Raw genomic sequence first — 72089 nt, forward strand, 5'->3', positions numbered from 1 at the left:
GCTCTGGGTTTAATCCAAGTGTTCCTTAGATGCCGTCCCAGAAGATGGTAGTGATGATGATGATGATGATTATGATGATGATGATAGGATTACACAAAAAAAAAGTAATTTTTTCTTTCCCAGTGAAGTATTTACAATTTTTCTTTTCTGTTTAGTGAATACTATATGTGAGGTGAATGTCTGTGTCTGATGACAAGAGAAAGCAGAAACCCAAGGGACGTTGTTTATTTACAGTTTCTTTATCTTTTGTCTTGGTCTCTCTTAACCAGCTCTGTCTTATGACTGACGCACAATGAGACCTACTTGTCAAAAACAGTGAAAAGAGTTCAGTGTTCTCCAGAATTATTGGCACCATTCAGGCCTTAACAATGGAGCAACTGGTTGGATTTGGCTATGAAAGTTGCTTTATTTCGACTTGATGCTCCTGCATTTATATACAGCATCGTGATCTACTGAGAAAAGCGACAATTCTTCTTCAGGTACCCATGACTAGCACCTAAAGGTGTAGATGTGTAAAAAGTCTTAGAACAAATCCATATTTATTCTTCAGTGTAATCTTTAGCCTCCTTATTGGACAGTCAAGGGACATATTCTTTAGATTTCTTGATGATGAATTAAACTGAACTCCAGGTGATGTTCAGGGTCCTAGTTTTTTTTGTAACCATTCCCAGACTTATAGTTTTTAACAACGTTGGGTCTGATTTGCTAGGAGTGTTTTTGTGTCTTTCTGCTGTATCGTTAGTCAGTTACACTGATTAACCAGTGATTGGACATTCCAGACGCAGGTGTCTTTATACTTCAATGGCTTGAGACGCAGTCACTGTGCTGAGGAGATCTCCATTCCATTCATTGTGAGACTACTAGAACCGACTGGCTCTGTTAAATTCGGTCGATCATTTAAAGAGGTGAATATTTCTGCACTTATTTTAAGGTTAATATTTACATTTGTCTTAATCCATTTTCACTTTGACATTAACGTTCTTAAGCCACTATTGTAAGAGTCGAGGTAAACTGGTCATACCGACAGCGCATTTAAGAGGAATTTTTGTATGTGTGGTTTTGGGAACTGACGGTCTGATGGGACAACCCCTCTATTTCCCCACTGTCCCACCAAGACATATACTGCACTCCTCCTGTGTGCTGCGCTAAGACCACGGGGCGGGTTAAAGAGTTTTTTGTAGTTTCTTTAGTCAAAAATGCCACATTTTGTTGATTGTGACTTAATTTCTAAAAGCAGTAGAAAGATTAAAATATTAAAGGAGGTGATTACAATTCACAATGACACAGTATGTGTCAGTCTGTGACATGAAATTCTTCAAAACTTTGACACATCAGAAAATATGAATAAGTTAAAGGGGTGTAGATCTTCACCGAGGACCTGTACTGTTGCAAAATTCTTGTCCCCCCTCACCCCCCCATTGCCCCCAGATCCCAGCTCCTTCACAACACTAATTCTTCCTCTAATGTGAATTCAGGCTGTGTGGCTGTGTATTATCTCTCCCCTATGAATACAGCCACACAGTATTTATCTGCCCTTCAACAATACGGATGATCCGTCGCTGAATGGAGCAGCAACAGTTGGCGACGCTCCCAACTTCCATGGGCCGGTTAATAAATAAAATCCATTTACAGTAATAATTCATCCAACATATCTCGTCACTGTATTGTAAGCGCACCCTCCCAAAATCGCGGCGCGCATGAAGGTGCCCTTCAAGTTTGCCTGAATAAAACGCAAATTCTGTACCTTGAAATGGGGGTGAGGGGACCACCAGAACTAAACCCGTTACCGTCTCAATTTGGTCCCTCGTAGCATGAAGTTGACCCCTTTATCTGTAGCGCAGATTGAATTGAAGAGAGTTTGTGTGGGGCTGGGCTTATCATTCATGGCTGCTTTTAAGGGGAATGGGTTGTGGGGGGGGGTCTCTGGTTTTAAATACACAGATAGTAGGAGCAAGGGGGACACATTAATAAGAGAAGTGTGTGAAGGAAGAAAGGGTGGCGCCATCAGTCACAAGAGACATTAGGGATTTAGATCAATCCTGTTATATAGGAAAGCGAACGCACAATGTGGCTGATCTCCATATTCATATGTGTAACTCAGTGCTGTGTCATTAATAATCCCCCCAAGATGGTCCATAAACTCAATGGTGGAGCAATGGAAATCCAATATGAGTGAGCGGATGGTGTAGGGCCTTAAAAAACGTGGGGGCTTTTGATTAGGGTACATGGATGGGGAAGTGGATAAGGAGGAGATATAAAAGCAGTCCCACATCTGCAACCCCACAGGAGAGCTTTTGGAGAAGAAGATGAATATGGATTCCCATTAGAAAGTGAATAGTTCATATCCAGGTGATTTGTTACGAGGTATCGGCGGCCCCCGACTCTCCTCTGCTTTCCAACACTCCTCTGGCGAAATCATTTGCAGAAAACGAGATTCCTTCCAGACACCCCAGATTAAAATGCGGTGGAATGAAGTGGCAGGTGGCAATCACTTTCCCCCACCTCGAAAGCTGCCGTCAGTTTCTACCCCTCACTTCAAGCTCTTACTTCACCAAAGTAAAGGGAAGGAAGGAAGGAAAAAAAAAACACCTCAAAGAGGATCTGAGCGGAGAGAGATTTTAGGAACATCGGTCACAACCCGATGCTAACGAGGTCTGATGAAGAGATAGGGGAGGTGATGAAAACGCGTGCGGGTGCCCGGAGCGAACGTCAACAATGAGGTTCTATAACGAGACTCCATAAATAATAACTACACACACACACACACACACACACACATATATACACAAACACGTCGCTTGAGCAAACTTGTGACAAATGCTCAGCGGCGTGCCCCGACACGGCTCGGTTTAGGGTAACGACGCTCACCTGGAGGAAGCAGCACGGGTTGTGTTTTGGGTTGGGGAGGAAGGAGAGCTGCATTGACCTGGTTTCTCGAAATAGGGCCATTAAAAAAAGCGACACGAGTGCAGAATTTGCCAGGTCGACTTTACCAAACTTTTCTCCACCCGTCTTTTTTTACAAGCTGCAGTCAAATTCGTTGGGACCCCCTGGTGAAGATCACCGTCGTAATCGTAATAGCAGTTTGAAAAGTTAAAAAGAAAATGTACCGTTTAGTTTGAGTATGTTTCATTACTGGGGTAGAAAAAAATCCCATCTTAAGAAATAAGAGGCTTTTACTAGAGCCTCTTATTTCTATATTTTCTAATTATAGAACTACATGGTTGATTATGAAAGCCAACAAAACTAAACTAAAATGTAGTTCTATTTTCAGATTTTCGATCAAAATGAATGTTCCATTTCATTCAAAAGAATGAGTTGACTCTTTTCCAGAAAGATTCATAGAGCATTTTGCTCTATGAATCTTTCATAGAGCAATGAATCAGCAAAAAATGTAATAAAAATCAGTGCCTGATGTGCTGCTGCAGATTTTGCAGTGCAGAATTTGCTGAGTCGACTATCAAACAAGGAGGAGCTTCATCCTCAAAGGCGGGGCTAAGTCCACCCCGGCATTTTGGGTCAGCTGAATGGTTGGAGATCACAGGACTTCTTAAACATGCATGAAGGAATCAAGGCAAATGCTCCAGGTATGTCTTTGATGAAGGAATAACATTATAACATAACATAAAGCTAAAAAAACATTGATCTTACATAAGCCTGCCCCTTTAAGAAGAATCAAAATTTTAAGTTCCATTTATGTAACATTGTTGTTCGGTGTATCTGTGATTTTTAAAAATAAAATCTACTACTGCCATCTCCTTTTACTATTGGTTCCAGCGAATGTATTGGTGTCTTTATGTAACCCTGGATGCTTTCTGCTGCATCACCTTCCTCCCATGACCAGAGCTCACCAGTGAATGGCAGGGTCAAGTTTGGCATGTTTGGACAAGGACGAGATATTTTAAGGTCAAAAGTGTATCTGGGCGAGAGAAAAGCTGCCATTCAGCGATCACCCTTCCACCAACGGACAATGGGACGGAGATGGAGCGCACGAACAAACGGCGTTGCTGCTGACCTCAGCCATCGTCTGATATTCTCCGCTCCCTTCACATCCGTATCTCTTCATACCACTTCTGTTTTCACACCAAATCAATAGCAGCCCCATGGAATGGCTGACATGAAATTAGCTGGGAAAGTAATGACAAAAAATATCAATATGTGTAGATAATGTGGCTGCAAATGCCTTTATTGCCACGGCTGCCATGGAAAGCCATTATCATTTTACTGCTGGATTCCCTAACCAATTGTAATTGCAATATTAAGGCCTCTTGCAGTTGTGATATTTTTACTGAGGCAGCTTCTATATTTCCTATGAGTGGAGTGAGTAATTTTGTGATTTCCCCGGTGCACCCTGTGCATGAAGACAAGTACCTGCTTAAAACATGTTTACATACAAATTATGCAAACAAGAGCAGAAAAGCCTCCATTCCCCATCAGCCTATTCAAATTGTGTCACTTTATAGCCTTGAAGTATGGATTTTATTCTGATTTTATAAGAAAGACAAACACAAGACAATGCAGAACTGTTGAGTTCTGCATTGTCTTGGACACAAACACAAACCAACACATCAAAACCTCGACATACAAATGTAGACTGTTTAATCTGATATCCCTGCATGAGATCAGGTGTAAATTGCCTTCAAAAGTAAATTATTTACGACCATAAAACAAGACGGATCAGGAAGTTTTTGCATCACACGAGTCACATGATCAACAACCGGATGTTACCACTGGCGCAAACCACAAAGACGAAGACGACAGGAAGTAGCTGTAGGAAGACGGCGCAGCATGCTCGTTATTGACTTAATGCATGAACAAACTTATTCATGTCTGACATTAATGTCTCTTATTTAGTAGAAACACTGCTGTTGCAAAATAGTTTTTTTTACATTAGTGGAACATGAACTAAACTTTGCGCTCACTTGTAGTGGAAAAGCAGCTACAGGGCATTGAGACAAAACTACAGACCGAGCAAGACATGGCACCAGTAACTAACGTAACCGACCAGGTCAGCAGTATTTAGATGAGAGTAACAAGAAAAAAAGACTATGACTTTATGTCTAACTACATGCTACTTTATGTTAGTCAAAAACATTCAGTTTCAATAAAATACATTGAGCTTTATTGGTTGGAACAGAAAAAAATAGTGCAACAGTTAAAATGGTGGGAATACTTTCTGCAGGGCTGCAAGTTTATCCCATCGGCCGGCCGAGTGTTTCCCTCCTGCCGCGTTTTGTTCGCAGGCGATAAGGCGGGAGTTCCTCCGCGTTTGACGGCCATGTGCACGGAGATCAGCGTGTGTGTTTACTGTGCAGATAATTCCTGGCTGGCATCTGAAATATGCAGGTGTTTTGTGCAAGTTTGCGCCCCGCCCTTGTGCACCGCTGCTCCAGCTGGAACGGGAACCTCCTAGAGAACGGAACGCTGAACGTAAACACAAGGTTATATAAGCCGGTGCAGTTCGGATGAAGGGGTGGAAGGGGTGGAGGGGGTGGAGGGTGGCATAACACACTGGATGTAGGCGCTCGGGAGAGATGTAAAACATCGGCCTGCTTGTCAAACACCTGGCAAGTTGCAACACGGTGCATTTGCACTTGAATGTGTTCACACGGTGGGGGGGTTGCTATAGGATACTGCACGGAGACTGTTGCACAACGTCCTGACATGATGGAAGAGCAGCTCTGACAGATGTGCATCGCTATTTCATTACAGCGCTTACATTAAACGCAGCCGTGTGTGATTGGGCTTTGAAGGCAGCCGGCTGGAGAGCCTCTCCATTGCAGGTGGATCTTATACTAATGGCCACAAGGCTTCTTTTTTCCCCCTCCTTCTTCTCCTTCTTTTTTTCCTTTCCCACCCAGTTGTTGCTCTTCTGCCAATTAAAAGCAGCTCATCAGAGACTGATGGTGGGACCGTTGTTAGTCTAATTAGCAGCCAGAGGCCATGTTGGAGTCTCAGCGCTCTGCCTTCTGGCGGAAAGCTTTCATACGAGCAAGTAATCACAAGTCCAGGTTGCTAATCCTCTGAAGAATCCTCTATTACTTAACAAACAGCTCTGCTGTTTGACCATTTTTTTTTTTTTGTTGAATTCCCCTCCACCCCCCGAGTGTTATTTCAGTGTCTTTGTAGACAAAATGCATTAGTAATCCAAGGCTTTGGTTAAACAGTCGCTTACATTCAAGAAAGGTGTTTGGATAATGCGCTGAGGTTTAATCCCGACTACAAAGACTGTACGTTTTTTGTTTTTTTTTGCTTAAATGTTATTTTAATTTATCTGCTGAAAAAGAAACTTGGCATACGTCAAAGTCTTAGCTCAAAGCCACACAAACCTTTGTTTCTGACTCACGTTATAGAATCCAATTGTCTTTTAATCCGATAACCCCAGATTGTGTTCATTCTGTGATTTTACTCATTACTTAGAATTACTTTGTATGATGAATCCCAGAACAGGCTCCACGTCTATCTACAACCAGCTCAATACATGAGATGGCTAACCTGACAATGCTGTGGCCAGTGTTGCCAGATTGGGCCTCCTTTAAACACTTTGGGCTGGAAAAAATAACAGCTTTTAGTGGGTTGTTAAAATTTTGGCTGCTTTTCACAACATTTGGTGGGTTTTTGGAAAGTGTTCAGAGGAAAATTCATTCAAAGCTAAAAACTTTTAAAAATCACTGTGTTATTTCACCTATGTTTTCAGTTAATTTATTTTGAAAATCTCTATACGATCTGTTGAGCGTGACAACATCTGTGGTTAGTCACCGGTTAATCAAATGTGACTATGTAGTAGGACTGTAAAACAGAAATCCATGGCAACATCATGATTAAAAATGACATAGTGGGAAAAAAACCCCAAAAAAACTTCAAGTCTCATTGTGTTCAAAGTCCTTTGAAGTCTCAATAGGTTCTAGTTTTGGGCAGAATATAATAAAGGACGACCAAAATCGTTGTGAACTGTCACAAGTCCGAATCCCATCTGGTGCTATAAACATGAATTAAAGGTTGAGATTTGGGCCCAACTTTATAGAGTTGGGCGAGTTTTACGCTGTTTTGGGACTGGAAACTGTCAGTCAGATCTGGCAACCCTGGCTGTAGCTGCTGTGATTCAAATTCAGATAGTAAAAATAATGAAAGTTGTGGAAATTCCAAAAACTTACTTTACAAAACTTTACCTCAGGTTGAGTTGTGCAAGCTGAATGTGTTTTATCAAAGGCCTGCAGACTGCTCAGCTGGAAGCAGCTGAGGTTCATGGTTTATACCGAGTGCTAATGCAAGAGTTTCGATCTAACCACAGCTTTGAAGCCAAAACCCTGCGCTGTCTTATAACCACCACATGTTCTTAGCCACCTCTTCAGGCGTTGTGTCAAGCTTGCATTGTGCTGCATGCAGTGTTGTTCTGCTTTGTCCTTAACAAGAACTATCACTAAACTCATTTATCTCAGCTAAATATTTCAGAGTTCACAGCTCCAACAGGAACTAACACTCACTCATTTGTTCTGTGTGAAACTAAGTTCCAAAATAAATACGCAAGATGTGACATCATTCATAAATTAGCATATGGATTATGTCATCACATGCCCACCTCCGCTTACATAAACTGCATTTTGTAATGATTGAATTCCCAAAGCAACTGCTCCTATTCGTATGCTTTATTCCTGTATTTTATTGCTTTCATCATCAGAAACCATAACTGGAGTTTTGAATGAAAAGTGGTCTGTTATAAAGTTCCTAAAGTATAAGACTAAAGTGAATAGAGCATGTGTATTGGAATGAGGGGTGTGAACTTTACAACAACCTACAGTATCAGGACAGAGTAAGACGATACTGTTCGGTTTTCCTCATTGTTAAAGCTGAAGTAGGTAATTCACTATGCCATGACAAAGTGAGACAGATAATCTGCAAAAAATATTCTGCTCCTTTGCCTCCTCCCTGTGGTCCTATTGCTGTCTGCAGACATGCGCCGCTCAGTCAGAAGCAACCAATCAGAGGAAGGCGGAGCAACCAATCAGAGGCAGGCGGAGGGTCTTGCCGTTCAGCTGCCATCACGATGGCAGCTGAACGGTTTTACTGTAGCGCAAGTTGTTTTTCCGCCATTAACACAGCTGCAGCGCATACACGAGCATGACCATCTGAAGAAGAAAGTTCAATCTGAATCAACCGGAAATTAGGTCGTGCCGCCATCCAGTGGAGCCGCTTCAAACGTTGAGCATGCTGAGGTGAGTGAATATTCATCTATGCAGACAGAGTGACTGCATGGTATTGTAGGATAGAGTTTTTGTAACATTTGAGAAGTGCTTGTATAAATTCTGAAGCAATAGAACTTGCATTGTTTATTTACAGTGTTTCTAAGCTAAGATGCTAACGATGCAGATTATATATATATATATATATATATATATATATATATATATATATATATATATATATATTATCTTGTTTTAAGCCAGTAATTCCTTAAATTACTGACTAGTTCCAAAAATACCAGTTCCATTGGCAGATTATTTAATTTATAACTGGACATTTTTCCCAATTTATAACTTAAATAATTAGTGAAATAATTAAATAAGATATTTGGAGTAGAAACTAGACCAAAAATACTTGGTAATATTTTGTACTTGTTCAGTATCAAATAGGTAGAAATGCAATGTGCATTATTTGGTATAACTTGAGTCTTTACCTACATGATGTTGACTGAGTGATGATGGCTGGGAAGTGGGACTTCTCTCTCAAAGTTTTAACCTTTATATTGGTGTTTGCATTCTCTACTTTCTGCTTTTCTGTAATAGTCTGGAAGAAAAATAAATAAATTCTGTAAAATATTTCCAACATTAATGGAATTACACTTTTTCCTGGATTCCAAAATTATCGTGTGCTCATGTTTACCTTTTAAAAGCATGTAACATGGCAGTATTTTACCCTGTATAAACAGTGAAACTACACCCAAAATTGCAACTTTTGTAAAACATTAGCTTGATTTAAAAAAATGTTGACTAAGTTGAACTAAGTGACCTTTTCTCAAAGGGAATAAAATGTAGTAAGTCTGTATAGTTGAATGACATAGTTCAGCAGACAAACTCCTGTTAAGTTGACATCTTCAAGATCACCCAAAAACACCAAGATGTTATGTTGGTAGCCTAGCAACAACTGAGTTGTAGAGCACATTCAGCACTGACTCTGTCTCAGTACAGACCTTCAGGTTCTCTTTTACTTTTACTACTCTGGCTTTGAGAGTTAGAGCTATTTTCTTAAATTGGTCATTATGTCTGAGAGTACGGAATAAAAAGAAATGGCTTTTTTTCTATTTATCTGTAGGTAAATCCTACTTAACCTAGTTTGTTTAATGTCATTTATCATTACCAAAATTATTTATAGTTTGCAAAATAGTGAGAGAAAGAATATGTCAGAGATTAACAATATTTTCCCCAAGTATGGAACTACATTATGAGACAATTCCCCCTCCAGTTACCGTTTAAATGCTAATGACATGAACTGTTCTTCCATGGGCTAATTGTTAACAATTAATTTGATTCTTCTTGTCGGCCTTTGTTGAACAGAATCTAGAGATTTTGCAGCTGGGGAGAAGAACAATTAAAAAAATTTAAAAAAAAGATTAATAAATCAGTTTTTTCCAGCCAGCCCTTAAATCTCAGACGAAGTATACGCACGGTATTAGCTCATTTCTCTCCAAAGTTAATTGAAATTTATGAATTCTGATGAGATTTGCAATTAGCAAAGAGCCAAAGCAGAAAAGTTTGGACTTTTGCTTCTAAAGATCAGTGAATGGAGTAAAATGTAAAATTTGGAAGAGGAAAAATACAGAAAAAAAGATGAATAATCAAGGGTTTTTTTCTCTCTCTCTCTTAAAGTGTAATTTTCTTCTAAGTTTAAATTCTAACAGAATTAGATCATTTATTAAACCATTTTTTGGTATTAAATTCCTTTACTACTTTTGCTCTGTTTTCATTCTACCTTATAATCGTGACATCTTTTTGTACATTTGACTGGATTCTGGGTATTTTTCCAGGCAAAATGTTTCAATGTCTAACAGTTCCTCTAACTTGGACACAGCTGGGAGTGGAGGGGGGGGGGGGGGGGGTTGCCCCTTTTTCATTAATATGGATTGCAATACTGTACAAATATAAAATACTTACAGCACCAACAACCATTTGCTTGAAACATTTTAGATGAACAAACAAACCTAAATCAGTAAGCGGGATAACTCTAAAGGGAAGAGGTGAACAGATCAATACCTGTAATAACAATACATAAGGACTGGATCGGATTGATACTAATGTGGTAAAGTCAATACTTTTATCAGATTCCTCTTTGGGAATTTTATTTCATTTTTGTATTGTAGTTCTTCAACTCTACCTTAAAGATTTTGTTTTGATTTTCTCTCAAAATTTGTCCTTTGTTTATTTAGGAAAAAACACAGAATAGTTTTTTTTCTTTATTGTTTCTGTTTAACTTGTCAACATATGTTTTTTAAGTATTTTGTAGACAGATATAAACTTTGTTCGAATTCCTTCTATTTTCTTAATATAATTCAAACATAAAACCCACAAAAAACACCTGAATGTCACAAATTTGGCATATCAAACCTAAGTAATACAAAGAATCAGCATCAGTATCGGTATCAGCAACACTGCTCCTGTTTTCATTTGGTATTGGATCAAAGCCAAAATATGAAGTATCACAGACAGAGCTACACTAATTTAGATGGAATGTACATTGAAAACCTTCATCCCTAAATCCAGTTGAAACTTTATGAAAACATATAAAATTGATGCTAAATATAAAATTGATGCTAACAGACGCTTTTCATTCAGTTTCTACTCTAAGTGTATAAAACTGACCGAAACATAGCAGGTTTTCATTTGCAAACAAAAGAAATAGAAAATGATGTGCCTCTTTATAGTTTCGCACAACTTTATTTTTTTTTCCACATAAAGCTCTAACAGAATATAATAATGTTTGACGATTCCATGACAACCGTGAATGCTTTACTGTACTTTTGATATACCACATCGGAACTATACAGCTGTAGAACCAGAGTTATAAATAGGACTAAGGCATGCATCCTTATGCCCTTCGCCCTTTCCTCCCCCAACCCCCACACTCCCCTGGACAGCAGGCCCCCATCAAACAGTGTCATCTGGCTTCACAGCAATGACAGGGCGCCATTTGGCCAATAGATGTTTAAGCAATCCCTGGGCACCAGCTGGCACTCAAACACACTTCACATTTCCCTCCAAAGCGTGCCTCCTGTTTTCCACTCAGGCTCCCAGGAGCGGAGGGGGACGGAGGTGGCAGCAATTGAGGGCGGGGGGTGCTCTAACAGGCAAACACTAAAGGTTACCATCCCTATTTCACATCAAATATAAAGGACACCAGTAATTACCTCACGCGGCCGACAGGTTCCGACACAGGCGCCGGGTATCTCTTCTATCTGACCTTGCGATAGTCTGGAGTGAAAAGCGAGGACACGAAGCTAGAAAAATAAAACTTGAAAATGACACTCCCTAATTGCATTGCTCTCAAACTGCTGTGTAGCCTAATTGCGTTTCTGGATGTGTCCGGTTCTTTCCCCCTACCAACTTGATTCTTGGCCTGGATTTGTTCCCCCCATAGCCGCTGTACAAACTCAGCCCATACCACCCACCTTTCTTCCCCCTCAATGTCAGGAGCTGTAATCAAAGTTAAAGACCTGACAATCTTGACTGGCTTAAATTCATTTTCAAAAGGTTAGCCGGGTGAGGACATGAAAAACACATAAAAGCTTTGTAAGGGAGAGAGAAAAAAAAAGGAAGAAGAGACAAGAGGAGTCTGCGATTAGCGGCCCTCTGTTACTCGGCGTTGCGTGTGGCTGAGGGCGGGAACGGCTCCGAGGGCGTGAGGGGTGGGAGGATTTCTGCCGCTTTTGTGGGCGAACTGGCAGAGCTGGCAGAGCTACTGCAGTGTCAACCGAGAGAATTTGATCCGCCGGCTTTGGAAGTGCCGGCCGCATTGTCAAAATTCCCGGATTAGGCGCCTGCAGAGGTGGGGAATGTTAACTGCGCCGGATGGGGATCAACGCGTGCTGAGGCTGCTCTGTCGCTGGCCGATAGAGAGGGATGACATGATGCCCGGGCCTCTTTGCTTCCTCCCATCCCCCACATATCACACCTACGTCCAGAAAGTCCCAAATAACTGTGCTAAAATCTGCCAGGGCTGTTAATTAATTCTCACAATAGGTTGGCTGGCTTCGGGCGAGTGTAGAACATGCTTTGGCTGCATGACGCCGTTGGCCCGCAGTTAAGAGCTGGACTCCAGAAATAAGTCTTGCCTGACAGCTTCATATGGAAACAGAGCCTTGAAAAAGTACCTATAACCCTTGAACCTTTTTAACATTTTGTCTACAATTCTGTGCATTTCATTGAGATTGTATATGATATACCAAATATATGTGTATATTTGTAGTCAGAATAATTTGGACACCCTTAGATAAAACCAAGTGCTATTGCCTTCGCTTAGGCAATTCCGCTTGATTGTCATCTCTCTTTAGTGCGGGATTTCTCCCATTGAGCTCAGTTTCTCTGGTTGAATTTCAACCCAGCTAATAAGTGAACAGAAAGCAAACTTGTGAAGGACGCAATGGGATTTCTGCACTGTTTTGGAATTGTACTCTGCCTTTATACGGTGCAGTTTGGCCATGGCAACGAAGGAAGTGAGCAATGTCATTTAGTCCATGTTAGCCACATTTAATAAATACTGAGCAAATAACGTCAAAGCAAGACGAACGTTAAAGACATTTTATCATTAGCAAAATATTATGCCCATCATGCTATGAGGAATGGGCTTGGACTTTTTTTTTTATATATTTCTGAGTTACCAGTCAGAAACACAACATCAAGTTCAGCTGGGACAGTTGCAACCAAGAATTTTGTATCCATTTTAGCTTACATGAAATGCAGCAAAGGTGGTTCATATAAATGACTTATATTCATCTCTTAGTATTCCTTGTATTTCTTTGAACAAGCGACACAGATAGTGGTAAAAGAATAATTTTTTTTGGTAAACATTTTATTCTTGTGCTTTAACCTCCTAAATAAAGGGAAATGCTAAATAGTTAGCCAGCACAAAAGCTAGCAAGTCCCGCCGTTTTCCAACATACAACAAGGAAGCTCCCATGAACAAACACTGCAACAAGGTTCATTAGCTTTGTTGACATCAAATCTGCTTCATGACTTGAAACAAACCCATTAGCACATTTAACAGCATTGCTTGAAAGCGCTAAGACCCTCCTCCTGGCTCTGATTGGTTGCTTTTGACCGGGACGGCTGTAGTAGCAATAGTTTCTTTCCCAGATTACCTGTGTCGTATTATACTATCATAGCATGGTGACAGCTTTAAGAAATATAGAAAAACCATATTTTTGTAAAAGTTATGCACTGCTGCTTTAAGGTTGTAAAGCGACACAACGAAGAACGCTGGAAGGACGTGAATACCGTCTGAATGCAGTTCTTTTTTTCAGGATCCTGTTTACAGCCGAAGCTACGGAGCTTTGAATACTGTCAGTATAGCAAACACCGGCGCCAAGAATAGCCACGATGCAAATAAAGCGAGAGTGGTATGCATGAGGAAAAAGGCACGTGTGTTGGATAGAAGCCCTCGGAGGGAGCGTGGGGTGGGAGGGTTTCAACCGAGGCTGATCAATTAGGAGCTTGCTCAGGTACCCCACGAGCTGTCAGGCCTTGTTTAGCTTGTTGTTGCTGCTGCTGTTGTTTATTGAGCCCAAGCTATTAGGGTTTGTTGGAGGGGAAGAGGTGTTGCTGAGACCCCCCCACCCCACAACCTCTTGTTTTCCTCTCTTGGGAAAGCAGCCATGTCTCCAGTCATTACAGGCTGTGTATTGGAGGTGGATGCACCGTGTCTATATTCAGTCATTTCAAAGCCGCCCCCTCCCTCTCCGTCTCCTGCCCGCTCAGCCTTGGCCGAGAGGCGCTGGCTCGTGTCATCGCTCTCGGGGGCATTCCTCCTCCCCCGGTCCTGTTAGTCTCTCTGTTTACCTGTCTGCTTTAGTCTGCCGGCGAGTCCGTCTGTCTTCTCGTGTCACCTTGCTGCTGTGGTGTGCCGGGCCTCGCTGCTTCTGCTTCAGCCCGACACCGGTCCGCAGATCCCAGACAGCACGGGTCTCGCGTTCTTTTTATTAGGAATTCCAGCGTGGCTGTGCTCTGGGCTCTCGTTAGCAGCAGCAGGGTTACAATGGTTTTCCAAAAGTCCGCTCTTGAATGAGCGTGGACGTTAGCAGGAGCGCTGTAGTCGCAGGTGAGAAATAGATAAATTTTCAGATTGCACTCAAAGTAGCTCCACTTTATTATTATTATTCTTTTTTTGTTTGTTTACGGTTTCTTTAAAGAGCAGCTACGCCACTTGACGCTTTTCACATGACACTGCGGCACGACCACAAGCTGCGTACTTTACGGGGATTTTATGTGATGCACAAAGTAGGGCGGGCATAAATATAAAGTAGAGAATGCCTTTCACCACTTTCGCAAAGTAAAAATGTAAAATTTGCTTTTGTATTCAGGGTCAATACTTTGCAGAACTTGCGGTGAAGTTATAGTAGAGCTTGGGTTTATGAGGCCGACCCAACCCGACCCTGTTTCCGTGGCACGCTTTTAAAAAGCCTGCAATAGATAGAGAACGTGAGAAAATTAAGTGATAATGCACAATATAAAGGTGCGGTTCTCAACTTATTCTAGTCTAAGAGGAGAAGCAAGCTTACCCTGTTGACGAGAGACACTAATGGTTATTATAGTAATTTATTATTCTAACGATAATTCTGACGATTAATCGGATAAAAACAATGGGGAAATTGATTAGAATTTTTATTTAGTCTTTTTTATACAATATTAGAATGTCATTAAAAGATTGAACACATATTTGTGTTCAATCTTTTAATGTGAAGCTAAAACTTTGGCACATGAGGAGTTCTGATGTGAAAACATTTACAGACAATGCTTTTTATTTTATCTTAAATGCAAAATTTATAAATATTTTTGTACAGTTTTGACTAAATTATTACTCTAAGTAGTTTGTTCTTTCAGCAAATGGCCTTTTTCTGAATCTGTATCCTCTAGTTAACAATTAATCGGTTATTACATTAGTTGACGATTATTTTGATAATAGGATCATCGCGATTAATCGGATTAATTGGATTAATCGGATTAATCGGATTAATCTGAATCTAATTAATCCAATTAATCCAATTAATTGTTTTCAACCCTAAATTAGACTGTAATTAATTAATGTAGATGGAGTGTATTGGATTTTATTTTGAGGATGAATACAAAATTAGCACAAAATAAAGTCTGTGGCTAAATCACGAGTATGAAAACCTTTCTGCAGCACTATGTATACATATATTTTTTTGCATAACCCAGACCTAACTAAACAGGAGATCAAACTCCTAGAAAAAAGTTACTGAAAAAAAGAAGAAAATGCAAAGATGTTTGTCCCAAGGCAGTCTTAAACTTGAGTCTTTTGTGTGTAGGTCCTGTGATTCTTCCCCCATCGCCCTTCCAGCCGTCTTCTGAGGATGCGGTAAACACTTCAGAGCTATGTTTGCCGTTTGCATTTGATGTTGCTACGACCGGCGCATCCCAATGCTGAAGGACACCTTGCGCATATCTCAAAGATGCGAGGAGCTTTGATGCTCCGGGAGTGACAGCAGGTTGATAATGGCAGTTTGAACGTGGCTATGGAGTCTGCCGCAGCATTTTTTTAAGACGTTTAAAACTCATTGGCAATTGTATGCAACATACAAGTAATCGCACCCTTTTGAACTTTTCTACATTTTGTTATGTTACAAACACACACTTAAATATGTAATATGAGATAGAACAACTCAAACTAGCCCATTATAGTGAAGATGGAATGTAATATGTACAAGATTTCCAACTTTTTTTCAATATTTGTAAAGCACAGAATGTATTAGTAATGGCACCTGTGGTGTTGAGGGAACGGGACATGTCCGAAAAGACTCGCAGCTGTAACTGTAGCAACAAGCGCTTCTTCAAAGTAGAGGTGTCTGATATTGTATTTTGTGGTTTTGGTCTGATACCAAGTAAATATTGGACCATTATCATTGATAACGAAACCGATAAATGATTTTCTATTATTTAAGTTTGTTCTATCACCAAACTTCTGACCGTTAGGTGTTTTTGTGGGTTTTCCTTTGAATTATTTTGTTTAAACCTACAGGAGAATTTGGTCAAGGTTAATAGGTGTCAAGAAAATACTTTAAAAACATATGAACATGATAAACAGAAACTTTTTTTTCCCCTAAATTTTAAGTGCAAAAAAAGATTATCATTTGTTAGCTAATCAAAACATATTTTTCAAGTAGAGCTGAAAAACTACAATACAGAAATAAAACTAATTTTCATGAGATAAGCTGAAACTAAAACATCAATCTTTTCACGCTCGTATCAATCTGTTATCGATACCGACTTGGTATCGATATCGATATGTTGGATCAATCCAAAATATCCTCACCTCAAGGACTAAACACAACAAACTCCAGAATTTCCAGATTTGTATGTGTAAAATTCCTTGAAAACTATAAATCCTTTTTGATTTCTCAACACATTATATTAGTCTGTCATATAAAATCCAAATAAATAAATGTAAAATTAGAAAACGTAAAAAGGCAGTAAAAAAAATCCTAAGACATTATGCTTTAAGCGTGTTATCTAGTCTTTACAGGTTTCTCTCCCTCTAAGTTTTTTTTTTTTTTTTGCCTTCCACTGCAACAGGACTGGAATCGCTAAGCATGAGAAGCTCAATGCTTCCTCTTAAAGGAACTTTGAGCTCATGATTACAACATGGCGAATGCAGACAGCTCTTGAACTGTGGGCTGTCTGAACATTTTCACTTACAAGCCAGTGAACAGTACTTCCTTTCAACATGTTAAACATAATCCCAAGTGAAGTCACTGTTTGTGGCCTAATCTGTCAAGTAAATGGTTCATATGCAAAATGGCCAAAGCACACACCTGTAAGTAGACTTGTGTATAGTACTGAACCTCTCCAGACCACATGAAACAGAATGTTGTTTTTTTTTTCAGTTTTCTGAATTCACTGCTGTTTACTGTAGAGCGGGATCAACGTCACATGATAGAGTTGTGACCCATAACCATAAAAATGTGACCCGTAGCTATAAACAATTTCCTTATCTTTCTAGATCTTCTCCCTCTGCTTCTCTGACCAAGTGAGGAGACGTCTGCATCGTGATCAACATCGTCAGCATCAGCAAGGACCAGCAGCTCAAAAGCCACATGGAGCAGCTTCATAGCGCATCATTAGTTAGCTATGCTAACATTGCTGTGAATTTGGGGGATGAGTAAGAAAGAATGTGTCCTGTGGGAAAGCTTAGCTTCTCTTCATGTTGGCGGACTGCTATCTGTGATCCAGAACAAAGTACATACAGTTCTTGCACGCTCATGAATGGGCTGATGAAAATGGTGTGTTTATTTACACCCTTCAAATAATGAACTAAAAAAAAATATTACACTGGTATTTCAACAGTTTGAGCTCCAAGACTTTTGAGTCGGGAGGTCGTCCTTCCATCAACTTTAATCTTTAGCTCCAGCTACAGACTGTCTATCTCATTCAAGTCAAGTCTCTGGCCTGCCACCCCCAAAACTCAATATTGGTTTCAATCTTGTTGGCAAATATAAAAGATTACTTTAAACCTATGGTGTGGTTTCATTTTCAAACTTAAGACTATCAACTACTTCCTTGTAGCAGGAGGCTATATCCTTTCCACAGCTAGCTACTGATATGATTAATGATAGGCTAGCACCGGTATCTGAGCAACCGGTGCTAGCAATAAGAAGGAGACCACTCATTGCGTTAGCTTTGATAAGGCTAGATTAGCATGCCTATGCTGGTCACCCACTGGATAGCCTCCTTCCTCTGCTGTCCATTAGCATGGATAGGCTAGCTCTAGCATTGGATAGCCTGGAAACTAGAATAGCTGGTCACTCATGACTTGATACTTTTCTTCATTAAAGGAAACTTTGTCAGGAAAATTGGTTGACATACAACATGTGTAAGCAGCAAACATTAGATGTGTTCTTTTGACAGAGTTTACTTTAATCTACATGACACCAAAGATAAACATACAGTATTGTATGGAGCTGAAGTTAGCCTCCAATTAAAACTTAATGATTCGGCAGGTATCTAACGGTATAAACTAGCTATTTTTGGTAATAATTTTGAACTTAATTTTACACATCTACCTCACAACAAGTTGGATAAATGGCTGTTGGCAAACTGTTGCTTCCCACACTGCTCGTTGTGGCCTTAAACAAGTTTCTGGTGTAATGCTAAATGGAAATCCACCTTGTACATGCTAAGGTATGTACCTTGATGATGATGAAGTGACCATACAGCTTGATTATTGTCCCATCATCTTGTTGTTCATTAGTAGACTTGTGTAAGCCATGTCTGTTCCTGAACAGCCACACCAATTTCCTTTGGCGTGAGGGCAGCAGTTTTTACTCAAGCCCTTGTAAAGTGGTGACACATATGACTCACTTGCTCATATGAACAATTGTTTGAACATGAATTCTTCAGCTGTTTGGAAATGTCTTCAAAAACGTTCCCACCTTGTGTAAATTTATGATTACATCTGTGGTTTTCTTCCTTCAGCTCTGGATTTTCCCTTCGTTCAGATTATTGGTCAATCTTACACGTGTTGTCAAACAAGAATGACGATCACTTAAGATTAGCTTTTTAAAAGACAGGACCTCTTATTGAATCTTCAGCGGTCATTACTTTGAACCACTTGGTTTTTCATTTTCAAGCCATTATGAGTGCTTTTAATGATTTTTTATTTAATTATATTTTCATATTGAATTGCCATTTCAGTTTATTAAACTAACTTATAATGGCTAAGCTTCACAAAAAACAATCACACATTTCTTCCTGACAAAAGAAATGTGTCAGGAAGCACATGGTTAAAATGTGCTAAAAAAAAAAGCCATCAAAAATAAAGGTTGATTTTATATTTTGATCTTACCACTAAATCAACGCAATCCATAACGTTAAACTTTCATTTTAAACATCTAGATTTCAATTGTTTATGTTTGTTTCACAGTGTGTAGTGTGTGTGAGTGTGTGTGTCTAAGACATGTTGGGTAATTATTGGAAGCTAACATTTTTTTTATTAGGACCTTGACTGTGAATTATTAAAAAAATGTTGCATCAACATTTTGCTGCCAGTTCATCCATCTCACAACCTATGAACAATGATAACACTAGCCAAATAATCATTGAACTGCAGTTAATTGAAGTTATTTTCATAATTTCTGGCTTTATTATTGAACAAAATTAAAACAATGTAAACATACTGGCACTTAGATGGTTAAAATCCCCAAAATGTTATTTTATTTTTATAAATAGTTTTGGTTTAATTGCTTTTTAAACCTTGGCATAAATAAGTCAATATCAGATTTTTTTTTTTCTTTTTTTGTCCTTTAAAGTCCCCAAAAAACAACATTTATGCCACCTACAGGTCAAAACATGTGACAAGAAATGCAAATATCCAAGGCACAATGTTTACCGCTAGATATCAGCCACATAATAGCCAGCCACTCCTCCTTATCATCTCAAGTTAGCGATCAACATGCGGCCTGTAACAGAAACCAAGTAAGGAAAGGAAGTTGTACTCGAAGCACACATATACACACTCACACACGCACATATACACATGCACTGTTGGAGGAATGTGGGCTTCAGCAGATTATCCAAGGACAAATCGATGTGTGTATTGCGGGAGCCAGGGACAGAATTTCTGTCATACTTCTTATCGTGTCACGGGTAAAAAACACCGGCAGATTTATTTGCCGTCTCTTGTCTTTTAAGAATATTTAGCGCTCTTAGGTTCAGAGAGAAACATGTCGGCGGTCGCACTGCATTCGCGTCTGTTTGACAAGCAATTAAGGCCATTAGTATGTACAGTCGGTCCTCTGTATATTTGTTTATGTCAGCCCCGGTCCCTGGAGCCCGCTGTGGTGTGATGGTATAATTCACCGCGCTGCCTCCTTCCCGGAAGCTGCCGCTCGGAACAACGCGTTTCATTGGAAAGCAGTCATGAGATATGAATGAGTCACTTTCAGCCGGGCAAAGGTATCTGCTGAGGGGAAGGAGGGAGCAAGACAGAGAGCGAGGGGAGAGTAGGGGGGCCAAGGGCTTTCTCCAGCCACGATGATGATTATCATCTGATTGCTGCAGCAACCAGATGATATTGATGTACAAACAACGACCTTAATGCTTATTTATTGAATCTGCCAGAACCAGCAGAGATAAATCCAGAAGTGGATTTGATTATATCCTTTTTTTTTTGTATTATTATTTCTTGCTTGTTTGCTTTTTGACCAATTAGCTTTGGTATCGCTGGATTTGATTTGAACCTGGTCAGGATAAATCAAAGTGTTCACTCAAGTGTTCACCCTTAGATAACATCCATTATGTAAGCTTGGGGGGGGGGAAGAAAGGGCTGTGTCGTTAATGGCTATACGAAAGAGAACTCACAATGGAACCCAACAAAAGCAAAAGGCATAAAAGGTTACGAAGGGAAACAAGGCGATTCGGGATAGGATTTCCTTTTGATGGGGAAAGAAAACACGTGTGGTTTGTGGGGGGGGGGGACACAGGGAGGCCAACCCAGGGAGGAACATGTGAAAGGAAATGCCGATGACACACACATCAAATAAATGACATAGCCGTCCAAAGTTCACCGCCGTACACCAGTGAGTGAGGTCATGGTGGGCAGGATTTGTTGCTCTGGCAACAACAGGCTGTTAGCTCGCCCACTATCTGTGTCCTAATGTACAGACAGGCGCTGAGTCAACAAAGCTGGTGTTTGGAGTCAACCTTTAAAAGTCACGACCTTAGCGAAAGGTGCAGCGGAGCTGATGTGTTTCCTATACAGCACGGACAACTAAAGTTCACACTCCGCATTAGCCGCTGCTGATCAGCTTTCCTGACAAAACCACAATTATGATAAAGCAGCACCTCACAGTGAGGATAAGGATTCTGCAAAGTTCATTCTTTATTGTGCCATAAACTTTGGCTGCATGACACTTATCGCGTTTGTGGGAGGGATTGTTAACGGGGGGGGGGGAGACTTGGGGAAGGAAGTAGAATCCCAATTTGATGACCAGAGACTTACTCATCCTGCAGTGCTGCTAACGCTCAAAAGTTTTCTTTCAAAAGTGTTTCACCTCAGTGGAAACGTCACACGGTGGACCCCGTGAAGACAGAAGCCCCTCGCTTTTCTGTTTTCGGTTGGTTTAGTTGGCGAGGGTTACAGGAAAAAGGCCGGTGCCTTTGACTGAAGCTGATCTGTGACCCAAATCTGCTGTAATAAGAGGTAGATCAGAGATGGGATTTGGTATGCTAAGCAAGGAGAGGAGCCACTTTGTTCAGAGTCGGGTGAGGGCACAGATCCCGGCGAGCAGGGGGAATGCCTCTCCGGTCAGTGGCTTGCAGACATGAACTCAGAAAGCACAGAGAGGGTTGACGGAGGGCGCATGGGAAAACATAGAAAACAGACGCAACCCTTTGCTTGTTAAAATTTTCACTGACTTTTCACATTTTGTGACACTGGAGTCTGAATGAACTTTACTAACAAAAATCTGACAAATGTGTCATTCAGTCATATTCATACTCTTTAGATTCACCTTCAATTGCAAAAATTTTTTTCCCTTCTGCTTAGCAAAATACCTTTAACTCAATCAGACTTACAGCTACATAAAGATACATTTTTAGGTTTGGCCAAAAATGCTTTATTTAGGTCTGGACTTTAACTGGGTCATTGACACTTGGCTGTCCTTTGATTTACTGTATGTTTAGGATAGTTGCCCAGCTGGAAGGTGAAACTTCACCCCAGTCTCATGTCTGCACATTTATAATTCAAGCACAGCTAGTGATATACCAGTAAGTGGCCATACTGTTAACTCTACAATGCATCTGATGTCATTTTTATCTGGAAGAAGATCTTGAAGAGATTCAAGTTAAACAAATGTAGCTCATGTTTTCTTCAAACCACTTACCATTTTTAACCTCTTTTAAACCACTCTTCTTAATTCATCTTTAACTACCATTATAAACACTACAAATGCTTATTGATGTATTTTCTACACCAAGTGGTGTATTGGAAGCACGTTTCTGCCATTTAGTGGTGTTTCTAAAGAATACCACCTCTGTCATCTGATGCTTCATTGTAAGGATGATGTGTTTAGGGTGAAGTCCAGTGATAGTGATAGCTTAAATGTGTTTCACGTGTTGGATGATGGTCGGTTTTACTCACCATGTCAGCTTTTTTCCATATGTTTGCTGCTTCCTCTACTTGGCTTGTGGCACACTTTGAACAAAATTTTTCCATGACCAATTTGGCACGTTAGTCGGATGGCCATGTCAAACTTTTCATTGACTGAACAGTCGCCAGGGATTCTGCTGTATAAATTCGGCATTCAATTTATGTCCACTTTATGTCCAACCTGTCTGGTGTGGTGTGCCTTGATCTCTACAGTGAGCTGAATTTATCATATGTTACAGATAAGAGAGGCATTGTTACCTATGAAGTTAATTGCAGACCCAATCATATTGGTGCTTTGTATAAAAGTTTTGAGTTTCCCACATGATCAGAAGGTCAGTTAGTTTAAATACTTTTTTAAATGGACTACGTTTTCCTGATGACTCAGCGCAAAAAAACATACATGGCATTGTTTTCAGTGAAAGTGAGGAGAGAGTGAAAAAACCTCAACCGATCACAGCTGGGATTGGAATTACACTCGGGTAGAAGTACCTTTAAGCAAACAGTTGTTAAGTGTTAATGGATCTGCCGGTGCAAATAGTGACTATAGCGACTGATAGTCTTATTCCCTGGGGATCCGGGACCGTTTTATTTTCTAGTTAAAAAAAAACGACTGTTTTTTAATTAGGACTTTTATTCAGTGCTTTAGAGCTGGAAACGGATACCTGGTTTTAAACAAAACGAGTAAAAAAAGAAACTTCTTTTTTTTTTTTTGCTCGTACGTGCGGCCGGGTTGCATTGCCCTTCTGGCTGTGAAATATACATTTTTACATATCAAACCTTAAGGGCATGTTGTTGCTCACATGGACAATTTCATATCCGCATGTCGGCACATTACGGAAAAGTGCTTCCAGCAGCACGATGCGAACATATTTTTCAGTGAAGCTGAGAAGACATAATTGAATCCATGCCAACTGAGACAACAATCACGCTCCTGTGACAGCGAGGGCCAACAGATTACAGCTGTTTTTCTGTCCGACCGGCTCCGAAACTGTGACTCAGACCGCGTTGCTTCCATTCATGCATGAGGAATCCATCTGTGAGCTCTCCGCAACTTGGGCGATAGGCGATGATGTAAAAAAAAAAAAAGAAAAGAAAAAAAAAGTCCGAGAATACCATATTCAGTCCAACGCATTCACGGTCAGGGTAACCTGATCGTACCAGCCGCCCTCACCTCCACCCCCCTTCTCCGTCTTTTACTCATTCTCTCCTTGTTCTTTCCTCTCCCACACACGAAAGTGGACAATGAATGCATCCCGACTCCCGAATCAGCGGGTTGGGCCTGTGTTTATACCCTGGCCTCAATAAATGCCACCACACAAACAGTCAACTGAGTGCTGGTTCCCACAGACGTTGGCAAAAAAAAAAAAAAAAAAAATCAAATGCTCAACATTCCTCCACCCTCTATAATAGTGGTAGCCCTTAGTGCAGAGCTGGCATGAGTGGAGGGAAAAACAATTTGCGGCCCCTGAATGCACCACCCCGTGTGAAACAATGACCATTGAACTGTCCCACTGATTTTCCAGCGCTTTTTTAAAGATCTACTCCCGAAATCTCTCCCCTGCGTGACGGCAACGTCCAAACAAAGCACCACTTGAAATCTCCGGCCGGCCAAATGTCCATTAGTGGATGTGAATGAGGCTCGGTTTGCGGGGGGGGCGAAAAGGGGGTATGTGTGGCTTGTTTTTCGATAAATGTTGCTGGAGACTATTTGTTTCACTTGAGCTCAGAGGCTCCCGAGGGCACAGCGAAAGTGTCTCGGAATCACTGAAACTGCAGCTATTCATTTGAGTGATAACCTCAAGGCTGTGTGACACACAGCCTCCACGGTCGCAGATAATTGTCTGTTGTCAAAACATGACCAGCATACACAGGGCCCCTCCGCTCACATGCACGGCGCTTTAGCCTACGGCACTTTCCGAAAAGCTCTTGGTGGGGTCCTTATTTTAAGCGTTGGTTCAAAATTAAAACAAAAGTGATATTGGTTTCAATTGTTATTGTTTTGTTTGCATTGACGAATGAAAGATGATCTACATCACAAATTACTTGTTTTCTACTCAAATTAACATAAAGGTACTGCTACACCCCAAGTTTATAATATGTCTTTGATATAGTCTTATTCTTGTAAAACTTGTGTCTCATACGCCAACTACTTCAGCATGAGTAAGGATCGGAAAAAAGTTCCTACACGATTGGAAAAATGCTAGTTTTGCTCAAATCAAATTCTGATATTTTTTGTAAACTGAAGTTGCCTAATTACAGAATGTAATTCTGAGTATCTATGTGTGCTATATCCCTTTTTCCCTTTTAACAGACATATTACAATGATTTTTAAAAAAAATTCTTGCAAACTAACATGCTAACGATTAGCCATGTTAAAACTGAATTCCATTTACTTTTATTTGATAAGATTAGCTCATTTTGGACACCAAATGGATTACTAGAATATCATCTTGGAAATTTTATATCCAGCGCCTCAACTACCATGCTAGCTGCTAGCTTGCTTTTAGTACTAGCCATGCTAAAACTGAATCTAGCTAACTTCAGAGAAACAAGTTTGTAATACACACCTATCTTCTTTCTTGATATTTTATTTCTAATAATACCGAAGGCTTAACGCAAACACTCAAAGAATTTTTTCCTGCCAACATTTATTAGCAACTAGGGTTGCCACCCATCCCGTAAAATACAGAATTGTCCCATGTGAGGGATTTGCCCCCTCCCTAACAGGTGCTGTTTTTGTGTTTTATAAATTCTAATTTATTTGTGTAAATGTATTATTTTGGGAAGTACTTTGATCTATTTACTTGTTTTAATCCTCTTCTCTCTTTGAGGTCACCTGGTCATGTGTTGCCATGGAAGCGCGCCCATGAGCAGTGCTGACAAGGACCTGGTGATACCAATCAGCCTCATTGGGAAAATCCATTTTCTGAGAGGGAGGAGAGATGTATTTTGAATTTTGTTTGGGCCCAGATAGTTTTTGTTTGAGTTAATTGTAACTGTAGACATTGTTTAGGAATAGTTTAGTGCAAATGTTTGTTTGTTTCTGTCTGAAAATGTGAATGTCTCCACCCCTCCAATTAGTCCTGGTGGGAGCCAATCATTTAAGAGCCAGGTGGTTCAGGTGAAAGGGAGATTCTCGCTCTTCTTATTTGTGACCTGATATGCCACGCTGTATACTGAACTGAACTAAAGAAAAAAGAAAAGTATTGAGTACTCTACAACTGCTGGCTCCGGTCTGTTTTTCTCTTGGGTCGCAAACTTACACTTATTATATATAAATTACTTATAAATGTTGCGTCCCGTATTGAACTGATACGGGACGCGATTTGTTCCGTATTTCTAAAAATGTCCGATAGACATGCCTATCACACACATATCAACACTAAGTGTAACAATAATGACCAAAATAAAACACAGAAAATATTAAGGTCAGCTAAATTGTCATGGCAGGAGATAAAGAACCCTCCTCCCCCCCAACTCCCTGGAACACTACGGTCCGACGCTGTTGTCATGGTTGCCTAGAGGCAACCATGACAACACTACGCAGCTGCGGTGGGTTGTTATCAACCCGCGTCTTTTAACCCTGGTGCGTGCAAGGACTGAGGCAAACATAGAGGACTGTGGCAAATGGTACAAGTTTTACAGGTGTGGGGTCAGTTGGACCCCATTTGTAAACACAAGGGTTAAAATGTCCTCGACCCGATACTCCACCGTCCTTAGAAGTAAGAACTCTGACAAAAATACAGACCTGAGTGAAGAGACGCACTTTCCAGGCTGAACAATGTCTGATTCCAGGCTAAATGGGCAATTACTTAAAAATTGTGTCCATCCTGGTGGACTCAATATGTGATTGATATCAGACAGAATGGATCAGGAGAGGTGCAGACCCGTTTCTGCCTCATCACTACCTGTTCTATGCCTTTTACAGGAAAATCACCATCTTTTACACTGTCATCAGTCCTAACACATGCTACAATCTTTAATATGTTTTCTGGAGATGTTGGCATCAGGGCTGTGGGCCCAAGCCTCCATATGGACTAAGCAAAATTTTATTTTGGGGCTCTCTATATGCTGTTATCACCCATCCCGTAAAATACAGAATAGTCCTGTATTTGGGACGCGATTTGGACGTATTTCTATAAATGTCCAATAGACACGCCTATCACACACATATAAACACTAAGTGTAACAATAATGACCAAAATAAAACACAGGAAATATTAAGGTCAGTTAAATTGCCGTGTCAGGAGATAATTAAATAAATTATACTTAATAAATGTCTTTTTTTGATATTGAGTGGTAGATATTTTTAACCTTCACAATTTTACTTTAACAATTGCCAGTAATAAAAAATTAGAATTCTGCACTTTTAACTGCTGTATGGAGACAGGATCACATTTTCCATTTGTATCGGCTAGATCAGGATCTGCAAACTGAATCTGGAGACACAAGTGGCTCTTTGGCTCAGAATATTAAATGACAAAATATATTGCTCTGTTTTTTGTTTTTTTTTTGTTTATTTCATTCTTTTTTTAAGTGCTCCCCACAAAAAAAAACAAAAAAAAACACTGACTACACTGGCTCTCATGGTACATTTGGTCTAGAACCAGCCTCCAAACCTAACTCCTTATTTGCATAAATATTTTGGTAATACTATTTTTAATACCAGAATGTTCACTTAACTTTTATATTTTGGGTTGTCTGAGGACACATTTGAATATTAAATCAGGTGTTATGATCAGTTATTCAGTACTTGAGTAGATTTTTACCAAATACATTTTACACCTACTTCATTAAAGCTCAAGTAAATCTACTCAAGTATAAACGTGTTAAAGGTATGCTACTCTGATTGGAGTACAATTTTGGTGGGCGTCCCATATTTTTATTTCTGAAAGGTGGCAACGCTATTAGCAACAGTCTTAAAATGTTTGTTTTATTTTTATCTATAGAATCTACCTAATTTTGGAAAAAATAGCTTATATTATACCAGTACTTCGTAATGTTTTAATTCAACTCAGGTGTGAATTGAACTCAAATGAGCTAACAACAAACCAGTTACTATCCAATTTCTATACTCTTTGTTTTTTAAATTTGTGAGGCAAATGATATATTTTGTAGAACTGTAGCTACCTATCATTAGCATCGACCACCCGGAATACTAACACTAGTTTCCAGTATGTAGTTACATCCCAACGTAAAATAGGATGACTGCACATATAGACAGGAAAAAGTAGGCTAACAGTTAGCCTACTTAGCCTACTGCGGGGTTAGCCGCTAACCCCGCAGTAGGCTACATGAAACATTGCTCAAAACTTACATAGATCCAATGAATATAATTTATGTCAATGTTTCTCCTGTAACCTGACTTGTTGCTTTATTGTAGCCAGGTTTGGTAAAATTGTGTATACATTTTGCTAATTTGTTATTTTTTTCTTAACTTCTTTTGATAGGATTAGTGGTGCTTTTTACAGTTGCAAAAGCTTTGGAGACGATCTGAGTTGTACGTGTTTTTTTTCTTCAGGCATATAAACGATTGTTCTCTTTGCCTGGCAGCCTAGTCAAAGCAAACAACAAATAAAAGTGCTTATCTCCAATGTTCATTGGGAAGAAGTGGGGGTACATCTTGAACAGGTCAGCAGACCATCTCAGGTTAACAAATAGACAAAGAATGCACAAACATGCATGTAATCACTCATATCTAAAGGGTGATTTAGAGGGAGTCCAATTACAGACATATTTTTGAACTGTGGGAGGAAGCCGGAGTGCTCTGAAAGAACATGCAAAACTCATGCAGACAGATCCCTGCAAGGCAACAGTGCTGCATACTGCAAACCCATCCAATAAACCTGCTTCATTTTATTAAAAAGTACATGCTTTCTTTTCTATCATCAAACAGAAAAGAAAGCAAAACACTGAGATAAGTGTTATTACATCTTGTCAGAACTATGCAAGTCTTTACAAAATGTGTGTTTTTAATTACGTTGGGATTATTAATGCAAATTAGCCACTTAGCAAACCTCAGCAAATTTCAAAGGTCAGTGGGGGATTTACATAGAATTAAAACGAACCGTCCCCTTTTGACGAGAGGAAAACAAACACCGGCTGAGTCGGAAATATTCAAAAGCTCCGACGGGGCCTAACCAGCTCGTCGTCCGAGATGAATCCATTTCGACTGCGTTTGAGTGCAAGTGTGATCGGTAAAGAGCCTCTATCATGCTGGAGGTGGACAATATTGATTTCTTTGCCCCAGTATATCAGCAAAACTGATATATTGGCCGTCTCTGAATGCGAGCGCACAAACCAATTCGCAGCCTTCCATCACCGAGCATCACAAGAGCATCCTGACTGATTGCCGCGGCCCATGCATGTCCGCTCGACCGAAACGCACACATAAACACACTCTCGGCAGCCCCACTCTTCACCCTCAAGGTCAAGATGTGTTGGGGAGTGCAGCCCGCTCGCCGACGGCCTGATGGCTCTGACACGCCGCGACCCCTTGTGCACACATGTTGATCTGTCCCCCAGACGCTGGGCTGACAGGCCAGTTTTGCAACTAAACCATCAATGCATTTCAATGAGAGGATCTCGCAATGATGCTTTGTGAGGACGGATAGAAGGCAGATGATGAGGGGCCAGGCATCTTCGGGCCAGACAAAGTCTCCGCCGCATGCTGTTTGTAATCCAAAACCGGCCCAATGATTATCCGCCCCCCGCCACCCCCCTCCCCCACCACCCCACAAGCGCTGACTCAATTCTGATTTATGATTCGAATGAACATTGATTTTCCAGGACGGCCCACCCCCTTCTCCCTCTCTTTCCTTCCATTTCTCCTTTTAACAAAGGAGTGAATGATGTATGTGTATTGATTTTCAATCAATTATTTTTATTCTCATTTTATTTAAGCTTGGACAAATTTTCAGTGGCCCCGGCGGAGAGCAATGCATCTCTATCAATATCCCTGTACCTCATTACTAACTGGCCTTCTGTTAGTAAGCAGGCAAATAATTAATTCATTTCGGAGGCAGCCATGTTTGCTTAAACATCGTGGCCACATAAAGCCTCCCCCTTTGACATTGAAGTAAACTGAATGTAAATAAAATCTATGTTTGTTTTCTGTAACCGTCCCTGTTGTTTTAACGGAAGTACCTTTAGTTAATTTCATAAAATTAACAAAAAAATAAATAAATCATGCGTCATGTTCTCAGTTGCATTATGGGAAATAAAGGATTGGGTGACTTTCGGGGTTTGACTCTGCACTACATGCTAAGTAAGATTTGTTTTTTACATTATTCGTCTCAAATGTTACATTAATTTAATGTTACTAGTTCCATAACAGACTTTAACTTAAAGTAAAGGCTGTTATTTAATAGTACAACAGCCAACGATAACTTAAAAATGAATTTACATCGTCATGTAATCTTGCCATGAAGACATTTGACACAACAAAATGAAGCTAAAGTTTGTTATAGTTAGCTTAGCTAACGCTTGCTAACAATGTTAGCAAAAAGTTTCAGGTGGTAAAACATTACTTTTTGTGTCCTGACTGGAGCAGAGGGAAATTTACTTAGGTTTTTAAAGAATAATTTTAGTACCATAGTCAAACATTAACATTTTCAGAATCATTTGCTCAACATTTATCTTTATATTTAAGCCGGTTACATGTTTGAGCACAATGTGGGGGTTTTATATGATAGAATGAAAATAGCTACAACTTTCCATCACAGCATTAAAGTCTGTTTAATAAAACAGACTTTGAAAGAGAGTGCCAGAGTGGTCTCCCGTCCACTCCTGTTACTGAGCACTGCTGTTCAGCTGGCTGAAACAAGCCTTCTACGCATTTCTCTCACTCACAAGAATGACAAATCAGCTCTGGGAAAAACATACAGTCATGGCGTGGAAAAGCTAGAAGAAACTCCATCTTACTTCTGATAAAGATACTGGTATTTTAATACTACAACTTTAATACTACAACTCTCAAGCCAAGAGCAAAACGCTACTGAATTAGTGGATTTATGTTTTGCATATTTTATTTGTTCTTCTGTATCGTCTGTTTTAAGGACGAGCGTGTGTGCAGCGTGCTCCTCTCAGGTCGTCTGAAAGCTCTTCAGGTTGCGTTCCAAGGACCAGAACAACGAGTAGCAGCTTTTAGTTTCTGAAACTAAACACCAGATGAGCAGAAGCTGTTGGCTTCTTCAAGTCATGACTGCAGAAAACATTCCCTTTTCCTGCAGCTTATCCATAAAGATGAACGATGTCGTCATGCTTGAGGTTTTTATTTGCTAAAGTGTATCATTTCAGTGCTTCTTTCTTTTTATATAATGCATTTTGTAGTCTTTTTTACAGATTTTGGTGTTTTTGATGTATCTTATCTTTCTTCTTTTGTTCCCTTGTAAAGCATTTCGTCTAAGCCTGCTTGGATGGCGATACGCAAAAGATTTTCCCTCAGAAAGCTAACACCAGAATTTAATCAAAAAGGTTGTTCAACGAACGAGTAAGTTTAGCATTTCACAGCTTTGTTGCTTTTCATGTTTTCCCCTCAAACAGATTTGCTTGTTTTGCAGTTGAATTCAAATGTGGAAAAAATAAATAAATAAATAAATAAATAAAAGTTGGGAACGGATTTATCATTACAAAATCCTTGTCTTTTCAAAGGGATGTGTAGGCTTTTATCTCCACGGTGCCTGCTTTAGTTTAAGCCAGACATTGCACATACCTCTTTTACCGTTTTTAAATAATTAATTAGTTCGCATCATTTTTCCAAACATTAACGTGTCTAAGACAAGGAAGCATTCTCATCTAAAGCCAATGTTAAACACACACACACACACACACGCACACACACACACACTCAAAGTGTTTCCTTGCTAGCCAGAAAACTCCCCCCCCTTTTTTTTTTTTAGAGCAAGTCACTGATTGGCTTGACAGTGATGCATTCAAATGGGTCATCCTGTAATTGTTCTTTCCTGTGGCTACTGGCCGAGCTGGAATTACATAACGATGATGAAGCTGGGGGACCTGGCCTTCCAAGATAAAAGCTGCCATGCTGGTCTGCGCACATTCTCTAGATGCTTCTTCTGAGAGGTCTTCTGAAGGAAGTGATTATTGTGGAGCTGCCCGCTAATGCTCCGCCGGGACTGGACCAGTCAGTCTGTTATTCATCAAAACCCATATTGTGTAAGCCCTGGCAAGCTCTGGAACAGGATGAACAATGTGTGGGCATGTTGTTGTGTGATGACATTTCAACATAGCGACGAAAGACATTTGAACCGCTCTTCTATGTGGATGTTTTACACCCACTGGGTCCAGGATGGACATAATGGACGGGGGCTCCATCTGTAACATAAAAACCTCCCTCCTCCCCAAAAAAACTAGCGCAAGAATTTCTTTCCAGGGCTGCTCCGGGCTTCAAAAGACATCCCATTGCCATATGATCAAATCAGATGCTAAGGGTGACCAATATGACCTTGCAACTGGGAGCAGCACAAAGGCCGCTCAGTTGTCTGCTCAGCCAGGCAACAGCAAAACACACTGCCACTCAGAAAGACAATGAAGCGCCTGTGTCGAAGCGTTGTTTATCTCATGAGCGAATGGCGTGCCAGGCTGCGGAGCGGCTCTGCGCCTATGAAATAGCTGCCGGAAGAGAGATGCTGCCATGGCACACACACACACACACACACACACACACGCATACACGCACACGCATACATGAGAGGAAATGATAAGAATGAGACAGGGTGACGTAGGGACCAAAGAGAAATGTGTGTTCGGAATGCTACAGGAATGAAACGTCACGCGCGGGAGAATGCGTCGGCGTGGTTGCCGAACAGCAAAGGAATTCTGGGTGTTGCAAACAAACTACGATTTAAAAATGTTCCCGGTTTTGCTTTGATGAACATCAGAGATGTGAGTCGTGTTCAAACAGTCTTTGTGTTTACTTGTTTTATTCAGTCTTTTATAGCATTTAAATAAGCACTGTACTTGTATTTCTTTTTTTTTTTTTTTTTGGCTTTGTTGAATCATATTGTTATGTCAGCCCGGATCTATTTAAAACTAAAAAGTTAAATGCAGTGACTGTTTTGAGGAGTGAAAACGATAACAGAGAATTTTCCACCACAAGGTCTGTTATCATGTTCACAGCCTCAAATAATAAAAGCATTATTCAATATTCTTGGAATTTGTGATAAATATGTAAAATAGACCAACATCTATACAGCAGAGCTGACTGACACAACTGGGTAAAGTTAGCAATGGACGGTCTTACATTTAACTGACATCAAGTATTTGACTGGTCTAGGTTTGACGCTACTGTACCGGAGGAATGATGCATCAAAATTTTGGGAGAAACGTTTAGTAACATTTATGAGAAAAGTGAAAATCTTCCTTTTTGTTTCCTGAATGGTACAAAAGCAAGATAAGCTTTACTTACACAAAGTTTTAGTGCCATAAGGTCTCACTGAACCTTGAAGGCTTACCAAAGTTTTCTCCGGCTGTTTAAAGTGCAACGCTGCCTCTAAGACCACTAAATGTGACTAATTCAGCTGCTAGCATGATCTTATTAAGGTAAAGCTGCTCTGACACTACAGTTGGCAGCTATGAGTGTCGTAGCTGACTGTAGATTTTACTGACCAATCAGATTGTTCCGATAATTAACCCAATGTGGCATACACATCCATCCATCCATTTTCTTCACACCCTAGTCTCTTAGTGAGGTCGGGAGGGTTGCTGGTGCCCATCTCCAGCTAACGTTCCGGGCGAGAGGTGGGGTCACCCTGGACAGGTCGCCGGTCTGTCGCAGGGCAACACAGAGACACACAGGACACACAATCATGCACACACACACACCTAGGGACAATGTAAACAGACCAATTAACCTGACAGTCATGTTTTTGGACTGTGGGAGGAAACCGGAGTACTCAGAGAAAAACATTATTTAGAGTAAAGCAATCTTGCATGCCAATATACCGATGTAAGGTCATGAAAGTTTGCTGTTGTGATAAATTCTGACAAAAACTACTGGCTACTCACATAAAAGTAGTTAAAGGTATTTCTTTAACTAGTTTGAGTCAATTAGGACCTGTCAGGATTTTTCCCAGTTTACCATAAGCCTGGCGGGCCACCAGGCTTTACTTCTTCCCTTCCCACCAGGCTAATTGTCATTTGTTTGCTTTAGATAAGGTTTTTAAACACCGGTCATAGTGACAATAAAGGCAGATTAAGCTAGGTTTATGGCTGACACATTTGAACAACTGTGTGGACCTCGCACAATATTATTTCTAAATGATGATGCCTACTTATACACCACAGAATATTTGTAACTTTTGACATTTTTCAACACAAAAACACAGTGAATTGCCCAGGTGCCACCAGGCTTAACAGGTTTTCTGGAGGAAACCCTGCCTGTGTTTGCTAACTGTTAATGGAAGCTAAAACAGTTACATTATGAGCAATAAGTACCCAAATATGCTAATGTACAAAGTTGTAGTAACACTATCAATAAGTCAAAACATGTCACATTTTCATTTAAAATTGTTGAATATTGCATGCTTTGAGAATCTCATTAAAAAACAACTACACATTTGACTATTGTGAGTAAACATAAAGTTGTATAAATGCATCTCTGCACAATTCATAAAACCTCTAACATGTAGTGCAACAAAAAGCCAGCGAACTAGTTTTTATGAATTTGTTGAAACTATACAGCTATAGTTTCAACTACTCCTTATTTTTGTCTATAACAATCTTAGAAATTACTCCGAGTTAATTTATACAGATTTTTTTCCCACCCAATGTATCATCACATCTAAACCGGGGTAAAACAAACTCCTTAACTTTCAGGAACGGCTCTTGAATATTAATTCTTCATTTTTGCTCTTTCAAATGCAAATTAGGTTATTAAAAGAACTTTTTTTTTTTTTTCAACCAATACAGTCAAACTTCTGCTATTAGGGACAGTGCACATTTTGATATTTTCAGTATTGCGGGTGAAAAAATCAAAAAGCAGAAGTTTGCTTTAAAGGTGATGAAGTCAGTCATAGAGAAAGAGAACAAATGTTTCCTCTTAGCTCATGAGTGTGTTCTGATAACATAATAATAGCCTGTCAACTCTTAGTCACCGAGTCTTTTCTGAGGTTGGTGTCAACACATTCTCCTCACCACAGCTACAACTCGAACTCAGCCCTTCTCAGCAGCGCTGTTGCAACTGTTACTCGTGTCAAAGTTGCAGTTATGTTTTCCACATCAGGCTATTTCGGCTCACATACGCTGTCTGTGGCGAAACTCGCAGCCGACAGTCAAGACTACGGGGAAAGAGAGCTCATCACTGGCTTATATACACGCCAAAAATAACCGACCAATCAGCCACGAGCAAAAGACAATCAAGTCAGCCAATCAGGGCGGCGAGAGAACCGAACTGTGCCGTAGAAGCGCGCCGATTGGACAGCTGTGATGTCATTCGCCGTCGCGTACGTTGCTCGAAGCTGATTGGACATTCGCGACAGCCACCAGGAGGGGAGGAGGCTGGGGTCCAGGTTTGAATAGGGGAAGTTTGCAGAGCGCAGTTGTCCGGCAGCCAGTCTAGTGTGCTGTTTGCAAATATCCTGAGCTGAGCGCTGCGAAGGGAGAGGGGAGAAGGAAGTGGAGCACTGACGGACGGACTGCTGCTACAAACAAACCTTCGTTTGCATCGCAGAGGGGATCGTTCTTTATTCCTTTCACAGACATTTTTATTTAAAACGCGGGTGTTTAGATTGTTTTTTTTTTAATTATTATTATTATTATTTTCCCACCCCCTCCAGACAATTAAGTTCGGGGAAGAAAAATGGATGTTTTACCGATGTGTAGTATTTTTCAAGAACTTCAAATAGTTCACGACACGGGCTATTTCTCAGCCTTACCATCTCTGGAGGAGTACTGGCAGCAGGTGAATATAACTTCTTTTTTTTTTTTTATCTACTCAGCTGGTTGAGCTAAGCGGAACTGAGCAGATTTCACGCGCCTGTCAGATCAAACACCGCCGACTTGAGCGGCATTAGAAGTTTTCTGTAAAATCCTTCTGTAACGGTGGTAAACAGAAGGTACCCGCTGCTTGTTTCAGTCTCAGTTTCGCTATGAAGTTGCGTTGGCACGCTGCCGCAGCGGCTCACTTTGACAGTGACAGCTTCACACAGTTTCATCGTTGTTTTGGCCGTGCTGCGTTCAGAATGAATGGAGGAGAGCTTGTCTCATTCGGCAATACGAGCGAGTTTTATTTTTTTTTACCGACGTTGTAAAATATAAAAAGCTTTACTTTTTCTTTTTTCTTTCTTTCTTTTTTTTTTTATCTTGGGAGAGTTACTTTCGCTCCTTTTAAGAGAAAACAGCGGATGATGTTGCAGGAGGAAGTGCAGTTTGAACTCATTCACGAGATGACAGATAATTCGGCGAAACCCCCACGCGCTGCGTTGCGACAGTGTTTTCCTGCTCGTGGCGCTCACCTGCGTTCACCCGGAGATTTTGAATGGACTCCTCAACGTGACGCGGTGAAATGTCAATTCCTTCGCGCATGAGTAGAGGCAGCAGAGGGACCCGGCCTGGAGGATGTTTGGTGAAGGCTTGCAGGGGCGCTTCCAGAAAGTTTTCGATTACTCCTGCTGGGGGTGGAGGGGGGTTGGGGGGTGGGGGAGCTGTTATGGGTTAACTTGGGGTGGGAAAAACAAAACCAAAAGCAGAAAAATAATGTGAGGAGTTTTATTATGTTGTCATCGCTGAAAACCTTGACTACATACACTTTATGCCCAAATTGTTACACAGAAACATAGTTATCTGTCTTGTTGCTTATGACAACATAAGCAACAACATTGATGACGTTTACAATTTATATCAGTGACTTTAGACATATTTGTTTTTCTATATATAGATTTGTGTAGACTTGAACAAACTCACTAGTTTAAGGTTGGTGTGCTTGTCAATTCGAGCTTTAAAACTGCATTACTGCATATGGGTGACAGGTGGCACTCTTTTTGTTTACACACCCTGGCTATCATGATCATTTGTTTGTTTTGTTTTAAATCATTTACATTGGCTTGTAAATGATTTAACAGTGGCTTTTTCCAGTCAGCTGAGTGGCAGTGCACAGCAACATGTGGGGTAGGAGCATTGCTATGTTTCTCTGTCATACACACAGGCAGGAAAAGGTCAATTTTAAGGTGTTACTATGGAAAATGTTATTTTTTACGCATAAATACGTCATTTTAGAAAACCAACTTTTAATTGCAAGAGCCAACAGCTTTGCTTTTCATTCATTTTTATTAGTTTATTATTTGATATATAAATGACTGATAATCTCATTTTGTAACCCTAATGCAACTGTTAAGGAGCCTACATCTATTTTTTTTTCTTCATGTATGTGTTATAGTCCTTGGAGAAAACCAGTTGGATGGGGGAAAAACAAGGAATCTGTCAAAATTGAAATTGGCAGGTCAGCCCAGGTGAAGCCTGATCGGTGCTCTTCCACATGCAAATGAATAAGTGAATGAATAAAACATGCATAAGCTCTAAATTTAAATCCATTTTAATAAAAAAAATTAGATGCAAGCTATGTGACTGTGAGGAAGCAGTGAGATGACTGTCAGATTTAAGGTGGGTGCACGTGGAGCCAGATGGGGGAAATCTTTTATTCCAGCCCCGTCTGACGAACACCTCCGACTTTAATGGCCTCTCCATATACGTCTTAAGTAAACTGGGAGCTGCGGTGTCTGCGTCTTACTGGACTTGCTGGTTGCTGAGGGGAGGATGTGATAGCATGTCAACAGAGGAAAAGCAACTGAACGGGCCTCTGAGGCCGCAGGGGGAAGTTGAGCGTCTTCCTTTTAAGGACTCTAAAGTTTGCTCAGTGAGTCATCAGCGCTGAAATGACGGTGCACGTTTGCAGCTGGAGACTTCCACTGGTTCCCTCCGGCGAAGGGTCACGTTGTGTTGGAGCTGAAGACGTGGAGCGAGTGTGAAAATGTGATGTTTTCCCAATGAATCATTCAGGTCTGCAGAGATGATATTTAAACACATACTCACCCCAGCCAGGAGCAGAGTATCCCGTCGGTGCCTTCAAATTGTTGAGACAGACCCACACACAAACCAAATCCAGGATTTTTTTTTTTTTTTTCTGCTTAAATTCCTGAAGCTGATCCCTAAAAGTGCAGGAGTAGCTGTGATTTCCTGGTTTGCACGTCCTGTTGTAAGCGAACATTACGCTGCCAAAAAAGCGTGTTGGGGATGTGCGCATGCATGATTTAAGAGGATTTCCCTCACAGAAGTGTTTTGCTGCTTCTCTTCAGGAAAAGCTGTTGCAATAATTTTGCTTCTTTTCCCCTTTTTATTCCCCCCTTTGTATTCTGGCAGACTTGCTTGGAGTTGGAGCGCTACCTACAGAGCGAGCCGTACGTCTCCACGTCCGAGCTGAAGTTCGGCGGCCAGGAGGACCTCTGGAGCAAGCTGATCCTGGCCTGCGGGGACAAGGCCAAGGCCGACCCGAACCTGGCCCTGGCGCCGGCCCACGACGAGGACAATCAGGACGGCCAGATCTTGGACAGCAACAGCGTCAACTCTGACGCCAGCAGCGAGGCTTCGGACAGTTTCGAGGAGCTCTCCCCCACGCACAGCTTTACCTCCAACCCGTTGGGGTCGGCGTTGGTTGGCTCCGGACCTTTTAGCCCCTCCGTCATCAGCACGCCGCCGTCCTCGCCGGAGGCCGCCGTGGGCACAGCCGCCGCCGTCAACGGCTGGGTGGCGACGCACGCTGGGCTGAACCTGCCCGTCAAAATCAGGACCGGCGGTGGTGGCGTGGGAGTAGGAGGCGCGGCGGTGGCGAAGGCCGCAGAAAAGACTGGACTCCCCTGCGGGGACGCGTCCCCGGACGCCCGGAGGCGGGTACACAGGTGTCACTTCAACGGCTGTCGCAAGGTTTACACAAAAAGCTCACATCTGAAGGCACACCAGCGCACTCACACAGGTGAGTTTCAGTGGAAGGGGAGGGGATGGGGATGTCATGTGATCTGTGTGTAAACAGAGCAGGAGGGGCTGCTCCATTCAAGGAAAACCACTTTGTCTCTACAGTCAATCCATGATTTTTTTTTTTTTTTTGTGATGACTGATTTTTGCTGCAGTTTTTTAAAAGATTGAAACCAAAGTTGCAAAGCTTTATTTTTGCATAGTCTATTAATGACATTGCTGCACATTACCTTCCCACAAACGGAAGGTAATACCGAGGAAGGTAGTACGTAAAGTTCAAATAACATTTTCAAGTACCTTCTTTAAATAACATCCTTAATACCAATTCATTTGTGGTAAGGATCCGCGGAGGGGTCAAAGTGCAAAAAGAAGAAAGTGATTTTTGGAAAATGAATCAATAAGCTAACGTTACCTGTTAGCATCACACGCTTTCATTGTGCAGGTACGGCCTTTGACATTGACATTGAGAAACAGGAAATTAAGTTGGGAAGTGTTCCGAGGGGATTGGTCAAAATTCAACCAAGTTGCAGTGATTGGTAAGAAAAAAAGTAAATGATTGGGTCGGGTTTGTGGAAAAGTCGCAATGAAATTCTCAATCCCGCGCAAAAATTTGTGAATGACGAGTGACTGTTGATCAACGGCTGCGATCGCAGCTTCCTGCAGGGTCAGTCTGTGTAGTTGAAAACCAAGGGAAAAGGGGGGAGAAAAAAAAATCACCACCAGTGACTCGTGGAAGTGCTGCTAATTCAGTCTTCCACCTTAATGGCATTGTCCAGCCATTGTGTAATGTAATTAAAGGCCCACGTTGCACCATGTCCTCAGCTGGAGCACTGCGAGCATTAGCTCTGCATGGCTGGATACCTAAACTGTGACCTAATCTATGTGGAATGTGACTGACGGAGCCAGTGAGCGAACGAATGGGTGGGAGAGAGAGAGAGAGAGGAAGGTTGGGGGGCCGGGTGGGGAGTGCCTGCACATGGGAGATGAAAGGACTTCCAAACAGATTGGGTTTCGCCATGGGAAAGAGCTGAGTGGGCGGGAGCGAAGGGGGCCACTGGGTTCCGAATGGTTATTTAAATGTCTTTTATTTTTATTTAGTAGCGTGAAATTGCTTGTGTTGTTTCAGTTTACTCGTTTATTTCTGTCCCCACTCGTCCTCCCCCCTCCCTCCCACGATGTACCAGTCTGCATTCTCGGCGTGCTGCAGGTCGCATCAGAATCCGAACCCGAGCCAACAGGCTCCGTAGGAATTTCAGTCTCCAGCGGATTGTGGGCGCTTTTTTTTTTTGTTTTTTTTTTGTTGCGTCATCGCTCTCTCTCTCGCGCACGGTTGATTTGAGTGCAATTTAAATCGCTAAAAGTGTAAGTGTCCCTTTAACGTCGCCGTGTGTCTGCTCCGCAGGTGAGAAACCGTACAGGTGTTCGTGGGAGGGCTGCGAGTGGCGCTTTGCACGGAGCGACGAGCTGACCAGACACTTCAGGAAGCACACAGGGGCCAAGCCATTCAAATGCAATCACTGTGACAGGTAAGCCGCTTGTCCTCGCTCTCGTGATAAGGCTGCTGGACTAGTTCCATTGTCAGATTATTTGACTCAATAACCTGGGAAAATGTCATAAGTGAAATAATGTCCCAGTGAACCAAATACTTTTCCATTAACATTAAGGAATTGCAAAACGAGCTCCTATGTCTTGCTGGAAAGATACTTGTAAGTTAAGTTTGTCTTATTTCAAAAGTACCAATACATTTACACTAGTAAACAGGCAAAAATGCTTTGTAAGATTTGTTTTAGCAGTGTTCTCACAATAAAAACCACAAACCTAAGTATGTGGTTGTATTTCATGTGACAGACAAACAAAAGTGAGTTATTGTGATGTGAAATGGGGGGGAAAGAAATATTGCTTTTCCACATAAATATCTCAAAAGTTTTGCATGTGTATTCATGCCCTCTGCTCTAATTACCTTCAGAAGTCTTCTGCTTCATGAATGTTTCGTGAAGGCCTCAGAGGTTTTCTTTTAGAGAACACTGGTGAGAAAAAATCATGAAGAATCCAGAAGCAGCCAAGAGTTCACACCACTAATGCTGCACAGAGGCATAACAAGGTGCTCTGGTCAGATCAGAGCACATTTTAAAGTTTTGGCCTACATGTGCAAAACTATGTGTAGTCGAAAAGAAGCTCTGCACATTACAGTATCGTGCTGTGGTCTAGTCAAAGTCTAGTTCAGAGACAAATTAGAAAGTGTGTGTGAAGGCTTTGAAACGACTGTGAACTCAGTGAAACGTGGTGGTGGTGGCATCATCCTGTGGGAATGTGAAAGATTGAACCAGATGTCATTAACAAAGACTATACTACTATGTAGATCTAGACTGTATGAAACTGATAAACGGACCTGAAATGTTGCAGTGTGACAAAATGTGAAGCAGGGCTGAAACGATTAATCGTGATTAATCAATTATTGAATAGATAATTTGATGAAGGAACAACACAGTCAGAGCATTTTAGCACAGGTTTAGCTTCAATTTTTGAAGTCAAAACTTTAAAATTTTGTAGAAGAAAAAACACAGTGGCTTTTTGCTATCCAGTTTTTAATTAGTTCATCTGAAAATGAATCGACAGATCAGCCTTACAATGCATTGATGTCAAGTCCAGCAGAGAGGGTCGAGCTTTTCATGTTTTTGTTTTGTTTTTGGTTTTTTGGGCTGCAGATGCATCCTTTGCTACAAATGATGAAGTGTACACTGAAGGAATGCTATGTTAATAGTAAAGAAAATGCTTAGTCCTTATTTAAAAACAGAATTGACTCATATATTACATTTTTCATCTGATTCATCGTCAGCATAATCGATTAATCATCCATTGCAGCCCTACTCTTGACCTTTTTAAATCGTTTCCTTGGTTACTGACTGACCTCCTTTTCTTTCTCTCTGTCCTCAGATGTTTCTCCAGGTCCGACCACCTGGCCCTTCACATGAAGAGGCATGTCTAATGCAGGGCCAGCGTCGTCTGGGCAACGCACCGAAGGGGAAATCCTCTTAAATTTTCTCTCTCAAACTTTTTGTTTTTCTCTTTTTTTTTTTTCTTTTTTTTTTTTTTTTTTGGTGGAGAGAGGGAAGAAAATTAAATCCAAACGCACGCCATCTCCCGACTGATCTCTTGGTTGAACTGTCCCAGAGAGCAGAGCGGCGAGGGCGACAGGGGCGGGAGGAGGAGGCGTGTCCCAGCCAAAGCATGCCGTTTTGCACCGTACCGAAATAACCCAGTGCCTCCGGGACCTCACTTTGTTTGTTCTTTTTTTTTTTTTTTTTTTTTTTCGAGACGGGCGCTCTGATGGTTTTCTGTTGCAACAAGACGACGAAATCGTGGACGCGAGTGGGAAGGAAATGCTTTCCATCGAGGACTTAAAGAAAAGACGGTGGGGGCGGGGAGAAAAAAACAAACAGAAAATGCTTACAAAAAAAAAAAAAAAAAAGGCGAGTGAATGAATCGTACGTATGGTGCATGATGTTTTGGGGGGGGGGGGAAACGCCTCCCCGGACAGCAGATACACTGGTACTTTACAAACCTGTCTGAGGTTAGCATGTCTGCACTGTGAATGTCTGAGATTGGCTGACCGGCCCAGGATGAGGATTAAAGAGGAGACGGATTGGTGCGGGGCTGGTACCAATGTTGCTGTGGACTGAATGAGTTTCTGTGGCGGAGGCGGGCTGGGGGTGCGGGGGGTAGGGGGGAGACATTCCTGCTGTTTCCCCAGGTGGCAGCGTGAGGATGAGGCCAGGTCACGCCTGCCTCGGCTGTCTGACTCCCAGACTCTGAAGATGAGGGGATGGAAAGGGAGGGGAGCTTCGGATCGGCTTTGGGTCCGACCGGAAAAATAGACATGAAGCCTTCTGGTCTGTGCCTCCACCCCCTCTTCCCTGAATGACAGAAGCCTTGTTTTGGTGGTTTTTCTTTTTTCTTTTTACTTTTTTTATTTTATTTTATTTTTTTTTGGTGCAGCTACTAAATGTGCAATGTGTTATGTAGCCTGATTTCTTAATTTTTCTACAAGCTACAAAACCCATTTGTAGTACCGACTGTATGAGCTGTGTGCTTAGAGGTAATAACACAACTATACTATTAACTTCAGTATCATAGACAGGTGTTGCATGGTTCTAGGGATTGTTTCCATTTCCAGTTTCCCACTGTAATCAGGACTGCAAATAGTTTCAAGAAAAGTGCAGCTAAAATCGCAAACGGTTAGATGTTACAATATTGTACATAAAGGCCTCGACAATTCCTCCTTTTATTTATTTTTTGTTTGTTTTTAGTGAAGATGCACCGATCTGACTTGACCGGCCCGTGCCGATTTTTTTATTTTTATTTTTTTATCAAACACAAATGAAGGAATAACTTGCCCCCCTTTGTGCACCTAGGTATACGTCTCCCAACATTTACCAGATTTCTATAAATGTACTTTTTTAATCATTGTTAAACAAAAAATAGGATCAAGTACCTCCTATTAGCTGAAAAAATTTGGGACTTTTCATTTTGATGCACTTAACGTAAGAAAAAAAAAATTCTCAGTATGTTATCATCCAGATCAGGGGGAGAAAAATCGGCCTATTCCAACATCTGGCTGGTTGATCGGTTCATCTCTACTTTCACCCTTTTTTTTTTTTAAAGTTTCCTCTTCATTGTGGTTTTCCATCTGCCTGGAGATTTCACTGCTGCTCATATCCATCTGATGCCTCAGAGACTAATTTCTGCATAGTACTTCTTCTTTTGTTTATGTATGTGTGTGTGTACACTCTCTTTCTTTCTATCTAATAATGCACTGTTGACCTTAATGGTGCCTTATGCAAGTGGCCCCCCATCCGGGGATGTCACGTTTGTTGACTGGGTGATTTATTATTTAAAATATTTTTCATTTTTGTTTTACAAGCTCTATCAAGACTCAATTACAAAACAGTTACAATAGTTACATTTTCCCCATGACTGATTGAGCTGTTGCATTTGTAAGTCTTTCACACAGAGTACCTGTTATCAGTTTGTGTTGGATTTTTTTTAAATTTTTTATATGAGACGGAGCAGCAGATTAGCTGTTGCTTATCACATTTAAGTTAAGTTGTAAATAAGACGATGCCGTACCCTGGGAGCACTTAAATTCGTTTATTAAAGGCGTTGACTACTGTGTAGTATGAACTCGAGTCCATCTCACACAGCACAAAGGTACAAAGTGATTAAGATGTTGAAATGGAAAAAAAATAAAAAAAGACGGCTCGTTTCGAGCGTGTCCCTGAGATTCCGACCGTATGACGGCATCAGACACTCGCAACAAAAATGCGACTTTCTTTTCCGCAGCAAGTGACGAAGCAACCGTTAGTGCTCGGAAACAGCTGGGGGAGGGCTGCCGTTTCTCCAGAAAAGGCTTTCTGAAACTTTAGCTTTAGCGTAGCTTGAACTCGGTTACCCCTCCTCTCCTCTGCCGGTTCTCGCATCGCATCCAAGTGGGACTGAAGGGGGGGGCAGGGGGGGGAGAAAAAAAGATAAAGATTTATTGTAATTAACAGGCTGCAGTCGGACAGGCCTCGCCTTGTACTGCCTCTCGGTAATGAATTGCTAAAGGCTTTGTTGGCATGGAATCTGTCACAGACTGCTGACTGTGTAGGTTGGTTATTGACCTGTCTGGAGCGTGTTGTTTCAGCCAAAGCTGCAACAGTAATACAGAGGGGAAATGAAGGAGGGCGCATGAGGAAATTAGGCAAAAAGAAAAACATTATTAAGGATTGACACTAGAGCAAAAAGATGAAAAAGGAAAAAAAAAAAAAAAATGGAGGTGATTTGACTTAAGTTGATCAGGATGAGGCGATCTGTCCCCAGGTCGGCGACCTCCGATGTCGCAGCGACCGCGGCACGCTCCGGACGTATGGATTTCGGATCGGTCGCAGGAGACGGGGGATGAGTTCAAGCTTGAAACTGCTTGCTGTGGTAGATTTTTGGGGGGGAAAGTTGCTGCAAAGAGCCGCAGCATCTGTGACAGCGGCGAGCCGATATCCTTCCAGCGATAATTGAGTCTTGATTTAGCCTCGTTTATTATTATTTTTTATTTTGCTTGCATTTATTTCGACGACATCATCATCATCACTCTTTCATCCCACTCACCCAGCTGTTCTGTCTCATACAGGAAACACACCATCTCTTACTCTCTCTCTCTCTCCATCACACACACACACACGCACATACACACACACACACACACAGCTCTTTTGTTCTCAACTGAATCTTTGTATAAGAGAAAAAAAAAAAGAAAATGACTTTTGTAAAATTGTTATGTTTATGCTTTATGAAATTTTTATTTGAAATTGTTTTGCAAAATTGTTATATTTCTGTATGAATGTATTTTTTATTGGAATAATAAGAAATTCTTATCTGACTTATTTTTTGGCTGGCTTCCTTTGTCTCATCAGCTGATTCGGCTCACTTGGGTTTTTATTACTGTGAGTGCTTGTTTTGCACGGTCGGAGGGGGAAAATGGCCGCCCTGCATGCTGCTCTGCAGCACTCGGACTAAATTAGACGCCAGGACATATAGAGCCTCGCAAAAAAACAAAGAAAATGTTTCATATCCTTTTCAAACTTTCACATATTTTCAAATCTCGATGTGTTTTATCTGAATTTTATGCAAGAGACCCGCACCAAGTTCACACTTCAATCTGAATGAAACCGATGAACTGGTTTTTTTTTAATCAGTTTATAATCTGCAAAGTGTGGCGTGCATTTGTGTTCAGCCCAGCAGTTCCTGCTGCGCACATCCAGAGTCTGATACTTTCTCCCATTGTCTTCAGCATAGCAGCAAATCAAATCTGAAAGTTTTTAAAGCCTTCACACAGTTTCTCACTTTATCCAGTCAAACATTTAGACTTTGACTGGGCCATAAATCCCAGTCAAAGTCTGGGACCCAGTCGCAGCGATTTATGCTGCGACCTAAATTGCTGCTGTAGGTTTGAGCTTGTTTTGCAGCCTCTGACAGGTTTTCATCTTCCCTGTGCCTGTTTAATGGAAGCATCTTTGCCACTGTGGTGAGTTCAGGGTGCTGTGCCATGCATATTTTCCAACCCACATCGCCTGTTTTGTATCATTTTTAGGTTGCCTCTAAAAAGAACTCCTCTTCCAACTTGTGTGCTGTGTCTCTGTGGCTTGTTGCAAACCAAACATGGACTGTGTTGTGTCTTTCTTCCATAATTTTTCATGAACAGCAGAATTGTACATTGCGGGACTTCCAACGTCTCGTCCCAAATGAAGTGTGGATCTGTACAACAACTTTAGAGTTACTATGAGGGTTTACATGGACGCCCTTTTTCTGGTGTTTCTGCAGTTTAAACAGCGCTCTGCGAGATGTTCAAAGCTTAGGTTGTTGTTTCAAAACCTGCTTCAAACTTTTCCACAAATTCATAGTGGACTTTCCTTTTGATCATTTTGGAAGGAGACGAAATCCGATCAGATTTATTTTTGTGAGATTCCATCTAAAGTTGTTTGACTTAAAAGTAAATCTGTGTCCATTCCACCTTAGGGAAAAAATTCCAGCTAATGTTTTCCCTAAAGACGCCAGAAACCCTAAAACATGCCTTCATGTTTTAGCTGCTACAGTAAAAGTGAGTGGACTAAAACCCAAAGGAGTATCGATCTGACTAAACATTGATTAAAAAGTGTTAACAAGGATGCATGACTCGCATTTTAGATATATATGTGTTAAAAAAAAGGAAGCCAAATCAAATTTCTAACATTTCACTAGTTTGTTGGTCTTACAACTTAAAATTCTCTACAAAATGCATTTAATTTGTGTTTATAATTGTGACGAAATGTGAAACGGTTCGAGGGCTGCTAGTAATTTAGCAAGCGAGTGGAAAATCATTTAATTTCCTTGAATGACTGAACTTTCTTAAATAAAAAAAAGAAAAAACTTTTCTCAGTGCAATATTCTGCCGGAGCAATTTTACAGTAAAAAAAAAAACAAAAAAAGTCTGACTGCTCATTTCTTCAAGTAATCTAGAGCTAATCAAAGCAGCATAAATAATTTATCTCCATCTCTCAGCGCCTGTGGCATTTTAATTCGAGAGCCGCCTTTATACATTTGTTAGCTAATTACTCTACTTGATATGGATAATGACATAAAAACAGCAGTTGATAAACCAAAGAGGCTTCTTTAAGACACAAACTAATATCAGTACAAGGTGGAGGAAAGAAAAAAAAAAAAAAACCTCTCTCCTGCTTGCCGTTGACCTCGAATGGGCAGGTGGCGTATTAGCAGCCCCTGATTTCCAGTAAAAGCCCTGTGGTTTTCTAAACGAAGCTTTTCCCTCCAGTTGGTAATTAAGCCTCCCTGCTTGAGTGTTCAAGAGTTGTTGTTTTTGCCCGGAACACCGCAGCTCCTTGATGTTCTCAAACGGCTGCCTCGCTTAATTTGTCAATATCTCGTCTAATGCATAAGCTGAAGAGAAGCCGCTCGTAAAAAGAAACAAAAAAAACCCCTGTTTGGTTTCAAACTCTTTATCCAGAGCTGGATATCTGTTGATGATTGTAATTGACTTTTTGTCCTTTTTCAGGGCCGGTCCAAGGCTGCATGGGGCCTTGAGAAAAAATAGATTTTTGGGGCCCACTTCCTGTTTTGTCCTCCTCCCACTAACCGCAACAACAAAGATCTTCGTAGAGTCAAGAAGGAGAAGCAGAACTGAATAAGCAGTTATGAAAATCTATAAATTATGTTACAAAAAATTATGCTATATTTGCTAATTAATGCGACTAACAATGTCAACACATTGAAAGTATCGAACTATAAAAATTGATCAATGCGTTTAGCATTAATATTAAAATTATAAAAAGTTTTTAAAATTTAAGTGAATATATTTGCCATTATGAAATTAAATATAAAAAAATGCTCATTTTCAATAAACAAAGGTGATTCAAAATTCAAAGCCCTTTAGTTTTTCAGAAGGAGCTATGAAGATGTGAACTTGAATGTTGTAATAAAACAAATTCACCACTTTCACCACTTTACGGAATGGTGATGTTACAGTTTGTACCATATTCTGACCATTCATGACATTACGACTCCGTCTCATCATATTTACATCTCCTACCCTCCTTCCAACCGTAATCCCAACTTTCTGCCCAACACTAAATCCATCCTTTTTTTCCCCAAGCACTAATTCAAAGCCTCTTTAGCTTTGTAAACATTGTTCTGCAAGAACTTCTAACAGTCTTTGGCTGGGATTTTTGCACTTTCTAAAAGTTTTCATTCCTCTTCCACATTTTCTTTTTTTATTTGTGTTTTCCAGGCTTTTGTTTCATTCTGCTTTCTTCTGCCTGTTTTTTACATTTCTTTCTGACTCCGAAGGCTTCTGCCATTTCGCTTGCCTGACATTTGCAAGGCTCCCCATTGAGCCACAGTCGCCCCAAAAAGCGTCAGTCTTATCGAGGTTCCGCGTCGACATTTTTGAGGCCGATACCTCAAGCCGCCTCTGCTCACCATACAACAGCCTCCTCTCTGAAGTGGCCCGTCTTGGATAAAGTTTCTCATAAATCTGACGCTAAGATTGCATTCTTCCTTTGATGTAGCCAGTACTCCCATTCAGCGTCAGTGTTCCCACATTGATATTGTAACACAGACTCAACCCCAAAGGATAGCTGGGAACGATCCATCATTTTTAGATGTCACTCGTCTCATCTTAAGACGAGGGGGGTCACGGGGGGCCGCGGCGTTCCATGACAATGCGAGGGGCTTGGAAATGCGCTTTTGTCACGAGACGACCTAAAGCGCGCGAGAGCGTCAGCCGAAAGTAATTGCTGTTTGTAGATTTTTTAGCGTTCACTCCGCAACACCGGTTTTACAACCAAGAGTCATTATTTTTCCGAGCCCAAATTGCATGTTTAAAAACCCCAAAGCCTTAGCCACGGGGGGACGCGTCTCTGCAGAGAAACAGCTCGAACTTGATACTTGAAAGAACTGTGCAAAATTCATTAGGGTGGGCTGAGCCATATGTTTCAAAAGCTACGTCCTCCCCAGGGTTATTAAGCATTTCTCCAACTCTTATTCTCAGCTTGGTGAGGCGCCCCCCTTCAAACAAGATGTTTGGTTATATTTGTTCCCTAATTTAATCTTTAAAATCTAAATTTAACTTTTGGTAAACAACTAGTCAGGGGTTTGAGATATCTGTGAAACAAACAAAGGTAAATTGAAGTTGTATGTTTAGGTTGAAGACTAGTTTTGTGTCTGGATGTTCTACAAGAAAAAGTAACATAAAGATGCTTTATAAAAAAAAATCTCCTATTTATCTCAATAATAGAAACTATAACCACTGAAATCTAAATTTTCCCCGTCTAATTTACGAATAAAAACTTTAACAATGGCTCGTCTCTTTCACATTCATGGTCAAAACCTCTGATGAATCCAGAAAGTTTTAGGCTTTATTTCTTAGTAGGGAAAACTCAATTCTCGGAGTGGGAGCTGATTTAGTGTTTCCCCGTTTTGGTCTTGGTGAGGGCTGTTCAGTGTGAATGCAGCCCTGAAAATGACTCCTATGATAATAAGCCGTAAAATAAATACAGCAACGAAAACACGTTTTGAAAAAAAAAAATTATATAGGCCTACTTTATTTCCCCAAGGGGAAACTTGTCCTGGTCCGATCTACTGCATTGCACTGAATGCAGCTATCGACAACAACATTAGACAGAAATATGAAGAAAATACCCACAATGCATGACACATAATCAAACATTTTCAGTTTTGTCAGAAATGCAAGCTGCTTGGAAACTCATAAATCGGTGAGAGCACAATAACTAAGCGCCACCAGATCGTACAGATATGGAAAGGTTTAACTGCTTAGACATCAATTCAGGAGCGGTATCTCGTTCTAACCAGGAACTTTCACGTTATAACAAGATATAAAATTTGTTAAGCTTTGTTGTCTTATCTTAATAAATTTAATTTTCCTAGCTCTGGCAGTTAAAACTCTTCCATATGGTGACGACAACACTCTTCAGTGTGGAAGATGTTTCTGCAGGAAGAGACGACTCAAAGTGGGCAATTTCACTACAAGTAAGATTGAAAAAAACAAAAACTGAATTCAGAAGAAGCAAAAGAGCCGAGGGAATCGATATAAAAACACGACAAACTTTTCTTTGGCATGTCAGCCGTTCATCTGTGTTAACTTTACTTGATTTATATTGTTTTTTTGATCTAACATATCTGGCACAGGACGTGAGTTTGTGTCCAGCTTGGGGTTGTTTTGTTGGATTGAACCTGACCTGACACCAACTCCCACAGACGACAGGAAGGGTTTAGTATTTTAGGAATTAAGATCGTTTCTGAAATTCTCCCAATTTCTGTAAGGCTCATTTTCTAGGGAATACACACAAAGACTAATATTCACCATCAGCATTGCTAACTTTGCTGATCGCAAATATGAAGTCTAGTCCACACGCATCCAGATATCTAGGAAAATAAAAACATTTTCAGGATTTTTGGTCCTTCATCCACATAGAAACTCTGCTTAATATCAAAAGTGATCAATTACAATAATTCTGAACAAAGTGGAGATTTCAGAAATCTACGTATTCGTGTTTGCGTGCACATGGGAAAACTGAAATTTAGCGTCCAAAGCCAATATATCCACACTCTTACTTTGACATTATTCCCAATCGACATTGTCTTGTGTTTTAATAACTTCATATTCTAATTTGTTATTTAAAAGCAAAATGTTGTTAACAGGTTAATAGAAGAGCCATGTTATGAGTTTTTAAAAAGTCAGAGGCCCAATTTCAAGACATTAAATTACAAAGTAAAATTTTTTTAAGTCAAATTTATATGTATACAATTTTTATAACAACTGAAGTTAACATAATTACTTGATTGTCCTATGAAATGGCACTAAGGTGCCTGGAAAACACATAATACTGCTCTGATCTCGTCACTGCCACCGAACTCAGTAACTGACGATAAAATATCAGAAATCTTCCAAAAAACACTTTAAGTACATCTTAAAAAAACAAACATGAAATATCTCATCCAACGCCAAATCACTTCATACGACTTTCAAATGTCAAATTTTATGTCAACATTTTCCATAAACTGACTCCTTCAACTGAAATGCATCTTTTTGATTGTTGTCTATTTTAAATTTCAGTTCCTTTTAAGTTGTATTGCTTTCTATTTTTACAAATCTGTTTTGAATATTGTTTTGTGAAAAAAAAAAAAAAAAAAATATATATATATATATATATATATATATATATATATATATATATATATAAAATTTGGTAGTTTGAATGCATTACTGTGAATGAACGAAGGGTTTAAACCCAAGATTTGCTCCACGCTAGCAACTGCACCACCCTGTTCCGAACTCATAAAAATCTTCAGTATATCACATATAAACTAAAATTAAAACAAACATTTCTGACAATGTTTAAATATATTTATTCCAGTTTTGGTTAAATGACATCTTGCCAGCAGGAATGTGTTCCCAAAACAATTCCCTAACTCGTTTCAATTAGACTTCCTGCTTCTTATTTTGCCCGGTATGTTTCCAATCGTGACAGTAATAGGACAGAGAAACTCCACTGATACGAGAATGCATTAAAATCATAATGCAGACCACTTACTGTCTCTGACAGTTCCATGTCATCCAAGCTGTGGTGGAGTGTTGCCAAAGTCTGCAGGCAGAAGGCAAATTACAGGCTAAAAATCTGACAGATTGTGATTTTTGCGACATAAATGATTCTGGCAAACCCTGAAGCCCCCGAAGTGTTCCGCTCAGTATTGTTCCGCGTTTTGGTGGCAGTGAGCCCTCGCAGCGAAACTGCTGAGGCCAACAAGTATGTACGATAACTGGTAATAAACTCCGGTCACGACAAGTCAGTAACACCGGGTTACTGAAGAGGTTCAGCAGCCGGCACGCTAGGGAGGGAAAACCACATGTCATTCACAACCAGAAATGACGACGGCAAACAAAAAAGTCGAAGACATGCAGTTGTTTCACACAGAATGCAGCTGCTTCCTGGAGTCGAGATCTTATGGAAATGGTTTGCAGGAGTAATTCTGAGCCAAACTCCCTAAAACAAAGTTTTGATGTTGACGTCCACAAAATGCTCACTAAAGTCTAAAAATGGTTGGAACGCAAACTAGAATTGATCAAATGTAGTTTAGAGTAAATTTTGAACAGATCCTACATCGTAATGAAAGATGGGGACAGGTCCCGATTTCAAGGCGTCAGCTACAGCTGTGATGGAAGGTCAAATCTCTTTTAAGTTGTTTTTGATACGGGCAGCATTTTCACCTCAATTGGAGGTGACGTAAGCTGTTTCCTTTACATTCCACTAATGTTGAAAAGAAACACAATTTTGTAACTGTGGTGTTTCCTTTAAGTGAGAAAAGCAAACATGTTTGTACACACTATAAAAAAACATGCTGCCACATGAAACTACTTCCTGTCGTCGTCTTCTTCGTGGTTTGCGCCAGTGGCAACATCTGGTTGCTGATCATGTGACTTCTGTGTTGTGAAAAAAGTTTTTCCATTGCAGTTTTGCCAAATAAGCGAATTTTGATACGACTAAAAAAAAAGAAACCTCACCTCATCCTAGCGACATGTTTTATTGAAACATGAGTTTTTTCAAAATGATGGTGTTTCAAATAAGCACATTTATTTTCGAAATGTTAAACTGTACAATTATATGGTCAATGGAAACTCAATTACAGCTACTACAATGTGATAAATTAAATTTTAAAAATGGCAATCAATGCTACAGCTCCTGTTGATTGCTGCCATTGAAAAGACGGATAACCGTCTGGTAGAGCTTCATATTCAGGGTAAATCGGTGGACACAACTCAAAATTTACTGGTTCTTTAAATGTGGTAAGCTCCTTCTTTCATATATTTAATATTCTGAAAAGAAGTAGTTTAATCTGTGTTGAAATTCTAAAACATCTAAATATCTCACTGTTTGTGCTCCTTGAATGCGAGACGTAGCAGAAGCGATGAAAAACAAACAAATTCAGCTTTGTTGTGGGCAACGTTGTTAGCTCTTTTAATTCCAACATGCTAATTAGGTGAGGAATCTAATTTACTTTGGTGGTTCAGTTAAGGAAATATGCATTATTTAAGGAGGCAGTGGGGGAGTGATGGGGTGCAGAGAGGGGGGATTAATATTCGACTAGCGATGGAACAAAAACACCGTTCTTCCAGACACGACAGTAAATACCGGAATGGGAAGGACGACGTAAGCGATGTAAGAGATATCAACACGGCAGGCGATGATCATGATAATGGCAAAGTGTTTATTTTTGGGGGGTTTTTTTTGCCAACCGGCTAGTTGGGTGCCAAAAACATGAAGGAGGGGTCGCTGACCTCGGATTTCAGTCCCGCTCCCACTACCAGCCAAATCCTAATAGAGTCCATTAACAGAGGGAGAGGGAGAGAAAGCCCTGACTCTGGAGTAAAGTCTGCATATGTGATGACTTGCAGTCTGGCTGGCTGAATGGAGCAGGCTCAGAGCCTGATAACCTCCTCTTTCCTTATTATTTCCCCTCATTTAACTCACTCTGCGCCTCCATCACAGTCCATTTTCTTTTCAGAGTGCGTGCATCCTCGCGTGTGTGTGCGCGCGCGGGAAAATCTCTCACTCCTGCGAGCGCGTCTGTTATTTCACAGCAATTTTGGATAATGATTTATTTTACAATCCACAATTGGAAGGCCTTCCGCTTGAAAGGGAACGATAAAATAGTAATCCCGTTGCAATTATGTCGTTAGAGATACAGTCACACGCACTGGGGATCAGCGATACAACCGCCGCGGACCCGACAGTGTTTTTGGAATTGTTCTGACAAACGCGTCCTGTTAGCAGAGTTAGCAAGACGCCGCGTCTTTAAACTGCACTCTACATACTGCGGTTGCTGTGGAGAGTTGATGCGCTGCCAAATAATTCCGATATTAATTGTTTTACCGTTTTTGTTCACATGCAATTGCTACTTATAGTTTCACAATTTTGAAAGCTGGAAAAGGTAAAAATCAAAAGAGCAGATTTGCCACCAAGAAAACGTGTCGCCTACTAACTTAATCTATGTCATATTTGACATAGATATCGATATGGCAACTTTATAACAACTGAAGGTCACATAGCCTCTTGATTGTGCTATAAATGGCCCTTTAATTCGGTGGGGTCAAAATGAAAGTAAAACAATTCTTACGCAGCCAAACACTTTCTTTGTGATCAAGGGAGAACATTGTGACAATGAGAAAAAAAATAATAATCAAACAGTCATCACATATGCACGGTGTTTGAGTGCAGGACACACACGTGTGATTCCTATAATTGAGAGATGAAGAACCTGAGCAGGAGACGAGTCTCTGGACTCAAGGTCCAGTCCTCAGAAGACGCGTCTCCGGGACACGAGGTAAATGAGTCCATTTGAATACAAATCCGGGTTGAACCGGGTCACAGTCATAATTGTGTCTGTAATTAGATTTGGTCTCTGAGTGTCTGGCTTGTGTCAGACCAGCAGACAGCAGTAGCTGTGCTCAATGGGGGGATAGACTGGAACTGCTGGAGCCGGGGGTGGGGGGGGGGGGGGGTGGGGGGCGTCGAGCGGTCAAGAAAAAGCGAGGACAGGCGAGGACACGGTTCCCTGACGGAAGGACATCTTTGTCTCTGCCCTTCCCCACTCTCATTAAGGCATTCCTGGCAGGTCACGTTGCTCCAAAGAGCGCCGACGCAATACTTTACCGGTTTCTGTACGCTAATGATTCCAGTTGTTATGGCGCTGCCGTGGCATTGGCTGTTGCCCGTTGCTATGCTCGCTCATGTCAGGTTCCTCCACCAGAACAACTGCTTTGTCACTTCTTCCCGTTTTGAGAAAGAGCGGCCTGCTTCACCGCGCGCCGTCGACAAACCGTGACACCAATCCGCAACCTGAAGAGCGGGGAGGGGGATTTCATTTACAGCAGCTAAACGAGATGTCAAACTCCCATAAAAGCCGGTGTGATTTTCAATTTCTGCCGCCATTGTGTACCGTAGGTAGTGAAGAGAGACACTTATTAGCTGAAGCCAAGGTCTGAGATGCTTTGAAAAAAAAGTCTTCTCATGTACAGGTTAACAGAGTGCATTTGCATTAATCACCATGACAACTGCCTCCTGACTGTGTGTTATACCTGGCAGAGAAAAAAAAAGAAGAAAGAAGGAAAGAAAGAAAGCAGCGGAGAGATTTTGATAGCCTCGTGACAACGTGTATTTTAATTTCACACTTTGAAAATGGTTCTGCTTTCAACTCGCGCCTTGCACGCTTCCTGCTTTCCTCGCACTGTGATCGTTGCGCAAGAAAAGATGAGGTTGAATCGCTTTCGGAATTCATAAACACTCCGCTTTAACTCTTTTGGAAATGCAGAAAATCGGCTCTCAGAGTTTTTGGTCCATCTTTGGTTCACAACTGCTGCATTGTAATAAAAGCAATTGTTAATTTATTTATTTATATATTTTTTTTCTTTTATTCCAATTATTCTATAGCAACAAGTCCTGGCAAAACGTGTTGCAATAGACAATTAATCAGTTAATCACATGATAAATTAAAAAAATGTTAAATAATCCAATTTATTTATGGTTTTGGTTATGTGTGTGTGTTTTTTTTTTTTACTTATGTCTTATTTACTGTTTTTGGTTGCGTTTTAATTTGGATAATTTAAATATCTGTTAGCTCCAGTTTTACGTGTACAAAATTCAAGTGTGTTGCTCTCTTAGAGGGCAAATTTGCAATGTTACATCATTATCAATGTATTACTTGAAAATGGTCTCAAAATGACAATATTATCGTGTATCGCAATAATTTCAGGGTCAATTTATCGTCCAGCAAAATCTGTTATCATAACAGACCTAGACCTGGGTAACACCATCACTGTTAAGCACTGCTGATCCACCGCATTTGCTTTTGCTACTTCTCGTTATGAATGATCCCTGCCCATTATGACTAATGGAAAGGACGGTTTGAACTTTCTCCTCCAGCTGCTCAGGTATTAGCTGTGCTTCTTAGGTAATAATCAGCTGCTCCTGGTTAAAAGAGAAACAAAAAAAGCCTTGTTGTCATGATTACACATAATAGCAAATGTCCAAACGTAAAAAAAAAAAAAAAAGAAAAAGTGCAAAAATCATTCCAGCTGCAGAGCATTTAAAACCAGAGGGAACAATTGTCACAAAAAAAAACAGCAATGCCTCAAACCCAACAGAAGCCCAAAGATCACGGAGAAATCTGTGGTGAGGATCACATGTTGTAGAGCCAGTTTGTCTGGACAGCTTGCGCAGGAGAAGGAGGGAAAAGAAGACGGACTGAGAGTTGTGCTTAAATGTTTCAGCACCGAGGACAGCACACAGCTCTCTACGTGCCTCTACTGACAAAAGCACCTCTGAAAGACTGCAACACCCAGGTGCACTCTCCCTCCAGGACAGATTTCTGTTCTGATGTGGCAACAGGTTGCGGCTCCATACAAGGTTTTAAAAAAAAAAATGTATTACACAACGCTACGTCACAGGTAAAAAGGTCAATCTAAATTTAGAAAAAAAGTTTGTAGAAATCTGGGACCATCCTGCAAATGCACACTGGTGCCTTGTTATCTAGCTGTAAAGAAATAGTTCATGACTTTTTAAGGAAAGGTCTGTTTCTAAGATGTATTTTACCAGTAGATAACAGTAACTTGATATGTTATTTTAAATTTGGAACGAACAAAAGAAAATCAAAAGTTCCAAAGTGTTAAAAATTGAAACGAAAGATCACGTGTCATGCATGTAGCGACAGTGTAAATAATACAAATGCAGAATAAGGGCAGCCATTTTCCACAAGACAAACAAAACCATGGTGTTTACAAGTCTTATTTTGAAGTAAGAACAAAGGTATTACTTCTTGTTGGCTGGCTGACAACTCTGAGTGACAAAATATCAACAATTTATAAGCCCTGTAAAGATATGATGGCTGGCTAGCATGTAAATGTTAACGATGCTAACATTGTTGTTTACCGTGAACCCCCGGGCGTTATGGACCACAACTATTCAGAAAACAGCAGAAATCCACAAATACTTGAGATCCAAACACTTAGAACTGAATAGTTTAATAGTTCAAACACCAAATGTACCTTAATGTGCATTAATATGCACAGTGGAAACCGTTTTAGCACTACCGCAGAAGCTAACATCTAGTCTTCCTTATCTCTACCCTTAGTGGATACAGCCAATCAGCATCAAGGAAAATAAATGGTGCTCCTGGATTGGCTGCTTGCCAAATATCAGCCTGTAGTGTGTCATGTAGCATTGTCCCTGTAAGTATTTATCAAACATTTACTTTGTGAAATTGCTATTTCTCCCAAAAATATGACTAAAATCAAACTGCTGGTGAATTTTATCTGCTGTTGTTTTATTAATGTATATTAATCCAACAGTGGGCAGGTAGCCACCGTGTCCTGAAACAGTCTATTCATCACTAGCTGCTGTACAAGAATTACCTTTTTTTTAAAAAAATCACTAAGCCCTCTTTTTTTATCACAAATATGTAAATGTGGCCGCTGCAAGTCAATCATTAGCTTTTACACTTTGATATTTACATTTCACTTCATTGTATCCAATTAAAAGCCAAGGCTACAAGTGAACCAGAACAATCATGTACAGTATTAATCCTTTTCTCTCCACCTACATCTCAGGAATTAATTTTTTTTTTTTTCTTCTTTTGCTACACACACCAACATTATTTGCACTAGACCTTAATTAATTTTTGGTCACACTAATTAATTCTTACCTTTAAAAAGAAAAAAAAAAAAACGTACAGAAATTATTACAGTCAGTCAAAGAACGAGGCATAAAACAGTGTGTAAAGAGCGTGTGAGGCAGCCCTGTGTTTTTGCGCGGTTTTTATCAGGAAATATATATTGCAGTTTTAAATCTCATAATTCATGCTGCTGCTCCTGCTATAATATTAGACAGTCTTTGCTTTTTTTTTTTGTACTGAGGGTTATGTGTGCATACCGTCTCCACAGTAACACTGGGGGGGGGAAACCGACACACTGTGATCAGGCAGAAAGGGCAGGCACTTTCTATTTCCAGCTGACATATTATCTAGCATATTTCAAAGACTAATTGCCGCTCCCCGTGGGAAGAAAAAAAAAAAAAAAGACATCTGTCCTCCAATTATTGAAGCGGTTGTTTTGTTTTGCCAGTTAATTCTTCAGGGTCAAGGGGGTCGTGTTGTAATATACAAGAATAAAAAAATAAAAAAAAATTTCCTGACCGTGAACGACCTCTCATGCGTGTCCATTTGTAACACTTTGGAGCCGGCGGTGGCGGCGCGGAATGCTAAGAGGTTCCGTAACCCCGGAGCGGCGGGGAGGCATGAACCCTCCAACCACAGTCAGTTCGGAAGAAAGGCTGATGCAGGGAACAGACATGAATCAGCGCTTATGTGGAATCCTCGCTTCTCCTATTTTGGGGATTTTGATGTTTTTTGTTTTTTTTTTTCTTTGTGGAAAATGGAAAGCATAAAAACAGCCTAAATAGGCTATTTTTATAGACGGAGCAAATTCCTTTTGAACCCGCAAAGAGTGCATGTTGAAATTGACCAAATCTTATGTGATTCCACAATGCAGGGTCAGGGGGGGGGGGGAAGAGTGCAAGAGAAGGATGATGTCCTGAGAGATACAGTACACCCGCAAACATTTATGTGGGATCTTTAATGGGATTTTACATATTTAAAAAATAACTTGGCATCTACAATCTCTTTTTCCAAGAAATATTCAACAAGAACATCTGCATTTATACCCAGCTCTCCCTCAGTCGATAGTCTTTCTTTCCTGTTGCTCCAGTTACAGCAGATCTTCTGTGATGTGTCTGTAAAAGTTTGTTTTGAGGGCAGAATGGTCAAACTCACTCAAATCGAATTGGTCAAATTGGTCATCAGTTTTGCACCTCGGTCTTGCCACAGTTTTCCAGTCTGATTTAGCTGTAGACTTTGACTGGACCGTTCTACCACATGAATATGAATGATTCCCGTTGATGGTGGCCTCTGCTTTAGTCTCAAGTCTGTTGCAGCTCAGTTTCTTTTCTTGGACCGACCTTAGTTTAGGTCAATCTATTCTCCCATAGGGTGATGCTGCGTAGACCACAGTGTGTTCATGACGGTGACATTGAGCCACGACGCACTTTTACTCAGGGCTGAATAACGTATCACAATATAAGCATTTCCTATCAGTTGATATTGATAATTATTGATTTTTTTGTTTGTTTTAAATATATGGTGGCAAAACTTGGAACTGCTCTCACGCGCATTGTCTGCAGACAATTGAGGTTTAATAGTCAAGCGAACCGATTGCCTACATTTCTCATCGCAAATTCCTTCATTTCCCACAATCTGAAACAAGTTTGATGTTACAACCGTTTGTTCTTCACTACCGCACACCTGTCAGGGCGCCACAGAGAGCGATACTCCCTCTGAGTATTCTTGCATCTGGCTGCACACACATATCAGATCAGTGTCGCATGAAACAGTTCAAACCCTGTTTCCTGCCAACTCGAGTACGAGACCGTGGTCATGAATTATTACTTTTGCGTGGGCATGTCAGCCTCGAGTATGTTCGAATTTCCAAGGAGAGAAGGACGCCCAAGTATGTTGGGGGCAACATGAAACTGCTACTGTGTCGTGTTACCCAACATGTCGTTGCTAGCTTTGGAAAGAGGAAGCGAGTTAGCTAGCTTCCAGCCTTTCTTGGCTCGGTCATGAGAGTATTTGCTCTGCTTACATCTCCCAGAATGCCATGCGGTTTTGGATCAGACTTCAGTTAAATTATGAAAATTTTAATGGGTGTATTTTCTACTGATATTGTTTATCGCAATAGGTATCGTTATAAGTATCGTTATAGCTTAGGGTTTTGCAGGTCAGCTAAGAAGTTCAAGTCCTCTACAGTTGTTTTCATTTTTCAAACAGCGGCTTCCTTTCCATTTTTCATTGCCGCACTTTTCAGATTTCTTTTTGAAACTTGAAATGTTGCAAACTGTGTATCATTTTAATTTTGTGCACTTTATTTTAAACATAAAATCCCAAAGAAACATTTCACCTTCATATTGTCACCTTTATAAAATAAAAACCTGTCTTTTTTCTAAAAGTGCATTTTGTAAAAATAAATAAATAAATAAAAATGGCTACTTCTGTCTTCCTAAGAGATGTTTCAGGCAAAAGAAAAAAGATTTTCTTTTTCTTTTCTTTTTTCTAAAATGACACAAGTCATTATTTCAGGAAGGTAACAATATTAAAATCTGTTGTTGGAATGTGATAAAATGTAGGAAACTATAATAGATACAAATAATCTGGAAAAAAAAAACCGCTGCATATGCAATGTGACAGCTGTATTAATCCGGCGCAGGAGGAGTTTCAAAAAGGCAGTAAGATAGCAGATTTGCGTGCCTGCGGCAGCAGGAGCAAGCGTCTGCCCCGCATCACATCCAATAACTGCAGCAAACGAGCAACAGGTTACTTTGCATTTTAATTATCAGAAGGTCAGGCCAGGTTTCATCCGCTAGCCTTGTGCTTCATGTGATTAAACATGCACCCGGGCGCACAATTTATAGAGCACTGAGGACGCATTGACCCCATCACCGCTTTTACATTCTCTCAGCAACCTTTGTTGATGGAAGTATTGGCAGTAATTTATGATGCAGAGGTGCGAGACTGTGGGGTGGGAAAGAGCACAAACAAATAGTCCAAAAATTTGTCCTCAGATCCTTCAAGGTTCTACATTTCTTTAATGTTTTTTTTTTTGTTTTTCTTTTCGTAGTATTTAGCATTTTTAATAGTTGCTTGCTAAAGTTAATGGGAATTGTTAAAGAGAACATTTCCCACAGTAAACCTCAGGTAGTAACTTGCTAATGCTTTTGCTTCTGCCACCCAACACCATTTACTGCTGCTCTCATTTATCCCCACTGAGCTATTTGGAAGGAAGGGCTACATAGCTAGCATGTTCTGGAAAACTAGAAATTTGTTATGGATGCTAGCAAACTCTCAAAGGCTACCCTGGACAACAACGAAAAAAAAAAAAAAAAAGTCTCTCCTATATTGCCAATTTATTTCCCATGGCAGGCTGCTCTAATTCACACCACTGTCCCATAAAAGCTCATACATGCCATTCACTTTGCTCCGTCGCAGTACTTTGGCCCCACTCCATAAGATCCAGTTCTCAGACTTCAGCCCTTTTTTTTCTCTCCATTTGCATACTGTAACACAGTCGGGGAGGGAGGGCTAACTTTCTCACGTGGGAGGCCAAAGACTGTGACATAATTGTTTGGCGCATTATTAACACCCGCTGACTGTGAATGAGGCTTCCCATGGCAGGCTAAAGAATACACTCCAGCAGAATGGGGAGGCTCTTTGTCATCTGTGAAAATGGGAGGAGTCGCTATCAAAATAATACGTTCCCACACGCCCTCTAGGAAACAGGTCTCCACCTTTATTATGCCAGCCAGGAGAAAAATGGAGAGGACGACAACATGTTGTGGCCTTGGAGCAAGCTCTGCTCACTAGTTCAGTGCTAACTGATTTGCTGATGCTGTATCCTGTTTGGCATCTGACCTTGCCTGGTGAAGAAAGTTTCAGCTACTATCACAAGCCTTTAAGCTCTGATGATATGCTGTGACTATGTTTGAGGCTCTTACTTTGAAGAGAGAAAGGATGTAGTTCAAGAGTTGCCGTGTTGTGTTTACCAACCCAGCTACTGAAGACTTTTCGTCAAGCTAGCGGCTAGCCAAAACACTTTCCTACAAAAACATTGAAGAAGTTCCCAGAACTTTTAAGTTGTTTATGTGGCAGCATTTTAGGCACTCGGCAGAAAAAACTAAATTGGTGACGGAAAAAGAGAGAAACTACAAATGATTTGTAAGCACTGTGAGAATGCCATGGCTAACTGTTAGCTGCTAACAGATGCGGAAGGAGCAATGTTGCATTTTCTTCCTTTTGTAGTGCAGTCTAGACATAGTAAGACTTGGATATTTCTCAGTTTCAAAAGTCAAAAGATTTCTACTTTTGAAATTCTGAAATTTTGAGATCAATCTCCTAAAAAGAAACAAGGAAAAAACACAAGGAAAGTTCTTTGGGGGAAATTTACTACAACAGATACAAAAAAAGACACAAGGTAAGGACAATTTGTACATACTAGTAAATTAAGTAAAAGCAAGTAAGTAAAACTTTATTTATATAGCATTTTTAATATAAAAATCACAAAGTGCTTAAGACAACAAAAATAAATACACAATACAAATTTCAGAAAAGCAGAGGTAAAAAGTTAAATTTTATCTTTGTGACTGGCTAACCATTAGCCACTAATATTCTGGTGTTGACATCTACTTCAGAAACAGTTATAGATGCAAAATTAATGTCCTATATTTACATTTTCTTAAAAGATCTGCACTGTTTTTGATCGCTGGCTCAGTTTAATCTTGATTTCAAAATCTAAAATATTAATACTAATCAAAGGTTTTTTGCACTTGGACCAGTTTAGAATGGGGCAAACATGCAAATCAATGGAGTAGTCCATTGGTCCCTAACCCTCTCTAACCATCAGGTCAGTTGGCTGAGGGATCTGGGTCAAGTACACCAAAAGTGCTAAAAGGACCAGAACAAAATAAGTTCTCTCACAGTGTAATCACCAATCATTTTGATTGCTGATCAAATTATTTGTTTATACCATTTGATCCACAAACCAAATTGTTCCATGGTTCAGTCACTGGGAACGCCTAGTCTAGACAGAATTCGATTATTACTTATCCAAAGAAAATGACTAAATCTTCTCACCATCAAGATGCTACTAATGGTATTTTTCAAAATCACCTTCAAGTTCCAGTCTAAACCATCAACCTGTAGCATCTTTTACTGTTTTGAACAGAGAAGGAAGCTGAGACAACACTAAATGTTAAAACACTCTCTACCCTTGTGCTGATGTCACTCTTGACCTGGGAGAGTGTCTAGAAATTATCTTGTGTTTATCAGGATTATTCTTTCCAGTGGAGAGGTGATTTAAATGGTAAAGGTGGTTTGTAGCAGCGAAGGTTAAGACTATAATAATTGGACAGATCTTATTTTGAGTCTCAGTCAACCTCAGGTTACTTCCTCTGACTGGATAAAGAGGAATGTTAATATGAAGCCTGCCATAGAGGTTGGGAGGAGTACTTTCAAGTTCTTAAGAGTTCTTCGTCTTTGCTGTTCCATCAAGTTGTAAGTGTCCATTAAGTAAAACACAATTGAATATGTCTAGGCATAATTGCACATAATTTAAGTGCCTCCTTGTGGGAACCAAACAACAAGCGTAATGAATGTCCAACATTTGCCATTATGTGCTTCTAGTTTCAGAGTTCAGACTTCATAACTGAGCCTCCAAACTTGTTTCTTTTGTTAGCATCTCGAATGGGAGGGGCCTTTTCATATTAGTAAGGATAATTTTAATTAATGAAAACACAATACTGTGAAGTGGAAGGAAAAGTATGAATGGTGCAGTGTTAATATTCAGCATCCTTTGCTATAATACCGATAATAAAAATCCAGTTTAACCATTTGCCTTGTATTATGTTCTGTTATTGAAGAATAGAACAGAATACAAATATACTTTATTGTCCCACATTTTGAAAATTCAGGCATGAATTTTGACAAGGCATGTAGGTTCACAAAAAGTTTTTAAAAAGTATAAAAAACATATATAACAAAACCAAAGGATTTTAAAACAAAGTAAGAAAAGGATTACATAAAATGACATAATACGAACCAAAGAATTTACAAATGCTATTCATGTGTATTAATATATAACAGTTTATATTTATATGGTGTACATAAACATACACATACAGCATGCATATATGTACTCAAACTGTAATGACGTGTTAGAATGGGCTAGTCAAAGCCCCAACCTGAATCTAATGAGAGTCTGTGGCAAGGTATGAAAAATGGAATTCATAATGGTCGTCCGTCCAATTATTTGTCCAATTGGCCATTTGTCTGTTAACGTGTTCTCACTGAAAGTAGGAACCCATTAATCTGGTCTTGCTTTACAGGAACATGTCAGTTCCCCTTGTGCTGTAAAGACAAGTACACACACATGCGCACACACACGCAGACACACACACACATGCATGCGCACGCACACAGGAAAACCCTTCATCTATTCCTAACTTGTTTGCTTGCTGTTAGTTTTCAAGTCATGGATGCAACAGACAACTAAAAACAACAACCCGGTTTATATCTTAATTGCTTCGCCACTGTTGCATGCACAAATCATAACTCTGCCAAGACACCCCGCTTAATGGATCCCAACAAATGAAATGTACATTTTGAAAATTGAGCAGGCACGCTTCCAGAATCATTGATCAAGACAACTTTTGATACAGCACTTCCTCCTTACGACTCTGCCAACTTTTCATTCCGGGCTTCTTTTGCACGACAGACTTCATACGAGACCCGTCATTTTCAAACCCTCCGCCCCCCCACCATCCCTCCGCCGTTTTCCTCCAGCATTGTTTGCTTTTGTTGGTACATATCCTGTTGTTTTGTTTTGAGGGTGTAAAGGTCTATGGGAGACTGACACAGCCGTATCAACCCCGTTTAGCATAAAGCTTGAGGCTGGCCCCCCGTCCGCGGCCTAATGAAAAGTAGAAGATAGGCTATGCTTGTCATGCTTGGCTTGCCCTGTGATCGGCAGACTGTGGACAGTTACTCCACTTGCATGCCAATTAATCTGCGCCACTGAATTTCCCACCGTTACTGGTTTAGTCAAAGCTTACTGGGGGGGAAAAAAAGAAGTCTTCTAAACTGCGTTTCATTTATGTGGCCAAAAACAGCTTTCACCTGGAGATTTCACCATTAAAAACAGATTGATTCTGCTGTGCGCTCAGCCTCAGATGTGGACATTAAGAGCGTAATGGTTTTATTTAGCCACAGATAAAGTAAGGCAGCAGCCTCGGTTGTGCAGGATTACAGCTTTCCACAGACTCTAAGATGCCTCCAAGGAGCATATTTTCCACCTTTTGACATGGCGCATTGGTTAAAGGGTGCTTTAAGTCGTATTAGCATGCTGTGCAGGCCGGCGCCGAACATTATTATTCCCTTTTATTTATGTGTCAAAGCGGTGGGAGGAACCTGGATCACAGCTCCGGCTCAAATGCTACTGGCTCCGTCTCAACAGACAGCCTGAGTGTCTTTAAATGGCCAGTCATCACCATTGGAGGGCGGATAAAGATGGATTTCAGATGAAGATTCATCGGGCGAGAACAGACCTGAGCTTGCTGTTTCCTGGCCCCCCATCGCTCATCATCGGCCACGAAAACAATCAAAAAGAAACAAAAAATGTAAGAAAAAAAGTTCTTGTGTAGCTATTTTACAAATCAACAGAGCTGAAAAATAAAAAGGTAAAAAAACAAAAAAAAGGCCTCATTCATCATGAATAATAGACACATTGGCTAAGCTCACAAGGCGAGTGAGGGAATCCAGGTTACAATTTATGGAATAAATATTTCATCGCTAACATCTGTCTGTGTATTCAGTGCCAGCATGTTTTTTTGAAGTTGCTACAAATGAACGTCAAAACGGGAAGCGAGCGAACAAGCCATCGGGGGAATGGAACAAAAGATGTATCGGCGCTGGGAGGAGATTTGCTCATCAGGAAGAAGTAGTGGAACAGGGGGTCGCGGGGGGGCAAGAATAAAAAAAACAGCTAAACAGCAAACATTTTCCTCCGCGCCTTGCTCGAATTTATCCGTACAGTGTGGCGGACTCCTCGTAGGAATTACAAAGTTGTAAAGAGGAAGAATGGGGCAGAAAAAAGGGTATCTGTCCTCCTACGCGGCCCTTTCTTCTCCGCCTCTGTGGGGGCTTCGCATGGCTTGCACTGAACTTACATTCTTCCACAGCTTATCCCAGGACTCTTTCAATTAGCCTCTAATAGGCAACCAAACAAAGCGCTCTCAAATGTAAGGAAATAACCACTCTGGCTATGAGGGGACTCTTGTTTTTTTGCTAACTTTCAATTATTTTAGACTCCCTTTTTATGTCAAGCCTTTGAGTGGAAATGCACTATTAATTGCCCATACTGTTTCCTACTTCCTGTTTGTGTCTTTTGTGGGGGATTTGGATTTGATGACTCCCCAAGGACACTACCACCCACCCCCCCTCTCTCTGACCAAAGCCTCCACACACACACACACACAGAGGATAACATGGCTCATTCAAACATGCTCAGTTGGAGAACAGCAGCAGTTTGATAGCCACTTACAGCCACAGAGCAGAGATCAAAATGTCAACCGCCTTGGCCGCTGAACCCCATGCTGAATTGATCTGTATGAGTTTTGCAGATGTCTTAGGATGTTTTTGTATGATGTTTTGCTGTTTTGTCATTAACACCACTCTCCCTATTTGACAGTGGCATTTAACAACTAAAGTCACACTACCTGTTCTGTGGTCCATTGCATCTGAATTTATGCCAACCATGCCGCTACGCGAGTTCCGCAATCGCAATTAGCTTAGCCAAGGTTTAAAACAGCTGAGAACAAGGTGCAAATTATTTAGTTGATCTATCAAGTCAGGGTTTTCTCTAGCCAACAACAGTAGCTGCGTTTCCATTACAAACATACGCAGATCTTTGTTTATTTCATGCCAATGTTGAAAAAACACAATTTCGCAATTGTGGTGTTTCAATTATTTAAGAAATTAAATAAAAATAAGTGAATGAGCTTGTACAGGCAATAAGTCATTAAAAATCATGGTAGTGATGGATGTAAACAGTTACATAAGATACATTTATAATTAGCCATTGCCATCTTCCAATGGGCTCACCACCTGTTGGAGGGGCCAAAGGGGTCGGGTGCATTGTGTTACGGGCAGCAGCCGAGGGAGGGGACCCTTGCGGTCTGATCCTCGGCTGCAGAAGCTGGCTCTTGGGACGTGTAACGTCACCTCTCTGGTGGGGAAGGAACCGGAGCTAGTGTGCGAGGCTGAGAGATTCCGGCTAGAAATAGTCGGCCTCACCTCGACGCATGGCTCTGGTTCTGGAACCAGTCTCCTTGAGAGGGGCTGGACGTACTTCCACTCTGAAGTTGCCCACGGTGAGAGGTGCCCCCCATCTTGGCACCTGTACGTTGGGGTAGCATTCCTCCGCCTATGGGTGGTGGGACGGGTTCTGACTGTTGTCTGTGCTTACGGGCCAAACAGCAGTTCAGATTACCCATCCTTCTTGGAGTCCTTAGAGGGGGTACTGGCGAGTGCCCCTCCTGGGGACTCCCTTGTTCTACTGGGGGACTTCAATGCTCACGTGGGCAATGACGGTGAGACCTGGAGGGGCGTGCTTGGGAGGAACGGCCCCCCCAATCTGAACTCGAGTGGTGTTCTGTTATTGGACTTCTGTGCTCGTCACGGATTGTCCATCACAAACACCATGTTCAAGCATAAGGGTGTCCATATGTGCACTTGGCACCAGGACACCCTAGGCCGCAGTTCGATGATCAATTTTGTCATAGTTTCATCGGATCTGCGGCCGTATGTCTTGGACACTCGGGTGAAGAGAGGTGCGTAGCTGTCCACTGACCATTACCTGGTGGTGAGTTGGCTCCGGTGGTGGGGGAGGAAGCCGGTCAGACCTGGCAGGCCCAAACGTGTAGTGAGGGTCTGCTGGGAATGTCTGGCGGAGTCCCCTGTGAGACGGAGCTTTAACTCGCATATCCGGCAGAACTTCAAAAACTTCAAAAATGTTCCGGGGAAGGTGGGGGACATTGAGTCTGAGTGGACCATGTTCCGTACCTCCATTGCCGAGGCGGCTTATCGGAGCTGAGGCCGCAAGGTTGTTGGTGCCTGTCGCGGTGGCAACCCTCGAACCCGTTGGTGGACACCTTCGGTGAGGGATGCTGTCAAGCTGAAGAAGGAGTCCTATTGGGCCTTTTTGGCCTGTGGTACTCCAGAAGCAGCTGATGGGTACCGGCGGGCGAAGCGGCATGCGGCTCGGGTGGTCGCTGAGGCAAAAACTCGGGCATGGGAGGAGCTTGGAGAGGCCATGGAGAAAGACTTCCATACGGCTTCGAGGCGATTCTGGTCCACCATCCGGCATCTCAGGAGGAGGAAGCAGTGCAGCACCAACACTGTTTATAGTGGGGATGGTGTGCTGCTGATCTCAACTGGGGACGTTGTGGGCCGGTGGGCGGAATACTTCGAAGACCTCCTCAATCCCACCAACATGCCTTCTGTTGAGGAAGCTAAGCCTCGGGACTCTGGGTTGGGCTCTCCAGTCTCTGGGGAAGAGGTCGCCGGGGTGGTCAAAAAGCTCCTCGGTGGCAGGGCCCCGGGGGTGGATGAGATCTGCTCAGAGTTCCTTAAGGCTCTGGATGTTTTAGGGTTGTGTTAGGGTGGTCACCCTGTTCAAAAAGGGGGAGCGGAGGGTGTGCTCCAATTACAGAGGGGTCACACTCTTAAGCCTCCCTGGTAAGGTCTATTCAGGGGTCCTGGAGAGGAGGGTCCGTCGGATAGTCGAACCTAGGATTCAGAAAGAGCAGTGTGGTTTTCGTCCTAGTCGTGGAACACTGGACCAGCTCTACACCCTCAGCAGGGTCCTGGAGGGTGCATGGGAGTTCGCCCAACCAGTCTACATGTGTTTTGTGGACTTGGAGAAGGCATTCGACCATGTCCCCAGGGTGGCCTTGTGGAGGGTTCTCTGGGAGTATGGGTACCGGGCCCTTTGATACGGGCTGTCAGGTCCCTGTATGACCGGTGTGAGAGTCTAGTCCGCAATGCCGGCACTAAGTCGGGTTCGTTTCCGGTGAGAGTTTGACTCCGCCAAGGCTGCCCTTTGTCACCGATTCTGTTCATTACTTTCATGGACAGAATTTCTAGGCGCAGCCGAGGTGTTAAGGGGATCCGTTTTGGTGGCCTTAGGATCACATCTCTGCTTTTTGTGGATTATGTGGTCCTGTTGGCTTCATCAGATCGTGATCTGTAGCTCTCACTGGAGCGGTTCGCAGCCGAGTGTAAAGCGGCCGGGATGAGCCTCAGTTAAACAGCCGTTGAATCTCAAGCTCTTGAATGCTCAACAGCAATTAGGTTATTGGAAATACAGGTTGTGATTTGTATGGTCAAAGTACGGCAGGGTTAAAATTTATCTTGTTTTATTAAGCCCTGTCCACATAGAGGAGAGTTTAGGTGTTTCTACAAAGGTTTTGTTGTGGTTTAGGCTGTGCGTCCGCACGGATGCGGCAATTTGGGAGGCAGGAAATGATCGTTTCTGAAAATGGGTCCCAGAGGAAAAATGTCTATTTTGAAACGATGACGTTGTAGCTCTGTTACTCACACACATAAAACACAGGTTAGTGGTGTTTATTGTTTTTTGTGTCATTTTGTCGCCTTGTTACAGTGCCACAGATTGGCCCAGCATACCTATAGCAGCACTTTTTATTGGTGCAATCGTGTGGATTTGCATTGTTTAATTGCTTAGAAAAATTTTGTGTGTTCATCTCTGTATGTATTGGACCTTTGAAAATTACAAATGTATAATTATGAGGACATGTACATTACATCTGTAGTGACAAAATAAATGATCAATGAGTCATATCAAAACAGAAGGGGAAAATGCTAACATTAGCATAGCAGTGGAACCTGCAACACATAAAACTATTGTCTGCAGGTGGAAGACATTTGTTAATAATGATAACTAAGTGTCAAGTCAGATATAATGTCAGCAACTTAAGGTTACTCTGCTAAAACTAGCACACAAAAAAACATTGAGTTTGATAAACAATCAGTGAGCTAAGTGGAATACAATGACAATACTAATGTGAATCATGTGCAAGTGATGAGCTCTGTTATTATTCAAGGCTGTAGAGTTTTTAAGCATAAACTGTGTTTATTCTCAAATGTATCGGATTGGGACTCGGGTTTCGCAGATACCTAAAATGTCTCAGATTTGTATCTGGGACATAAAGCTGCTTTCCATACATGTCTGATCTTTATGTTTAAAAGACATATGTCATTTTTATCACTCTTTAATTAATGCTTGGAAAAAGAAAAAAAAAAGTGACAAAAAACTACAGATGAGCACCAACTTCCCCCTTTTTGCTACTTGACAGCCTCCTCTGCAACTGTAAAATCAAAAGGAAAAGAGAAAGACAGAAGCAAACACAAAGTGCCTATAGCAAGGCACCACACTGAGCAGAGACTAAAGCTGCTGCAGCATCTGAACACATCCATACAAAATGAGAAACTGATGGGACTGTTTTTCAGCTTCAGAGAATATGGCACGGGTTCAAAAACCCACACTTTTACAACTGTGGCCACCCCCCCCCCCCGTCCATATCCCCACCACAACTTCCTCCCAATCACTCACCACCAAAAAGAAAAGGGCGCAGGAGCCAAGCAGGCTGCCGAGAATGACTTATTCATGCAGGAGGAATAAAAAGGTGTGAAAATACGTGTTATATCTGGTGGTGGTTGTCGTGTGCGAGTCATGAGAAATTGATGTGGGCTTCCAGGGGTTAATTTTTTAGCAATCTGGCTAACAGGGGATGCTTAATGCCTCTCGAGTGTCTGCCTTTTTGAAGTGTCTCTCGACTTTTTGAGTACTCTTCAAACCCTTTAGCAGGTAGAAGACCCCAACTGAAGATTCATCCATGTAAACTACTGTAGGCTCTACCTGTGGCCAAAATCATCACCAACATTTACCACTTTCTGCTGTCTCTATTTAGTCATATAGACATACATATCTAAAGCTATATGTGTGTGCTTTTTCCCATATTTTCTTGATTGGTGACTACACCACTTAAGAATCCCTTTTTTTTCCCACTTGCAATCAAATCCCCAGGCACTTCAGACTGCATAAAAACAAGCTCAGTGAAGGTCGTTGTTGAAAAGCACTAAAACCCACTCCAAGTTCAGAAGCAATAAAACATTTCTTCTTCATCTGCATCCTCTTGAGAAAGCTTTTCTCTTTCAAGAAGTGCCGTGGTGGCCACAAGGACAACTACAAACAGGCCCTGATTTTAATGGTGTTGCTTTACACGGGTATTTCAAAGGGCACAAGAACAGCTCTAGGAAGGAAATAATAACCTCAGCAGATAGTAACATGTTGCGGATGGAGTCAATAACTCACTAATCGGAGGTGAGGGGAAAAAAAGGTGGTGGTGTGAAAATTCATGTAAAATCACATGGGCATGCCGCAGCGGCATCATGTGAGGTGGATATAAACAAACACCAAGTTTTGGAGATATGACATTACAAACAAACATAAAAAAAACACCTCTCTGTAACTTGTACAGTTTTACATTTTTAAAAAAAGCTGTTAAGGATTTTACTTAACACAAAAGCTTGTTTATGCTAGGATGGTAGCTTGGTTGCTTTGACCAAACACGGGGTTAAAAATTGTGACCTACTTGGGTTACAGAGGGCATTAAATGGAAGGAGACCCATCATTATTCACAGACCGCCATTTTGAATAAGAGGACAACCAGATAGGACTTCACAGAACCGCTTCCACAAGATGAAATACGAAAGGGTGAGATTGTAAAATGATTCTATGTATAAGGTTAATAAAGTTATTCTGAGAGGTAGTAAATGCTTAAGTGAGTAAGTTTCTTCACTTAAGATAGCATATTAGGACTAGGCAGTCCAAACTTTATCTGCTAAGTTGTTAGCGGAAGCAAGCACAGGCACTAGCAAGCGCGGGTGTTAGCTTTTGTTCGTCCTTCGGATTTTGACTGACAAACTGGTTAGAAAATGAAAATAGATGGAAAAACAGACTGACCTGGCTAATTTTGTTCTAAATGTTCCATTAGACGGATCTTTCAAGAGAAGCAAAATGAATTCACAAACTGAAGAGGATGATAGTAAGTAACAAACAGGTGCTGATGATTGCTTATGCTGTATTTTTTTCTTTTCAAAGGTTATTTCCATTTCATTTAGCATCATAAACAAAGCTTAATCGATCACATAATTTTGTCAAACTCACCACCACCTGTATTTATATTAGCAGGGAAGAGCTTGTAGACAAGTGGACAGAGGGCCCCATTTTGGGTTTATCTGACAGGCAGGGCGGAGAAACACGGGCGACATATTGGGAGCAGCCGCCAATAAAACCCTGCTCTTTACAGATAAGCCTTAAAAATCGCAGTCCACAATCACCAACGCCTGAGAGGCAGCACATCTCAAAATAACAGGGAAATATCAGGCGGAAGTATCCGCACTTTAGCCTCGAATTTAAATGTATTTTCAACAAGCACTGACCATCCGGAGGCTCCATTTTTCTTATCTTTCTCCTTTGCAAACTCAAGCCCTGTCAGCTTGAATGAAGAGCATCTGGAAATGTTATCAACCGCCTCCAACAATTATCATTTAGATTTGGACATGTCTTAAATAAAATCATTTTGGCTCTTGTTGAATGTTCCAAAAATCATTTTTTATTTTTTTCAGGGTAGATGTGTATTTAGCTCCAGTAATGTTTTCTAAGGAAAAATAACCCCACAGCATGATGGCGTCACCACCATGTTTCATGGTGTTCAAGGTTGTGTATGGGTGTTTACCGCTTATTGGCAAAGGCAGTCATCTTTTTTCACAAATGTGTGTCACGCATTTTGGATTTATGGCAAAATCTCAAACTACACAGAGTTTGACTGCAAAATTACACAGTGACAGAAAGTTGGATAATTCTGATACTTTCAGTCGATTTCACTTTAGAGAAGCTGATT

At 41.0% G+C, this 72089-nt stretch overlaps 1 protein-coding gene and 1 long non-coding RNA gene across 2 annotated transcripts; both read left to right on the forward strand.

The window, feature by feature from the left end:
• Positions 1-13429: 13429 nt before the first annotated feature.
• On the forward strand, positions 13430-19102 carry LOC103482252 (uncharacterized). Its single transcript, XR_536429.3, has 3 exons — positions 13430-14304; positions 15533-15582; positions 17224-19102. It is a non-coding gene; the product is annotated as an uncharacterized LOC103482252 (long non-coding RNA).
• Positions 19103-34401: 15299 nt separating this feature from the next.
• On the forward strand, positions 34402-44765 carry klf6a (Kruppel like factor 6a). The gene is made up of 4 exons (XM_008438279.3): positions 34402-35287; positions 37741-38350; positions 39752-39875; positions 41284-44765. The coding sequence occupies exons 1-4, from the start codon at positions 35186-35188 to the stop codon at positions 41333-41335; spliced, it is 888 nt and encodes a 295-aa protein (XP_008436501.1). The 5' UTR covers positions 34402-35185; the 3' UTR covers positions 41336-44765.
• Positions 44766-72089: the final 27324 nt, after the last annotated feature.

The sequence above is a fragment of the Poecilia reticulata genome, chromosome 20 (assembly GCF_904066995.2).
Source record: "Poecilia reticulata chromosome 20, P_reticulata-male-v2, whole genome shotgun sequence".
Lineage (NCBI taxonomy): Eukaryota > Metazoa > Chordata > Actinopteri > Cyprinodontiformes > Poeciliidae > Poecilia > Poecilia reticulata.

What these genes read in the sequence shown, in the direction of transcription:
- klf6a (XM_008438279.3), top strand. Translation starts at nt 35,186, where the DNA reads ATGGATGTTTTACCGATGTGTAGTATTTTTCAAGAACTTCAAATAGTT. An exon ending in ACACCAGCGCACTCACACAG is followed by an intron (nt 38,351 to 39,751) that starts GTGAGTTTCAGT and finishes TCTGCTCCGCAG; the next exon opens with GTGAGAAACCGTACAGGTGT. An exon ending in AAATGCAATCACTGTGACAG is followed by an intron (nt 39,876 to 41,283) that starts GTAAGCCGCTTG and finishes CTCTGTCCTCAG; the next exon opens with ATGTTTCTCCAGGTCCGACC.